This window comes from Octopus bimaculoides, chromosome 14 (genome assembly GCF_046866305.1).
Source record: "Octopus bimaculoides isolate indiv1 chromosome 14, ASM4686630v1, whole genome shotgun sequence".
Lineage (NCBI taxonomy): Eukaryota > Metazoa > Mollusca > Cephalopoda > Octopoda > Octopodidae > Octopus > Octopus bimaculoides.
Window position 1 is genome coordinate 45,283,808 of NC_142941.1, and position 72,089 is coordinate 45,355,896.

The following is a 72,089-nucleotide window of genomic DNA, read 5'->3' on the forward strand; positions in this document are numbered from 1 at the left end:
GAACGATATATATAGAGGAAAATGATGGTGGAGAGGGAAGTGTTGCCTTCTAGCAAGTTTGTTGAAAGGTGGGTGAATGTTGGAAGAATGACCAGTGTGAAAGGACCAAGTTTGAGAGTACACCTGTAAAAAAAAAAAAAAGGAATTAAAGAAGGGCTGTTGCCCTGTTGATCAGGGGCCCGTGGTTTTTGTGGGGTTTTTTCCACGAGGACCTTAAAGTGCCTCCCCAATTGAGCGTTTTAACTTGTTTAATTTTAATTTTTATTTATTGTTTACACGCTGAAAGCCCTTTGTCTCGTTTTGTGTTGTCGTTTATGGTGTGTCATGACATTTAATGTACTATGTAAGCCCTTGTGGCTAATAAAAGAATTAATTATTATTATTATTATTTATTCATTTTGTTCATGTACAAGTAGGAAGACGGATATATTGTTTTCAGTCGTGCGTGTTTCTTTGTTTGTTTGTCCGTGGACAAGATATCTCAAGAACTGTTTCATATTTAAAGGAGATACATGATTGAAAGCCTTATTTACTGCGGTATTCGTCCTCAGATAGTATCTCTTATAGACGCATAGTGTTTCTTAAAAAAATACACTGAAATATATTAACAGCAGGCGCAAATCGTCCGACAGCGGCGATGGCATTGCTAAATATGCATTTCTACCTCGTTGTACTTCGTCAGCAGCATGCATGCAGTGGCAACCGCTTGCTAAGATAATAAAAAAATACCCCGTTACTGATTTTCTAAAATAGTGATTAAAATTAGCTAGCAGGCTGAATAAAGATTCGTAACGTGCGACAGGCTGAATAAAGATTCGTAACGTGCGACAGGCTGAATAAAGATTCGTAACGTGCGACGTTAGTTTAAAATAGCAATCTATGTATCATATTTTAAGCAGATACATTCGTCGGCTATACTCTTATGGGTTTTTTTTTTACACAATATATCTAAAAGAGATGTTACTTTAAGACAAATATCGCTGTAAATTAGGCTCTTGATGTGTCTGCTGTCAGTATGATACACAGATGGCTATTTTAAACTCGTGCTGTTCTTATAGCACATAACGTGTGTGTGTGTGTGTGTGTGTGTGTGTGTGTAAGACATAACGAATGAAGATGTATGATCAACGATGTTGACTCCTCTGTCAGTTCGTGTAATTTGGTGCTTATTGCCGTTTCTATCCAAGTCAGTCTTGATTTGGTACTTATTCCAGCCGTGATCGTCTTTTTTTTTTTTTTCCATCTTTCTTGACGAAGTGTACCTCGGTGTACATTATATGTTCTTCATTTTTTTTATATATATAAATGCATAGAGACAGACAGTGAATAGTGATTTTTAAGATTTGGCAGCTATTTCTAGCAGACGTTAGTGTGGTAATATGCCTAAAGATATTTATTGAGGAAAAGATGTAGCTAAAGCTTCAAGAATTCAGATAAAAAAATTATAAACTTTTTTTTTTCTAAATCATTCAGTTCTAAAATATATTTTTATCTCTTATCTGCATTGCCATGGTTTTTCATAACTCTTTATATTTGTCTTATAATATAGATGTTTTCTTTAGAGAATATTTTAATGTATGCAAGGCGCCACAAGCGTGATCTATTTAAATGAATTACTCAAATGATAAAATCTTGTGTTTTTTTTCTGTATAGTATGAAAATAGAAAACTAAATCCATGTTTATTGTTGATTATTTTATGCCTTATGTGTGGTCAGTGGGTAATTACGATAAAGAAATTCCAATCATAAGGTTAAAATATTTATTACTAGTTTGTTTTAATATATCAGTTCAAAGAATTAGTTCTTTGATTTTCCCAATTAAAGTCGGATATATTTCCAGACGTACACTTACACCGGTTGGTAGGCGAATTTCTTCGGTAATTTTTCTGCATCCATTAATTTGCTCTTTTCATATTCTTACCTTATTTCAAATATTTATGTTCAATTTTCGATTGCTTTATTTTGGTGACGATTTGCCGTTTCCTTTCAAGAAATAGCAATACATTCTGCAAAATCCGGCGACTATACAGGATAGAGACTGTAATTTTTTATCTTTTTCTTCTATTTTTTGACAATGTATTTAAGTAAAAGAAGTTGCTTTTTTTTTTTTTTTTTCTTTTCGTCTTTCGCTTTCGTTGACCTAGCTATTCCTACTTAGCACTCTTCTTACGGTCTGGCTTGTTTCAATTACCTCAAAAGAAAGATATCATTTAAAGCTATAATTTTCTGAGAATCCAAAATTATCATTATTATTTGCTCTGTAAAATTCTATATGTTCTTATTTTATTCCAAGTATTGTAGCTTGTGGCTCATATTTTAGGGCCTACTTTTAATTTGTCTTTTATGTGTGTGTGCTTGTCTGTCAAATTACAGATGTGAATTTTGCTGTTCACACTCATCCGGGCGCGCGCATTTATGTATATATACATTCATGTATGTGTCTGAGAGAGAAAGGTACTTGTCTGTATGCGTGAGAGTGAAGAGGTATTTGTGCGAGAGAGAGAGAGAGAGAGAGAGAGAGAATGAAGGCTGATGGGGGTATTAGTGTCTGATGACAAACTATGTTTGACATTGTTGTTGGGGGAAAATTGACAATGAAACACTTAAGCTGTGGAGCTTGGAAAATCGTCAGGCTAGCTTAGTCGCTGCACCTCAGAAAATGGGACAATGTTTTATAAAAGATAAAAAAAAACAACCCCATGTAAGTAGTGTAAAAATTCTTGTTGAATTCATATTAAGTTTTTGAAAACAGACACCTTTTTATATAGAAAACGGCCTTGCATTCTCTCTCTCTCTCTCTCCTGTTTTGTGTTTGTTTTGTTTTTCTCTGTGGAGAAATCAACATTAAATTAATGGAAGAAAATATTCTTTGTGTATTTAAGATGTCGACATCATTTCCATCAAGTTGAAAATAATCTGCATGTTTTATATAATATTATTTCTCTACCGTATTTCTAAAACTTTCTTTAAATAATTTTTCGTAATTTATATAAGCCAATATTGGTTTCCTTTAAAGTTATACTTAAATAAATCTGTAATATTGTAATTTTATAGTAGTTTGCTTTTAATGAGAAAAATATTCGAGGCGATCGTTCCAAAAATCGCTTCATTTGTATTTATTTCTATGCATAGAAGTTTATTTTCTCTCTTCTAAGATGTCACGACTTCTCATTTATTTTTGCATGGATCATTTGAGTCATGCTCTTCGTAGGACGTCGTATGATTTGATATGTTGTTTATATTATACATACATACATACATACATGCATGCATGCATACATACACACACACATTTTATATAGTGTGCATTTTTTCGGACTTATGGACAACTGTGTGTTTGTAAATAAATGTGTATACGTTTGTGTATGTATGTATGTGTATATATATATATATATGTATGTATATATGTGTGTGTGTATATGTGCATGTATGTGTATATATGTGTGTATATATATATATATATATATGTGCATGTATTTGTATATATGTGTATATGTGCATGTGTGTGTATATATATGTGTGTGTATGTATATATATATGTGTGTGTGTATGCGTATATATATGTGTGTGAATGTATGTATTTATTTATTTATTTATTTATGTGTTTCAGCCAAGTGGCTGCGGTCATGCTGGTGCACCACCGTGAGGTGGTATATATATATATATATATATGTATGTGTGTGAATGTATGTATATATATATATATATGTATGTGTGTGTGTGAATGTATGTATATATATATATATATATATATATATATGTATGTGTGTGAATGTATGTATATATATATGTATGTGTGTAGATGTGTGTATGTAAGATTGTGCGAGCGTGTATATATAAGTGCATGAGTAGCTATATATGATTTACACAAACAAGCAATACCTAGTTATTTTATATGCAGTATCATCGTAGAATAGTCGAATCCATTTAAAACATGCCGTTATATTTCACATTTTATTTTATTTTGTGATGCATTCTTTAGTAACGTCCCTTCCTTTACGATTTAAGTTCGAAGCTTGCCGAGGTCAACTTTACCTTTCATCCTTCTGGAGCTCGATAAGATCAGTGCCTATTAAGTGTTGTAGTCAATCTAATCTAATCGGTTGTACCTTTCTTTACTTCCTCTCGAAGCTGTGGCCTTGTGCCCGTGTTTGAAATTATTCAGATTCAAAAAAATATTTCATCGGTTATCTCTGACCTGAGAATTATTCCACTACATCTGTTGAAAGTCAGATGTTGGCCAGTTCTGAATAGGCCTTCTGTGTGTTGAAGGAGGGGTTTTACCTGTTACCCCCTATCCCTTGTCTTTTGTTGTTGTTTTTTTAATATTTTTCAATTTATTTTCTTTTCTCTTTACTTACCATGTATTATAATCCCATTCGCTTCTAGGATCTTTATTGTACATCTTTTGCCCATTGTCCGACGTTAATTCTTATAATCCTTTCTCCTATAGGCACAAGTCCTGGAATTTGGTGGGAAGGGGTTAGTCGATTACATCAATCCCAGTGCTCAACTGGTACTTTTTTTTATCGATCCCGAAAGGATGAAAGGCAAAGTCGATCTCGGCGGAATTTGAACTCAGAACGTAAAGACAGACAAAATACCGCTGCCCGGCGTGCTAACGATTTCACCAGTTCGCCACCTTGTTAACTCTTATAATCGCCATTTCTTAGGAGACTGGTAGGACCAGGATGCGTGCTTAATGCCTTTACATATCATTTTGATATAACCATTCTTTTAGCTGTGCACACTAGTAACTGCTGAGGTGAAGATAGGGTATGCAAGTTTTTCAAATTAAAGCAAATAATAATAATTCCTTCTTATTTTCGCACAAGGCCAGCAATTTTAAGGGGTGGGGAAATCGATTACATCGATTTCACTGCTTAACTGGGACGTATTTTATCCATCCCGAAAGCATGAAAGGCGAAGTAAACCTCGGCGGAATTTGAACTCAGAAGACGGACAGAATGCCGCTAAGCATTTTTCCCGGCGTGCTGACGATTCTGCTAGCTCACCGCCTAGCCACAAGGGCAATCATTTTTGGGAGTGGGGATGGGACGAGTCGATTACATCGATCCAGTGTTTTACTGGTACTTAATTTATCGACCTTGGAAGGATGAAAGGCAAAGTCGATCTTGGCAGAATTTGAACTCAGAACGTAGCGACAGACGAAATACCACTAAGCATTTTGCCTGGCATGCTAACGATTCTGCCAGCTCGCCGCCTTAATAATAATAATAATCCTTTCTACTGTAGGCACAAGGCCTGAAATTTGGGGGTGGGGGACTAGTCAATTACATCGACCCTAGTGTTTCACTGGTACTAAATTTATCGACCCTGAAAGGATGAAAGGCAAAGTTAAACCTCGGCGGAATTTGAACTCAGAACGTAAAGACGGGTGAAATGCCGCTAAACCTTTTTGCCCAGTTCGCTGCCTTAATAATAATAATGGTTTCAGATTTCGCCACATTTCGGGGGAGGGAACAAGTCGATTACATCGATCCCCAGTATTCAACTGGTACTTATTTTATCGACCCTGAAAGGATGACAAGTACCTTTCTACTGTAGGCACAAGGCCTGAAGTTGGTTGGGAAGGGCATAGTCGATTACATCGACCCCCAATACTTGAATGATACTTAATTTATCGATCCCGAAAGGATGAAAGGTAAAGTCGACCTCGGCGGAATTTGAACGCAGAACATAGCGACTGGCGAAATGCTACTAAAAATTCTGCCAGCTCGTCGCCTTAATTAATTAAGCAAAACAATAAAACCAGAATATTAGTTTGTTTTTGTTTCGTTTTTTGGTTTTTTTTTTCATTTTGTAAGTTTTTCTTTCAATTTTAGGATTTAATTTTTTAAATTCTTCTGAATTTTCTTTATCAAAGTGCCATCTGGCTTATTTTACGAGATGGGAAACGGAGGTACAGAGATGCTGTTCAGTCTCATGTTTCATTATAGTTTTATACCTCCTGCTAAAAGAAAAGGGTAGTTTTTTTTTTGGGGGGGGGGTTGTTTTTGGGGTTTTTTTTTAGTATTCTTACCTTTCATACAACAGGAAATGCCAATCTTTCAGAGAAAGTATATCAAATCTGAAAGTATTCGGTAATTTCCGTAGAAAAACAAAAAAACTTTTATTTCCTTAATTATTTGTTTTCAGCTGAATCGCTTACGTTTATGTATTTTTGTGTATACAAGTGTATGTATGTGTTTATGTAAATGTATGTATATTTGTATGTGTTTGCACATAAACACATACATATACAAAAAATATATAAACATGAGAAATTAAGCTGATAGAATATTAAAGTAATAAAAAAGAAAACAAATTGCCGAAACAAGTACTTTCAGTTTTGATTTACTCCGAAGGATCGCCCAAGAAATTATGATTCTATAACTGACACTCCGTCGGTTGCGACGACGAGGGTTCCAGTTGATCCGATCAACGGAAAAGCCTGCTCGTGAAATTAACGTGCAAGTGGCTGAGCACTCCACAAAGACACGTGCCCTTAACATAGTTCTCAGGGAGATTCAGCATGACACAGAGTGTGACAAGGCTGGCCCTTTGAAATACAAGTACAACTCATTTTTGCCAGCTAGATGCATATAAAGTATCTTGCTTAAGGACACATTGCGCCGCTGGGAATCGAACTCACGACTTTACGATCGTGAGTCGATTACCCTAACCACTAAGCCCGCTTTTTATTGTCTTCTTTTCCTATACGGTTTGGGACTTCGAAGGAGAGCTTATTTTTAAAACGCCACCAAATTAAACATGTATTCATTTTTAGTCATACATAAACCCCCAAACACGCGCAAATATGTGTGTATGTGTGTGTAAATTAAAATGACAAGGGAATAAGAAATTGTCATAAACGTCAATAGCTTACTGATGTTTCTGCTATGAAATGCAATCCAGTTGAGTGCTTGCGAATTACCCTATAACTTCATCGGAGCTTTAAAAATGAAGTGCAACTTTGAGTGATAACTTCTTATTCCTTTGTCATTTTAGTTTCTTATTACTGCTCTGCACTCGACTGACATTTTGTTCTGAAAAATATGTATATTGAATTCTAACACCAGGTTATGAGTACCGCCATGCCTAAGCGAAAGAACAATTAATAATTCATTCTTTTATTGGCCACAAGGGCTAATATAAATAAACATAAAGGACATACAATTATATTAAAAGACAAAAACCGAACGATACAATGGGTTTTGACGTTCGTGTACACAGTAAATAAGAGTTAAAAATTAAACAAGTAAAACTCCCGTGTGTCGGTGGGGGCACATTTGTGTAGGTATGCCACATATGAGAGAACTACACGACTATTATCGATGCTCGAGATAACCATGATGATGGCTCGATAGGTAGTCTCGATGTTGACACGAGATCCACTGGTCCTAAATGACAATGCTTCATACTAGTCAGTGGATCAGTTTGCTTACAGGAATACGAATCTAGCAATATTCCTTGGCACTGAACGGTGCAGCGCCTCTACGCTTTATTTGATGTATCTTGTCCTCCTTTAAGTTGATGTGCTTTTCCAATGTACCTAAAACAGTCGAAGGTAAAGAATACGCTCACCCAGTGTTTAGGGTTAGGGTTTTTGTTACACCGAAGACGAGTGGTGTGCGTATTCTTTACCTCAGCCCCTAAAACATTCACCTCAGTGAATGTTATAATTACAATATTGTATCAGTAAAACGTTGTTCTTTATATATTTTGTTGTGTCCAGGGAGAGTCGCTACGCATAAACAAAAGCGAAATTATTTATATACTACTTTATAATGATATATAAACTAAGTCTTAAGTGAACAAAACGAGATAGGTGCTTGTGTGTGTTAAATTGCTGTACTTGTTCTGTATACTTTGTATTATACAGACTTAAAAAAGTGTATATAACGGTGTATTTATATATGTATGTATGTGTGCGTGTGTTCTTCAACAGCCCTCCTTATTTCACGTAATTGTTTGAGCTCACAATCAAGTGACTTAATCAAACAAATACTATTCTGAATTTTTATTTTATAATTCCCATTGGAAATGAGGTTCAGCTAAATTTTTATGCACATTTCAAATGCAAAATATAAAATTAATTTATGATTTTCTTAATTTTTTCTTAATGAACTTCTTTAGTGCGTAGTTGTCTAAACACTTTGTCTTAATATTATTTGTATATGTTTTTAGCTAAGCTCATTTTCATGTTTATTATCCCAAATATTTCATCGAATATTTTTTTTGTTGTTTTCTTTATAAATAATTAATCCTCATAAATTTAAATTGCGACTGATTTTTATATAGTAGAAACTAATTAAAATATTATATTATGCATTGATCTAGGTTCAAACAAAAAGAAATCATGAAAGAACTTCAGTGTATAAGTTGTTTAGCCCAAAGTCAATCGTGATCGAGCAATAATCAAAAGTTGTCTAGGCATGGCCATCCTGTCTTTAGGGAGTATATGTAGGACTACCTTCTCAGATGTGTCCGTTATCTAAGAAGTGCTGCTGCGTCTTCAAGTTAACTTGGCGATAGGCACCAGTTGTTTACGCTACTACTATCCTGATATTGGTCTTTATATACAATTATTAGGTTTTGAGTTTTAAAATATATTATTTGTATATTGATCTCACAGTATAAATAGATATATTTTTGACCTGTGTTTACTATTTTATAGTGCTAGTCGTTACAATTCTTCCCTAATGAATGTCAATGTCGCTAACTGCTGCTAGGTGTTTGTATTTTTTCTTCAACTAAGTTGAAAATTTTAATTAATTTGCAATTTTTGTGGCATTCAGTACATCACCGTTTGACTTAATTATTCAAATTTGTGTCATTGGTTCGTTTGAGTTACTTCTAAGCCTCATTTTAATTAAATTTTAGCGTAGTCCAAGAGCATGTCGAAGTATGAGAACGTGAAGAATCGCTCTCAACCTTATTTTAATATATCATACAAGTTTGTCACTAAGTCATTCCAGAAAAAAAAAAACGCATTCACAATTTAACGAAAAGAACTGTTTATCTTATAACTTAGAATTATTTATTCAATGTAAACACGTTACAATTTCAAGAAAATGCTTACGATATAACTTTTCATACACAGATGGAGATTTATTCAATTAAAATATCAGCAGAAGTTGAGTATTATTTATACAGGCATCTGAATCTTTGCTGTTGTCGGGAAAAGAATTTCTAACAAAATGTTAAAACCCGCTTTCATGCACGCCAAAGGTCAGAGAGTGACAAAATATGAGATTTCAGTTCTGCCATTTAGTCAAATTTTAACTATAGCGGGACCAAATAAAATATAAATAGCATTGGGGTAGAAGATATTGTATTTCCTAACGTTTGTACCATCATTGAGTGCAAGTTTTGTATATGGACACTGACAGTCACGCAGTTAAAAAGTTCACTTTGCAGCTACATGATTTTGGGTTTGATCCTTCTGTAAGACACTTTGGACAAATATTTTCTACCATTACTTTAGGCCAGTCATGAGCAAACAGCAATCCACAAGACTTTCTGAATGGCACACTTGTCAAAAAATTACCTTGAATTATTTTTCGTAATGTAGCTTGCCCGATTATGAGTCATGTCTTATGCAGCCCACTTCTCAAAAAAATTTTTAAAAACAAAAGTTCTGTCATTTGAAACCCTCAACATTTGACATTCACTGAAGTTTTACAAAGCTCAGGTGAAACTCGCAATACAGTATTGTTCCCATGTTTGGGACAATTGTGTCGTACCCATACCACCATGGAGTATATCTAGAGTAAGGCCTTTTGATCAATTGATGTAAAGTCACTCACAGACATTCTCCAGTCTCCGATCCACATGCCTATTGTTTCCTCTCTCTTTGTACACCTATTACAATGGCCTCTGCTTCTCGGATCGAAGTGTTCTCTTGTACCACCTCTATTCAAGCATTCCTGACTTATTCATTTCACTTCCTTTTATCACCCAAGTTGTTTCCACCTCCTAGGCCCTGTACTAATCATTGCCCCCAATCCTTTCTTGTGTCAACCTGTAACAGTTTCAGTGGAATGTTAATGGTATCAACCTCACCTGTCTCAGAGCACCTGCAAAGGTCAAGGACACTACTTTTCTCTATATCCAGCAAGTAAGAGATGGAAACTATATGGAAGCATGTCACCTGTTCTTTAGTGGTCAACTTAACCTATCACTCATTTTAACACTGCTTGTGTACCTTTTGCAGAGTTTATTCCTTTACAGATATTTACTAGACATTCTAAAGCACTATGTAATAATGCAATGCAGAATCAGATCAGATAAGAAAAAAATGGTTCGAAAATCTTGATAAAATTCTTCTTCCTCTAAAATCTTGATAAAATTCTTCTTCCTCTAAAATGCATGTTTTATTTGTGCAAATGAGGTTTGTACCTATTTCAAACTTAGGATCAAACAAAGCTGTTACAAATCAGCTGTTGTGAAAGATAACATAGTATAATTGATCTGATTAATGATATAAAATATGTCAGTTTCTTACATCTTTGACCTTGTCTTGTCCAGGCACTTCCCACATGGATTGCTTGTCATTTCATCCAAATTGTTCAGCTTTATATGCAACACATCTCTAATTCAATGAATGCATATCTTTCACAAAGCCCTTCCAACATGTTTCATTTTACTTTTGTAATTCAAAAGAGTCTGTCTGATAGATCCCACTCTTTTTTTCATATAAAACAAAACAGTTTGGGAAAGAAATTTCTAGTAATCCAATTAAAGATATTTGGCCTTCATACATCATCTCCAGTCAAAATCTCTTTTCTTTTATACACACACACACACACACATGCACAGAGTTGAACCTTGATTTACAAATTTGATTTGTTCCTGTAGGCCATTCATTTTGTAAACCAGAACTATTTTTCTCATAGAAAATTCAAGAGAAGGCATGGTGAATTCAAGCACATAAAAAGCACCACTCAAGCATGATTGTTACCAGCGTCACCTTACTGGCACTTGTGCCGGTGGTACATGAAAAACAACATTCGAGGGAGGGCGTTGCCAGTGCTGATGGGCTGGTTCTTGTGCAGGTGACACGTAAAAACACCATTTGAGCGTGGCTGTTGCCAGTACCCTTGACTGACGCGTAAAAGCACCCACTACACTCGGGGTGGTTGGCGTTAGGAAGGGCATCCAGCTGTAGAAACTCTGTCAGATCAGATTGGAGCCTGGTGCAGCCATCTGGTTTGCCAGTCCTCAGTCAAATCATCCAACCCATGCTAGCATGGAAAGTGGACGTTAAACAATGATGATGATGATATATTTAGTCAAAGCACATAATTCTAGGTATAATCGCCCCAACACACCAATCGAGAGGGAATTCTCTTTATTGCTGTCTATATTTATTTTATATATGCGTGTGTGTGTGTGTGTGTTTTATATATGCATGAGTGGCTGTGTGGTAAGTAGCTTGCTTACCAACCACATGGTTCTGGGTTCATTCCCACTGCGTGGCACCTTGGGCAAGTGTCTTCTACTATAGCCTCAGGCCAACCAAAGCCTTGTGAGTGGATTTGGTAGACGGAAACTGAAAGAAGCCCGTCGTATGTATGTGTATATATATATATATATATATATATATATGTATGTGTGTGTATATGTTTGTGTCTGTGTTTGTCCCCCCAACATCGCTCAACAACCAATGGTGGTGTGTTTACGTCCCCGTAACTTAGCGGTTTGGCAAAACAGATCGATAGAATAAGTACTAGGCTTCCAAAGAATAAGTCCTGGGGCCGATTTGCTCGACTAAAAAGGCGGTGCTCCAGCATGGCCGCAGTCAAATGACTGACACAAGTAAAAGATATATATATATATATATATATATATATATATATAGAGAGAGAGAGAGAGAGAGAGAGAGAGAGAGAGAGAGAGAGAGAGAGAGAGAGAGAGAGAGAGAGAGACAGACAGACAGACAGACAGACAGACAATGAACTCCAAGCACAAATAATGAAATTTCTATCATAGTTTGAATGAAAATAAATATAAATATAGATATTACGGTCTTATTAATTTTCTAAAAACCAATAAATGGTTTGCCATGATTTTTTAAAAAACTAATTTGTTTCATCCTGTAAGATATTGATATCCTTTATATATAATTTGAAATGTTTACTATTTTGTGGGTTAAATTAATAAAACTGTACCAGGGACATCTTAACCTTTGTCCAGAATGATTAAGATGTCCTTAGTACAGTTAGTACTCAGTACATTCTCTAAAGAGAATTGGGAGGAGTATCTGGCCATACATTACCAAATATGGAACTTATAAGTAAGATATAGTCCTCCAACTCATCAAGAAGACTAGTAACTCTGAGTATGAACCGACTTGAATTGTGGCAACCTGTCTAGCTCCTGCCAGTACAGAGAGTGGATATAAAATGATGTATTGATTTCAGTATTTTTGGTATACTTATGAATAGCCTTACGCATATTTAGACAAGATATTGATATTTAGGAAGATTGTTGTAATTCAGAAAGGATAAAATTAAAATCTTTATAAAACTGATTTTTTTTTTTCTGTCTTTCCAGTGAATAAAGTTTTCAAGCTCTGAAAATGAATGCCTCAAGGATGTGAATAGCCAAAGCAACACCACTGCCACCAACACCATCAACCATAATAATAACAGAAATTTGAAAGAACATCCATTGACTGCTATATAGCTGTTTACTGCTGAAGGTTGTCTTTTAAATTTCAAAAAAATTCACTTGATTTTACACGTTTCATTTATAAAGAAGTGTTTTTTCTTATCTAAAACTAAAATTTTTAAAATGGTTTCACACAGTTGAATAAAAACTACAAAAAATTGTGACAATGTCCTCTGAAACTTTTCATAATTCAAGGAAAGAGAAGGAAGCTTGTTATGGTTTCAAGACAAATATGGCTGATAAACAATTTCACAGTAATATGTATGACATGCAGTTTCCACAAAGCTGTGGACTACAACCTGCTGGATCAGGTCCATTAAATGAAAAATCATTTCCTTGGGTTAGTTATAGTGCAGCAAGCAGTAAGCAACCACAGTTTCCAATGAATGGTAAAAGTATGCCCGATATAGAGCATTCTCACAGTAAACAACAAACAGCTGCTCCACAACATTCCCCTGACGTACCACCACCACAACAACAACAACATCCATCTTCTCAGCCACAATGTCCATCTTCTCAGCCACAATGTCCATCTTCTCAGCCACAATGTCCATCTTCTCAGCCACAATGTCCGTCTTCTCAGCCACAATGTCCATCCTCTCAACCACAACATCCAACTTCTCAACCGCAACATCAATCAAAAGGAGCTTCCACAACTGAAAAACCATTTCATTGTGATTTGTGTGAAAGTAAATTTGCCAGGCGCGAAACACTCGTTTCTCATCGAAGAACCCACACTGGAGAAAAACCTTACACTTGTGAAGTCTGTCATAAGCAATTTGCCAGACGCGATACATTGCAGTCACACAGAAGGACACACACTGGAGAAAAGCCATTTCGATGTGATTTTTGTAGAGAACAATTTGCTCGTAGAGATACTTTACAATCTCATCGTCGGACACACACTGGTGAAAAACCATTCGTTTGTGAAATTTGTCGACGCCAGTTTGCTCAGAGAGATGCATTGCAGTGTCATAAAAGAACACATACAGGAGAGAAACCATTTCGATGTGATCTTTGTGTTGAACGATTTGCTCGAAGGGACACGCTTCTATCTCACAAAAGAACACATACTGGTGAAAAACCATATTGTTGTGATGTTTGCCCAAAGCGCTTTGCTCAGAGAGATACTCTCCAGTGTCACAAGAGAACTCACACTGGAGAAAAACCATTCAGTTGTGATCATTGCCCCAAGAGTTTTTCTCAGCGAGACACCTTGCAGTGCCATCGAAGGATTCATACAGGTGAGAAACCATTCCACTGTGACTTGTGTGGTCAGAGATTTGCCCGGAGGGATACACTCCAATGTCACAGACGTACTCACACTGGCGAAAAGCCATATCATTGCGACGTGTGTCCTAAACAGTTTTCGCAGCGAGATACACTTCAGTGCCACAAAAGAACACACACTGGAGAAAAACCTTTCCATTGTGACATCTGCGGAGACCAGTTTGCCCGGCGAGATACTTTGAAATGTCACATGCGCCGACACACTGGGGAGAGGCCGTTTCAGTGTGAAGTGTGTGCAGAACGATTTGCTCGTAAAGATACCCTTTGCTGTCACAAGCGGACTCACACATGTGAAAAGCCATTTCATTGTGAATACTGCATTCAACAGTTTGCACGGCGAGACACATTACAAACCCATACACGCACACACACTGGGGAGAAACCTTATCAGTGTGGCATATGTGGGAAGCAGTTTGCTCGTACTGATGAGTTTGCGCGTCACAAAAGAACACACGGTACGGTACCCACTACACACAACACTGTTATCACGCCAATAACAACGCCTCCTCCTCCTCCACCGCCGCCACCAATAACAACAACTACGACCACTACCACCACCACCACAAACCAACATCAAATCAACAGAAAACATAGCCACCCGCATTGTTCTGCAGCTACATTTATGCAAAACAATTTCATCCGAACACCAAACTGTGACAATACCAACAAAAGATACACTCCAGTTAGTAACTACATGTGGCAAGCTGTCTATATATAACATTGACATGAGAACACAGTTTGGGTTTGGTTTAATCTCAATTACTTTATAAGGAACTCAAGCTGGGTGTGTTTATTTCTCACACTTTGCTTCATCATTACTAATGAATTTGTAGAAATCTATCTTCCTACAGGTATTAATTATGTAGTTTCTAATGACAAGTTTAGTTGTAATTCTAATTTGAATTTTTACTGAAAATATTTACTGATCTAGACATTTTGTACTTTGTCCGGATATTTTTCAATCCTAATTAGACAAAAACAAAAACTATTCAAACATCCTTTACTGTTGCTTCCATTAAATATTTAGTTTCTCATAAGGCAGCAAACTGGCAGAATCATTAGCATGCTGGGTGAAATGCTTAGCGGCAATTCATCCGTCTGCATGTTCTGAGTTCAAATTCCACCAAGGTCGACTTTACCCTTTCGTCCTTTCGGGGTCGATAAAATAAGTACCAGTTGAGTACTGGCGGGTCGATGCAGTTGACTTAGCCCCTCCCTAAAATTGCTGGCTTTGTGCCAAAATTTGAAATCAGTATTTAGTTTCTCATTTTAGTCGATTAGATATCGTAGTTTGTATGCGACAACTTATAGAACATATTAAATGCTTTAGGTTTCATTAGTGCTACCACTTGTATATTTAGTATATCTATCATTATAATATAATATAATATACTATATATACTATATTTAGTATATCTATCATTATAATATAATATACTTAATGAAGAAAAACCTGTCTGTGAAATTCTGTAATTCATTGAGATCCATTCTTCTATATCTTTATCGTATGTACCATAGCTCTCTGTACAAATGTGTTTTACCTTTTTACTATGATTCAAGGTGTAACTGCTTCTGTCAGACATTATCAGATATCAGATTCATTCATAACGATGAAAAGGTGGCTTGTAATCATTATGTATCCTGCAAAACTAATTTTTGTGCATAATCTTGTTTTCATTCTGATGTAAAATATACATCTTGCTTCAGTGACCGTAGCTCTTATGTAAAACATTGCCATCAACCATTAATGCACATTTTTTGCCAGATTACTTTTATTTTTCCTATTTTTAGCTATTTTTGTTTCATTTTACATGGAAACTTGCACATCCATATCATAAAGTCGAAATTGATATTGTTTGCTATAATTTCTTCTCTAGGATGATTCAGACCTCAAATGACTTTCAGATTTCAAATTCAATCTTTTTTTAAACGTTTAAATAACAAGAAAGAAGAGAGATGAGAAAGGAAAATAAAGAATAGAAAAAAAGTGTTGGGAGGAAGCAGCAGAAGATGGAGGGGGCGATGGGCCACATACCCCAGAACAAATGGGATGCTAATCCATGCCCCAATGAAATGACCGCAAGGATGTTGCTGCAGAGAATGGCTGGTGACACTCACTGGTGCAGCCACTCCACTTTGTGGGGTCATTTCTCCGACAGGTCGCCATCATCTCTATTTTGCTGAGGAAATCGGTAATATGGGGTCCCAGAACACCTGAGAGAAAACCTGACAAATTTGCAATTTTTGTCTCAAAACTAGTGCAACATCTTGAGCATGATATTAAGTTAATGATTATTGTTTTTGTTATTTTCTTTTTTTTTTTCTTTTTTTTATTGCATGTTACAATTTGCAGGAAGTAGTTGTTACTCATTAACAATATCTAAAGTCTATAAACATTAAGAATTTCATACTTCTCTTTGGAACTATTTAGTTCTAAGAGGCTGAAGGATCTTCCTTTTGTGATTTTTTATTTTTTTTTTATTTTTTTCATAACAAATTATTTGAATTTTTAACTGAGAATGTTTTGAAAATAAAGAGAAGAGTTCAACACATTCTTTTTTTTCATTTTATACTTTTTTAAATAAAACAAATAGCAGATTTTTAATATACACAAAATATGCTGCTTCATCAATGCCAAAGATTTTTAATTTTTTTTTTTTTTGTAGTTTATACAGTAAGATTGAAAATATTTTTCACTACATGAATAGACTCTAGTCACTCATTCTACCAAGATTCATTTTGAATAAATAATATTATCACTAGAGTACCATTACAGCATGGGCTATTAATATTCATTTTATATCACTGGTGAAACTAAAACATTAGAGTAATTGTTAAGTGAAAACCTGAAATAAAATTTCTGAAAAATACCGAACAAATCTTTCTGTTTCATTTGATAAACTACACTCGAAGTTGCTGTTGTTGTTGTTGGTGTTGGTGAATGTTCAATTTTTCAATATATGATAATAGCTTATTCACTAAAATCATAATTTACTTTCAGTCCATCCATAAGTGCAGGTGAGCTTGTGTAGTAAGAAGTTTGCTTCTCCGTCACATGGTTCTAGTTTCAGGCCCACCTTGGGCAAATGTCTTCTACCATAGCCTCAGGCTGACCAAAGCCTTGTAAGTGGATTTGATAGACAGAAAATGAAAGAATAAGGCAGCCAGCTGGCAGAAATGTTAGCACACCTGGCGAAATGCTTAGCGGTATTTCGTCTGCCGTTAGGTTCTGAGTTCAAATTCCGCCGAGGTCGACTTTGCCTTTCATCCTTTCGAGATTGATTAAATAAGTACCAGTTACGCACTGGGGTCGATGTAATCGACTTAATCCCTTCATCTGTCTTTGTTTGTCCCCTCTGTGTTTAGCCCCTTGTGGGCAATAAAGAAATAAAAAACTGAAAGAAGCTTGTGTGTGTGTGTGTGTGTGCACGCGCGCATATGTCTTTGTGTCTGTGTCCCCCATCATAACTAGACAATCAGTGTTGGTGTGTTTATGTCCCCATAACTTAGCGGTTTGGCAAAAAGAGACCAATAGAATAAGTACCAAACTTAGAAATAAAAAAATTAAGTACTGGCTTGATTTGTCCATCTTAAAATACTCCAAGGCAGGGCCTTAGGATGGCTGCACTTTAATGAACCAAGACAAAAGATTTTTCTTCAAAAATTCAGTTTAATGCTAACTGTACCATTTCAGCTTTTTGGAAGATTTTTCTCTCAACACTTCTAAAAGATGGAATAAACTGGTATTTATTTTATTGATTATCCTCGTAATATACCAGAATATTTAGTAGCCAAAGATTTTCACTTGGTTTCACAATTTATGACAAACCAGTTAGGTAATACTGGTTTGTGTTTTATAGACCAATCTTTTAAGCTTGGTTTGTTAAATCAATCAATAATACTAACCTATAGAAACGGTCATAAAGTATGTTCACCTATAAACAACTTGAAAAGTAGATAACTTAAAAATCAGTATGAAATTATATTGAACTTATTTGAGACAGAAAGCAACAACAGATTAACCAGCAACAATACAGTAAGTCATAACAGTCAACCCCTCCAGCATTCAAACCAGCCACATCTGGCCCATATATTCTACCTACTTTGTGTTAAAACTGGCCAGATCCAGCTTCTTATACAATAGAAATATGGTAACAAATTGATCAAGTTAAGGCCTTCATACTTAATGATGTAAGGAAATAATATCTAAATGATTAATAATACTAATGTGATTCATTTGTTGTTACTTTTTTTTTTCCATGTTAACATAGGTTGGATGGTGCTTCTTGAAGCAGAAGCAGATTCTTCAGACAGAATGCCCTTGTGCTCAAATAATGTTCTTTATTCTACATGTTTTGTACCCTTAAACTGCTGAGCTACTGAACTTTGTGTTTATGTGGACAACTCAAGGCAAAAATAAACATACATATGTTTCCTTTCTTTTTTTTTTTTTTTTACTTGTTTCAGTCATTTCACAGTAACCAAGCTGGGGCACTGCCTTGAGGGGTTTAGTCAAACAAATCACCCCAACAACAACCCAAACCAGCACCACCAGTACTTATTTCTAACTCTGGTACTTATTCTGTCATTCTCTTTTGATGAACCACTAGGTTACAGCATGTAAACAAACCAACATTAGATTGTATACACCTGATAATCGCATGATTTCAAGTTCCCTCCCGATATGTGTTGCACTTTGGATGAATGTCTTCTACAATAGCCTCAAGATGACCAATACCTTGTAAGTGAAATTATATGTAAACCCATTCTGTGTGTGATGTGTGTGTGTGTGTGTGTTGGAATATGGACAGAATGGAACACCACCCATTTATTTAATGATTTTTTTCCTATTAGTGATATGAGAAATTCAGAACTGTTCCAGTTTGTATATATGTGTTCATATACATTATATATGCCATGTACTTCTTGATCAGTAGTAGGGGGAGCATCATAGCCATGTGTTGAGAGGAATTCTTTTGGGTTAATTCACCTTTGGAAACATGGGTGTTTTGTTCAACATTCTTAAACAACCCTTATTCAGGGACCTTTTGAGCAGGATAGGTTACTCGACCCGAAGAAAATTCTAATTGGGCCCCACCTGCAAGGTCATGCACTGTTAATCTTGATATGAGATCACCATGTCGCACACATTATGGTTGTGATGCATGTACCTGGTGTACCCCTATCAGACGGGTAGTCATGATGGATATACTGGGATTCATATAATGCTCCAATTATTATTGAAAGGTGGTGAACATTGGAAATATGCTTTGCAGTATTTCATACTGAGTTCAAATCCTGCCAAAGTCTATTTTGCTTTTCACTCTTCTGAGGTTAATAAAATAAAATACCAGTTAGGTACTGGGTTTGATAGTATTGACTAATCCTTTCTCCTCAAAATTGCAGGCCTTGTGCCAAGATTTGAAACCATTGTTATTATTAATATTATTATTATTATTATATTTTACCTCTCAGAGCTCCCGGTATACTTGGGGTATTTGAGAGCTACCTTCTTTTGATTGTACGTCGCGTCTGGGTACAATATAAATAGCTTACCCCTACAAGATAATGTTATACTATATCTACCCTCTCACTCAAGACATATGGCTCAGTGGTTAGAGCGTCGAGCTTACGATCGCAAGGTCGTGAGTACAAATCCTTGACCGGGCTGCATGTTGTATTCCTGAGCAAGAGACTTTATTTCACATTGCTCCAATTCACTTAGCTGTAGAAATGAGTTGCAACATCATTTGTGCCAAGCTGTATTGGCCTTTACCTTTCCCTTGGATAACACTGGTGGCATGGAGAGGAGAGACCGGTATGCATGGGCGACTGCTGGTCTTCCATAAACAACCTTGCCTGGACTTCTGCCTCGGAGGGTAACTTTCTAGGTGCAATCCCATGGTCAGTCATGACCAAAGGGGGTCTCAGCATTATTAGGGCAGTGAATTGGCAGAATTGTTAGAGCATCAGAAAAAATGCCTTGCAGTGTTTGTTTTGGGTTTAAATTCTGCTTAAGTCAACTTTGCTAATTATCCTTTCAGAGTCAATAAAATAAAGTACCGATCAAGTACTGGGGATGATCACATCGACTAATCCACTTTCCTCAAAATTGCTGGCCATGTACCTAAATCAGATGTCTTTATTATAATCCTTTCTGTTATAGGCACAAGGCCTGAAGTTTTGATGGAAGGAGCTAGTTGATTACATTGGCTCCAGTGTTCAAATGGTATTTATTTTTTTGACCTCGAAAGGATAAACAGCATAGTCAACCCCAGCGAAATTTGAACTCCAAATGTAGAGATAGATGAAATGCAACTAAGCATTTTGTTCAGCATGCTAACAATTCTATCAGCTCGCTGCCTTACAAATCTTTATTATAATAAGAACAATGATGATGTAATGACAGAAAATATAGAATGTCAAAAAGCCTTTTTAATTCTTAATATATTTGGCAAATAAAGAAAAAGGTCTATTGAATTCATATTTTATCAGAAATTTCTCATGATGGAAACTACATTAATTAAAACAGCAAATTTTAATCAGAAGGAACAATACAAACCAAACAAAAAACAAAAAAAAAAATAACAATCACATGAACCAAGCCTGCATTTTCTGTTACCACATAATAACAATATTTTGAACAATGTTTCATGATTATGGGTCACCAAAATTTTAGTGATTTTGTTGAAAACTATCTTCAATGTGTTCAGTATTCCACTGCAGAGGAAAAAAAGGGTCTCAGTATTTAACACATTTGAGAGTAATTTTACAAGTTTCCTATTTTTTTAGAGAGGGAAGCAGGCTGTTACTCTTTCACTCTCTCCTTTGCTCTGCTCTGTTCTCATTTCCAATAACAACATATACATTTAGTTCAAGTTATAACTGAATATATTTTGTCCTTTTCCTCCAGCTTAATCTTGAATATTATTTTAAAAGATTACCAATACTATATTATTCTTTGTTTGGAATGATGGATCTCAAAGCAGATGAAGCTATAAACAGTAGCATTGCAACATTAGATTTTAAAAAAACCTTGGATACAAAAAAAAAGTCAAAGACAACCTTTTCTGACCCAATATTTACATCTTTTATCTCTACTTGTTTCAGTCATTAGACAGTGGCCATGCTGGGGCACCATCTTGAAGAATTTTTAGTTGAATGAATCAATGCCAGTACTTTTTTTTTTTTAAGCCTGGTACTTATTTTATTGGTTTCCCTTGTCGAAGTTACAGTGACATAAAGACATAAACACACCAACACTGGTTGTCAAACAATTGTGGAGGACAAACACAGACACGACACACACACACATGACAGAATTCTTTCAGTTTCCGTCTACCAAATCCACTCAGAAGGCTTTGGTTGGCCTGAGGTTATAATAGAAGACATCTGTCCAAGGTGTCATGCAGTGGGACTGAACCCAAACTACATGGTTGGGAAGCAAACTTCTCACCACACAACCACACCTATGGCTATTTTTTATAGCTTTATCTACTTTGAGTTCCACTGTTCCAAAAAAAGAATTATTCCATATTCTCTCCAAAATTTATAAGTGTTTATTACGTCAACAGTATTATTAAAAACGAGTTGCATTTCAATAGGGCACATTTCAATATACCAGGTTTCTATTGTAAATGTAAATAAAGTGTATGATACATTAGTGTGATTAACAATGAATTACAAAGATTCATGAATGTGCGACTAAAACTTTTTATTTACTAACTATTCAAATAATCTCTCCTGTTTGTCCACCATTGTATCTATCCTTATTTTTACACAAAATTTATTTAGTATACCATTTTTTCGTGGCTTCAAGAGTCAACAGAAGGAAAGAACTGTTTTCTCTTGTGGTAACATTTCCAAGTGTTCCAATTAGCTAAGTAGTATACAACTCTATTGTTTATTATATTTTAGCTACGATGATGACTTTTTCACTCACCGGGGAGGTAAAAAAGAAAAAAAAAAGGAAAAAAAAAAAAATAGAAAGAAAAGAGACAGGTTATTTTTCTGTCAGGAGTTGCAACTAACAGATAGTATTCAGCAACTGACAATCTAAGAGTAACATAGTTTTCTTGGTTTGGTATGAAGATTGGTTGCAATGGAGATGATGATGATGATGATGATGATGACTTTTAAAAACTATTTCTTTATTTAGTAAACTTACAGTGTAGACAGATATAAAGATGTGTAGGTGTGCTAGACATCCCATTCATATTACAAATTACAAATATTACATTCATATATCACATTCATATAACAAATGGGTTAACATGGGCTTGTATCTTGCTGTAAGTATTACTTGCATTTTTGAACAAGACTCTTTATTTGACTTGCATTTGAGAAGTTGACGTACAACAAATAAGATTCCTCTTGAAATTGTAACATAGTTGTGTGTGTGAGTGTGTGTGTGTGCACTGTTGTGTGTGTATTCCTATCCAAAATAGGGATTTGTTTCTCAACTGCTTGATACTTGAGGAATTAGTGGCAAATGGTGCAAAGTAACCGATGAAGAAAAAAGACATGACAGCTTGCAGGTTTTCATTTCGGGTCACACATTTTTTTTTTTTAATTTTAAGTGCATTGTTAAAGCTTTTATGAAAGGCCTCAACATAACACAAATTCATCTCACCCCTCACCCTCAAAATTATGAGGTGTTAAAAACTATCATATAAACTATATCATGGCACTTTATCGGTTACAACGACGAGGGTTCCAGTTGATTCGATCAACGGAACAGCCTGCACATGAAATTAACGTGCAAGTGGCTGAGCACTCCACAGACACGTGTACTCTTAACGTAGTCCTCAGGGAGATTCAGCGTGACACAAAGTGTGATAAGGCTGGCCCCTTTGAAATACAGGTACAACAGAAACAGGAAGAAAGAGTGACAGAAAGTTGTGGTGAAAGAATACAGCAGGGTTCGCCACCACCCCCTGTCGGAGCCTTGATGGGGCAAGTGAAATCGAAATTGAACCAAATTCGATGACTGGCACCCATGCCAGTTGAGCGCTAACAGCACCATCCGAGCAGGATCACTGCCAGAGCAGCTGTCTGGCTTCTGTGCCGGTGGTATGTTAAAAGCACCATTTGAGAGTGATTGTTACCAGTGTCAACTTACTGGCACGTGAACAAAACATTCGAGCGAGGTTGTTGCCAGTGCCACTGGACTGACTCCTGTGCAGGTGGCACGTAAAAAACACCATTTGAGCGTGTCTGTTGCCAGTACCGCCAGACTGGCCCTCATGCTGGTAGCACGTAAAGGCACCCACTACACTCTCAGAGTGGTTGGCATTAAGAAGGGCATCCAACTGTAGAAACTCTGCCAAATCAGATTGGAGCCTGGTGTAGCCACCTGGTTAGTCAGTCCTCAGTCAAATCGTCCAACCCATGCTAGCATGGAAAGCGGACGTTAAACGATGATGATGATGATTATAATGGAATAATTACTATGAAGCACTGTACATCAGCAAGATCCATCGATTTATTGAAAACCCGAAATATTGAATAAAGGTAAGTCTACACTAATTCACATATTTGTTTTCTTGTGATTTACCTTGCATTTACTTCACATTGTTTTGGCCTTACCCACGATCCTTTATACAATATATATATATTTATATATATATATATATGTGTGCACTAATATTAAAAAGTGAGAATGAGTGCTAACACCACAATGGGGGGAAATATTCTTTATTTTTCGGTCAATTAGGCTACCATCTGTTTCATGTTAAGAGATATATATCTCTCAGCAATTATCTCCATCCAAAATGGAGACAAACAACAACATTCCATGTGACAGGCTGGATAATTGTTAAAAGATATATCTTTCTCTTAACATGAAACCAATGGTAGCCTGATTAACTCACAACTAAGTACACACATATAAAGTATGTATGTATGATGTATGCATGTATGTATGTATGTATATGAAGTAAAAGTTATATTTAGTTTAAGTGGAAACTTCAAACACATGAAAGCTGAAGTTAAAACTTTTATAGCAAAAAAGAAAAACAAAAAAACTTGCATTAAATTTGGTATTTCTAAATGAAAAGAAGTAGCTAACTTTATTAATAAGTATTTTCCTCATCAAGTCACACAAACCCATTTCAGAACTGTCTTTCACCTACAAAGCTCATCAAGTCACAATTCTGAGGAAATTTAGACTTCTATCAGTTTGATATGTAATTAAAACCTGATATTAATAAATAAATTTATATTTTCTTGATATTATTTGCTACATTTGTATTTTATCTTTGGGTAGAGGGAAGAGACATAGCTATCATACTCTACTTATGTAACCAAGAAATATATGGCAGCTATCATTTTATAGTCACAATTACAATTTGCTGCTAAAGCTCTAATACGTTTTAGAGTGGAGCAAAATGACTGAGATTTGTTTTCTAAGACTGAAATCTAATTAGGTTAACAAAGTTATTTGAAATAATTTGATTACAGCATATAAAATCAAATTTGAGACAAATGAAATGAGTGAAAGAAACTTGTAGGTATCACAAGTTTTCTTTAGCACTTTCAGATGTAACAAAACAAGTTTGTTGCAGACAAATCTAATAACACTTTCAGAGTAAGGTTTGCAATTACTGCTATTAGAAGATTAGACGTAAATGAATGCATTATAAACTATGATAAAATTAGATGTTTGTAAAAAGAGTTTTGTAGGAAAATGTAAACATAATTTAGTGAATACATAAATTACACTTTTACATTGAAAGGCAATTTCTATTATGAAGCATCTGAACAATATAAAGTGTACGCATGGAAATATGGTTTGTTCCAGTACATATAGAGAATAGGTTACAAGTTAAATAGTTCTTTGAACAGAATCTTGAGAGTTCAAAGCTAATTCTTTTGTTTTATTCTGTTTCTGTTCATGAGCAAGAGGCCCAGGCACATTGTGCCAAGATGAAGACGACATTGGTCCCATAGGGAAACCGCGAGGCCATAAATAGTTATTCTCCCAGTTAGGAGGAATCTCATGGAGATACGATGCTGCCATCCAAGAAGAAGACACTGAAGATGGTGGTAGCCTCATGGAAGCAGTCATCTGTGATTCTAATCGACGTCGTTCCTCCATCATAGCTGAAGGGTGGTGGTGATGGTGGTGATGATGATGGCGATGACGATGAAAAGAACGGTCTTGGTTCGGGTTGTTATTACTATTGGAATCATTGTTAGTCGATTCTTCATTACTACTGCTCACTGGTACAGAACTGTTATATTTACTAGACATGGAGATTTGTTTGTGAGAAGAGAAAGAAGAATCCTTGTCAATATTGCAATTATATGGTTGTTTTCCATGAACACTTTTGATACTATTTTGCTTCTCAGAAAGAGTTTTATTACAAGACATAGTTTCACATTCAGAGTTAATGTTTACAGAACTAGTGCTGGTGTGAGTGCGTATATGATTATTTAAATTACCTCTTTGGGAAAAAGCTTTTCCACACAGATTACAAGAATAAGGTTTTTCGCCAGTGTGTATTCGCATATGCGTCTTCAAGTTACCTTGCTGACTGAATGATTTGGAACATATTGTACACTGAAAGGGTTTCTCCCCAGAATGGACCCGTTCATGATTGTTCAAGTGAATTTGTAAAGTGAAAGCTTTGGGGCAATAAGAACATTTGAATAACTCTCCAGTATGAATTCGTTTGTGATTGTCAAGATTTGTCTTTTGACTAAACGTTTTACCACACTCCATACAGGTAAAGGGCCGAACCCCTGTATGTATTCGCATATGAATACTAAGGTTCCCAAGTTGACTGAAAGATTTTGGACAAAAATTACACTGGTAGGGCTTTTCTCCAGTGTGAACTCTCTCATGGTTCTTTAAAGCGGTTTGCTGGCTAAAAGACTTTGAACAAAAAGAGCAAGTGAAGGGCCTCTCTCCAGTATGAATGCGTTCATGATTTCGAAGATTAATCTGTTGATAGAAGGCTTTTGGACAAAATGAACATTTAAATAACTCACCAGTATGAATACGCCTATGACTATCTAAATTAGTCCTTTGGCTAAAGGCTTTCCCACAATCGGAACATTTATATGGTTTTTCTCCTGAATGGGTTCTTAAATGAATGCTGAGGTTACCAAGTTGTGAGAAAGATTTATCACAAACAGTACAATGGTAAGGACGTTGGCCTGTGTGGATCCGTTCATGGTTTTTTAAAGCAGTTTGTTGACTGAAAGGACGACTACAAACCGAGCATTGATATGGTTTCTCTCCTGTGTGAATCCGTTCATGATTACGTAAATTAATTTCCAATGTGAATTCTTTAGAACATGTAGTACAAGTAAAGAGATCTCCCGTGTGGATGCGTTTATGACTGTCTAGATTAACTTTCTGAGTAAAAGTGCGATCACATGAATCACAAGAGTAAGGACGATTACCAGAGTGTGTTCTCATATGAGTATTCAAATTACCTTGCTGGCTGAAGGCTTTAGGGCAAACATTACAAAGGAAGGGCTTTTCCCCAGAATGAATTCTCTGATGATTACGTAGGTTAACTTGTTGACTAAATGTTTTATCACAATCATTACAATTGAAAGGTTTTTCACCGGTATGAACTCGTTCATGGTTCTTCACAAAGATTTGCTGCGAGAAAGCTTTTTCACAGTAGCTGCAATAATAATGCTTGTCCCCTGATGCGGAACGCTCATGATTATCAAGATTAACTCTGCGTGCAAAACCTTTTCTACATATTTCACATTTGAAAGGTTTTTCTTGAGATGAATGGATTTTAAGGTTCTCAGGTTGAGATTTTGAATTTTTATTTTCTAAACTTGGCAATGATTGCAGATTGGAATGAGAATGTTGGTCATTTTGAAAAAAACCTTGATTTTGGAGTTCAAAATTTAAATGGTTTCCTACAGGATACATCGGTTGGATTGGATACATAGTATTGTTCTTTGGTAGAAATATGGCATCAGTGATTATCAGTTTTTCTTCTCTTTTATCATTAATGTGTGTTTCAGGTGACATTAATATAAATCCAGTTAATATTACTCCAACCAATATTTACTATCCAGTCAGAACTTGTTGCAGCAGTAAGCTGAAAATATATTAAGGTATAATTTCATATTAATAATTTGGATAGATTACGAAGATATATAAAAAGAAATTTTTTATATACATGGTTGAGAACCACTTGTTTAGAATCATAACCATTTCATTATTGGAATCTTAACCATTCCATATTTAATCTGATCTGTTTACTTTAAATATTGAAGCATAGGAATAAAAACGGGACCAATTTTTTGCCTATGGACCCCTTTGATAGGATACTGGACCTCCATAGCCATTCAATGTAAATAAAATCTAGTTACATTTTTATCACTGAACATTCATACGAATTATATAAAAAAAATTTTGTTGAAATATTTTGCATATTATAGAAGTATAATCGATTTTATTGCACATAAATTTTAACAACAAAATCTTATATAGACCCCCAAGTGTCGTGTGGACCCCGGTTGAGAACCATTGATCCAAATGCAAACCCACTCAGCAAAATAAATTTAATTTGTCACTAAATCTCACAGTCTACGAGTTATATATGGTATTTTTTTTATTATAATTATTATTTAGTCATAAGAGGGAGAGCAGCAGCATGGCACTTCCATGTCATGTAGGAGGAAACAAAGGCATTATTCTCACACGAAGATTTGTCTTGAATGGTTGTTGAAGAAAGAAAGGACTTCGCCAAAGGCATCCATCCAACTGACAAATATTGTGTAAACCATCTTAATACAGTACCAATTCAGAATATATGACGATTGTGATAAAAAGTATTTGTTTGTAGTTTAAAACTGCCAAATTCTATTCCTGTTGTCAATACTTGAAAACTGTCTGAACTGTTTCGAGCAGTGAAATATTTCAAAACTTTCGTGATGGGAGTAATACTCTGGAAGATGATGGTGCTCCAGCATGACCACAGCCACTTGGCTGAAACGCATAAATAAATAAATAAACGAATATAAATGACAACAAAAGGAGCAAACATGTAGCTTCGTACAATACCAAGCATGGATACGATGATAGTTCAACTTATGTTTCATTATCACAACCAGATTGGTACACCATAAAGTCTTTTATTTTAAGACTTAGAAAAGTCTGCAATTTCATTTTCCAAACTATTATATGGAAATATAGGTTTTACTTTCAAAATAAATTTTAACGTTAACATTCGTCAAACAAATTTCTAAAAATACCAGAAAACTATTCAGTTAAATAAAGAAACGTCAAAAATTACAAGAGGAATGAGAGATGTGGGGGGAAAAGATAAGAAGTGCATGACAAGGAATTTCAATGTGAGGAAGAAAAATAATAGGAAAGAAAATTGAAAAAGTGTCAAGACCAGCAGGAAATGGTAAAGAAACGATGGGATGGCTGGGATATGAAGTATGAACTGGAATGTGTAAAAGGAAAAATGAACAGGCAAGAATGGAGAAAGATAGAATTTAGAATTTCAGAGATATACCCCTAAAACGGAATGAATAACGATAAGCAATGTCAGTAATTGTTAATTCTAGAAAGAAATGAGAGAAGAGGAATTGAATAACGTCAGTGATGTATTTAAAAAGTTGGTAGCACAAGACTCAGGTGCTGAAAAGCGAAAACTGATATAGTAAGAGTTAAATAGTTGCTGTTTAACATCAAGTGAGCCCTGATAGAGCAGTTATGATCGAAGGTATGCCAGCTATGCCCATCCCGCCTTTTTTAAGAGTATGTTATATTACATTAAGGGCATTCCTATAGGATAGAGTTGGAAATTATATTAAGGGCCCAAAACTAATTAATTTGGATTTGTATGCTTTTAACATAGTAGATTACGAGACTGCAAAAAAAGGGGGGACGCCCCCTCTCCTGCCCTTTCGCACAACTTTTCAGTTTTTTTTTTACTTTCTTTCGAATTTGTTCTCATATTCATGTTTTAAACGTGAGATTATGATTCTTCCAAATTACCCGTAACATATACCTCCACCACGTAAAAAAAGGGGGAAAAATTGAACAAGACAACTGAAAATTCATGGAAAAAAAGTTGGGTGAGATTGGGATAAGATTTCATTTTTGGGGTTCTTTTTTGCACATTCATACACACAGATCCGGAGAGATTGTGGTGTTTTGTTTTGGCAACTAATTTCCGACTCTCTTCTAATGGAATATCTACATTATGTAACTTGTCGTTTTACCTTGTTTAAAACAGTGGGGTGTGATTTGAGATAGGTTTGATTACTATTTCTAGCAGACCGAGCGACCATGGAGAGGCTTTTTACGAGGGAAATCTTTTTTAGTAACGGGAAGAGAAAAAAGGGGGCAGTGATAGATAGAATATGTTGTTAAGTAGGGATAATAGGAGAGAGAATAAGAGAACGGGGAAAAAAATTGAAAAGACAGGCAACATGAAGAAAGGGGTCAAACAAGAACTGTGGGTTACTCTATTTGTAAACGAGAACGGACTAAAAAAATGAATGAAGATAGAAGTCTGATGGAGAAGGGAATGTGTAGTAATGAAAGAGAGAAAGACAGAAGGAGGGAGAAAGACAGGAGAGAGCAAGAGGAGGGAGAGGGAGGAAGGGGAGGGAATAAGAGGAGGAAGGTGAGAGAAAAGAGAGGGAGGAAGGAGAGGGAGTGTTTAGAGCGAGCGGGAGAGAAAGACAGATAGAGGGGGAGTAACAGGAGCAAAAAAAAAATCAAAACAAAAGATAGAATCATATGAATTGTAATAAGACAGAACACGTAGGAGAGAAGAAAATGAGAGATAAGAAACGAAGACAGATGGTATCTTTTGAGGAAAATTATAATTAAAGAATACGAGAGCAGAAGGATTAAAAAAAAACGAGTAGGATAATTGAAATGAAGAAAAAGGATTAAAAAATTTAGAAAAGAAAATTAAAGAATTAGGGGAAGAGAAATTAAAGTGAATTAAAAGAAAGCGAATTAATGAAAGAAGATTTTTAAAAATAGAGATGAATTTAAAATGTGAAAAGGGGATGAAGAATTATGAAAAAATAAGATGATCGAAATTAAGAAGATAGATGCATCCAAGTAGAGATTAATTAAAAGGATTAGTGGAGGAAATTGAGACCAAAAGATAAGACAAAGAGGAGAAAGGATGAGATAGATAGAGAGGAGATGGAGAAGAAGATGATGGGTAGGGATAGGACAAGAGAATTACAATGGAAAAAAGAAGAAAGTAATAAAAAAAAAGAAGGAAAGTGAGATGAGGAAAGAAATAATGAATCAAAAGTGAAGGAAACAGCAGTAATAGATATTGGATGAGAATGACGAACGAAAGTAGGGTGAATTTTAATATACAAAAAAGGATATGGCCCCACTAACACCCCCGACCAAAATGGAAAAAAGCATAGGTGGAGGAATATTGATTACCTAAAATACATACATGCATGTATATATATATACACACATATATGTATATATATATACACACATATATGTATATATATATACACACATATATGTATATATATATGCACACATATCCACATTTCTAAATGTACAATATATGCTCTTAAATATACATGTGTATATATTTCACATATACATATTATATACATATGTACACATACGTGTAGAAATAAATGTATATCTCTATATGTGTGTGTGTGTGTGAGAGAGAGGTGTGTGCAGGGATGGATGGTGAAATGAAAGCTGAAGAAAATGAATGAATTTATACATTGTGCAAATTAACCGAAATAAGGAAATCGCTGGAAAGTAGATTAAAAATAATGTGATTATATATTCCCTTATTGGACATTATTATATATCATTCCCTTGAACTTCCATGTAAAATACATATTCGATTATGAGTGTACCTATTTGTGTGTCTATGTATACATACACACATATATATATATATATATATACGCACACGTGTGTATATTTAAACATATATATACATACAGACACATGTATGTATGTATGTATGAAAGAGCTATCTTTACATACATGAATACATCAACATGATGTATGTGCCAATTAATTACAATAGGTAACTGAGTGTATATGTGTGGATAGCATGTATACATGACAATAGTTAAGACTACCACAGTAAAGTTTCTATAACTGACGAAATAGAAGAGAAATCTACAGAGCAGAGTCTATGATCACGTCTTTTTATAGGATAACTAGAAGTACATTAGCCAATATGTACTTTCCATTTAAGACAGTATGGTTTGGATGTGAGGTAAAATTGGCTGCTATTTCTAGCAGGTCGAGTGGCTACAAAGATTCACTCGATGATTGTGCTGGTGTTTAGCCCAAGGTCAGCCGTGATTGAACAAGCCCATCATCGAAGCCGTTCAAGTTGTCACTATCCCCTCTGTTTATCTACAAGACTAATGTTATCCAATGCCTTCTTTTCTTTTAAAGACGGGGTGAGACAAGGTTGCTATTTCTAGCATGTGGATCCACCACGTATGGACTCTCTCGATAAGCTAGTTCTTTGGTTGTGCTGTACAAGGTGGAAAGTGGAAAGTTAGTAATATTTGATGAGGAAAGAGCCGCCGATCGGTCCTAGATTTAAAGCAAAACAAAAAATAATAATAAGGAGGTCAAGCAAAATGAGAGAGAGTTAAAACAATGAAAATAAGAGTGATGGATTGAATTATTGTAGAGGAAGAAATAGAAAAGCTAAAGAGAAAACGATAGGAGGGAGCAAAAACAGAAGTGGTAAGAGCGATTAAGCATAAACAATTTTATTTACAATGAGGGGTGAGGGAAAAAGATAGTGAGAACAAAGAGAAAGGGCAAAACTATAAGAGGGAGCAACAGCAACAATAGTAACAGCGAGAGAAGTGAACAAAAAAATAAAGAAAGAAGAAATAAAGGAGAGAAGCAAACAGGAGGGAAAAGCAACGTAAAGAGTAAGAGCAAGAGGAGAAGGAGGAGAGTAAGATAAAATGAAAGGTACTAGGTAAATGGAGGGAGAAACGGCGATAATAGTAACAGCATGAGGAAAAATAAAGCTTGAGGAAACTGTAACAGAGTAGCAGGAGGACGCAGAGGTAGCAGCGTGAGGGAACGGAGGAGAAGTTGTATGAAATGACTACAAGAAAAAAAAGGAGCTACACAATAATCAAGGTAATAGGAGGAGAAAATATGTCCGTGTGATGTTGTGTGAGAATACATAGATATAAATATTTATATATTATTATATACACTGATATGTTTACGAAGGCTTAATCGTGAATAGAGGGGGGGGGGGATGAAAGAGAGCTTCTTAGCGAGAAGAGAAATATAGGAAGTTGGTTTATGAGAAAGAGAGTGACAAAAAAAAAAGAAAGGACAGCAGAGAGATGTACTGTGGGAGGAGGCAGTGAAAGAGAGAGATAGAGAGTGAGTGAAAGGGTGAGAGAGACGATTGGTTAAAAAAAGAAGGAAACGAGCCAATATGTCAAAATATTTTCGAAGGAAATACATGGCCAGAAAACGAGATAAAAATGTAATAGTTGGTAAAAGAAATCTGAAAAAAAAAAAAGTTATGAAGGACGGACTAGAAAAGTGATTGTAACTCTGAAGGAGTGTGTGTGAATGTTATGTGTGCAGTGAGGGTGATGATGTGTGGAGGAGGACGGACGGACGAGAAGGCTGCTTTGAAAACGTTTGCATGGAAGTGGAAGGAAGAGATAGAGATTTTAGACAAGGTGGGAGGTAAACAGCCGTCGTGGTAGACATCTCAGAAAGTTGCTGTTTGTGTGGTAGCACCTACCTTTGAACAGGACCGACCACTTAGGCCCCCAAAGAATCGGTTATTTTACACCAACTAACTGCAACTCTATCCACACACCAACACACGCGCACGGGAACGGCATCATAGGGGGAGGCACAATGACATACAGACAGACAGACAAAATGTTTTATTTACTCAGTTTTTTTTCCAAGAATCAATGAGCGAGTGACTCAAATAGCAAAGGATGTAAACAAAAGGGAGATAACTGTACCTAGCTACTGTCAGAATTCTCGTTGGCCTTTTTCATTCATCTTTATTAGAAAACCCATCTCACCTTATTTTAATGTAAATTGTTATTATTATTCGTTTCATTCAGCTGCAATTAAATAACTGGATCAACAACTTTATTATTTTTCATTTGCTTTAGATTGTTTTTGTCCCATTTTTATATATTTTGGAGTAGAATCTATTGAATTATTAGCATATATATATTTTTTTTTGCACCGCCACACCGGTATCTTTTGACCAGATAAACAAACCTTGATTAAATCTTGGCTCTCTTCACACACACACATATGTATGTATAATGAAATCAAAATATGTTGAACGACAAATTGTACAAAAGTAAATAAACGGAGTTGTTCTGCCAGAGAAAAGAAAAAAAAACAAATTTAGTAATTTTTTTTTTATCTTAAAAAATTACTCTGAAACTATTTGATAGTAATGATGGACAAAGTTTAGTGATAATTTGCATACCAAAGCAGTTGATTTAGTAAAGGTGCAAAACTCATGCTGGATTTATGAAGGGAAACTTAACAAATTTAGTTGAATAAAAACAAAAAAATTGTGAGGAATAATGAATGAGCTAGAAGGGAGGAGATGGAATGAAGAAAGCCAGTTAAGGAGGACTGAAATTGCATGTTTAAAAAAAAAAAAACTATAAGATATGGTGAAAGAATGAAAAGAAAGTGTGATCGAGATGACAAGCAGAAAGAACCCAACAGTTCTCCTTCAGCTTTTTCCCTAAAACTGCATTCTGGTTAGTGCAATACTGCAATGTCTATCGTACCTTTCAGCATCTCTATCATTATTATTTATATTCATACAATACACATGTTTTCTATGTTATTGATTATTTAAATTCTATCTCCATTCAATGGTTCTCTCTCTCTCACTCTAGCTGTGTCCTCTCAGATGGTCCCGCCAATTTATTCTCAAAAGCTTTTCAACTAATAAATCTCTCTCTCTCTCTCTCTCTCTCTCTCTTAAATACTTCCGTATTATTGTTTTGTCCTTCAGAATATTTTTACCATTTGTTATTTTTTGTGCTGATGACATTTTAGTTTATTGACAGAAGTTCAGTTATTGAAATAAGTGCCATAAGATGGGATGTATAACGTTGCAGGAGGATTAGAAATGAAACTAGATTTTCGATTAAAATTAATATTTAAATTTATAATTAATTTAATGTGTTTACGAAGAGTAGCAAAGAAATTGTCGGTCGTAGGTTTTCTGAAACCGCCTTCCTCATTTTTCACATTTTGTTTTTGTTTTTGTCTCAGATTTATAGAGATGTCTTTATACTTTATACATTTTTTTGTTAGCATTTAGAATTGTTATATCTACTGATTCATCTATTTTTCCCATTATCTTAGTAATTGTTTTTTGAGTGTTAGTGTGTGTGTGTCACTTTGTTGTGTTATATAATATTTTGCTACTTTCTCCATCTAATCATTTACATAAAATGTATGTACACGTTTGCGTGTGCATGTTTTGGGCCATTTATATTAAGATAATGTCATTTTAATACAACCTAACCCTTTTTAAATATATATATATATATATATATATATATATTTCGTATTGTATTCCAGTTCTGTTGTTATTTTTAAGGGTATCAGGGTATTAGAAACAGTAGTCCCCAGAGGATTTAGATTTTATGTCTGAAGTCAACTTAGCTTTTTCTCAGTTGTATCATCCTCTATAAATTTATGGACTTGTGCCAGTCTAAGATATTCTTATTTTCGATTGTCCTTCACTGACATATGTTAGGATTTAAGACTCAAATCACCTTTTAGCTTTGTTAGTCTTTTTTTATTAATATTTTTTTTTTTTTGCTTTAACTTATTTACACTTGCACATAAATATAAGTTAATTAATAATGTAGTCTTTATTTGTATAGGTATATCTATTTACTTAGTGTATTGTCTTACACGTACACATAAATATACACAAACCCATTTTTCCTAGTTACCAGCCCATTTGACACAACTACAGTTGTCACTTTATCTATTTACATGTCCCTTCTTATTATCCCTTCCTTCGCTTCGTTAATCCCGTTTTTTCATCATGTAGAACCATCGTTTTCATTTTAATTTTTGATCTGTGTGTGTGTGTGTGTGTGCTTATGAGTCTTATTATATACCCCTCTCTCTCTCTCTCTCTCTTCAGTTTCTCCTCCATAGTGAAACTGGGTTTTCTATTCATCTGACAAATCATTATTTTTTACTCAAACCTGCCCTTTTGTTTAATTAATTAAAAGGGGTTATATGGAAACATTTTCTATATATATATATATACGTAAATAGGCCCATCAAACGATGACCGATTTTTCAAGTATGGAACCTCAGATGTGCTATAATCCTATTATCCTGCATTATAAAAGCTCTTCTCGTTGTTTTCTCGTATAGTTTCATTACAATATTAAAAAAAACAAAAAACAAATTGGTCACATTTTTTTCTTTCTGACATGTCTGCATTTTTTGGGTTAGATTTTTACGGAGCTAGCGAATAGAAAATCCGAATGAATTATATACATCCTTGGGATGTATTAAAAGAAAAATATAAAACATGCAAACTAAATGAGCTGGACATGTCTCTACCTAATTAGGTGGCCCACGAATGTTTTTTGTTGTTGTAGTTTCTTAAAGATGGTTAGTATATACAATATATAAATGATTGAAATGAAAGAAACATTAAGTCAATGTTTCCATATGCCTCTTGACTAATACCGAAGACTACTTTCTTTCAAGAAATTATTTTGTCTCTAATTAAATATTTAAGGATGCACATATGTGATAAATACGCTCAGGTTGTAATCGGATGGTTATTTTCGTTCATCGACTCGTATCGATTTAACTTAAAAAGAAAAAAAAAAGCTTCTTTTTTTTATCATGGATATTTTTGAAATTCTTGACGATTAAATTGTAGATTATTCGGAGATTCTTCTGTTTGCTTCACGACTGAAGAATGACGAATTAAATTAATTAATTAAAGATAGAATTGTCTTGAAAATTGTGATGTAACACATCATGAAATGAGTACATATTGGAAGAGAAAAGTGTTTCGGAAGATAGGAATGGAAAGACAACTTGTCTTTTAATGTAGGACTAAAGAACAACCAATATTTTACATTTAAAATACAAGAAGAAATCAGTTGACAGGGGTGATTCCCTCGTGGCTGGAATTTTTCGTCTGATGAAGTCCATCGCCTATGAACCGTTACACGGCCTCTTAGACAGGCGGAAGGACTGCTAGAAATAGCGGCCAAATCTCACTCATCCCATCGTCTTGAAAAGAGGATGAATTAAATAATAGTCCTAGACGGTTGGACTGTCTTGATAAATCTATTCAGTCAAGGCTAATCATGGATTAAACGACAACCGTGAAGACTAATGCCTTCTCTTTTTTTTTTTTTCCAAACTTACAAAATTGTTCTTGCACAGTAAATCGCGATTTTGTTTCTATCTGGGAGAGGGTGGTCTTTCTTTGGTTAGTTGTCAGAAGGTTGGTTCAAACTTGTTTATTAGCAGCTCTCATCGATACCAATTTGAGTAACTTGTTGATTTTCGATTATACTAAGGAACTGGTGAACTAGCGAGTGGGGCTCGACCTGCAGAAAATAGTCCTACCAGGCTCAAAGGGAGACATGAGATAAATCCGGGGCACACTAATTATATGGGGGGGGGGGGGCAAATCAGAAGCAAGCCGCCGTTTGCCCATGATTTAACTATGTGTTTTGTTCAATCAGGTCTCACTGGAGGCTTGAAAAAAAAATTTTTTCTCCATTTTACTGAATAAACACGTTCATCAAATGTTTCTTTTCAGTGTAAAATTGTTGTAGTATACCTTCTAAACTTCATATTTCTTTTGATATACAAGTTCACCGCCAATCCTCTGGCATCTCAAGTACTAAACTTGTAGCTGGGTTATTATATAATTTTGCCTAAGTAACAAGTTACGTAATACCAATTCTGAGTAAATTCCTAGAAAACAACTGCACACTGTTAGCAACTTTTTTCTCTACTAAACTTTCACGCCAGGCCTATTCATTAGAAATATGCCATATAGCTGGAAGCTTTCTTCAACCCTTCAACTATAATTTGTTGGTGTAATTATTTAAAAGAAAATTTAATGCCACTCGCAACCCCACCCCCAACTCCTGGCCCTTCCCCGTTCCCCTCTTGAAATCTTACTATGAAAGGTATATATTTACCTTTTCCTCTTTCATATTTTGGACACTGTATTCTCCGCAGTGAAGGTAAGTTATCTGTTAACTTGCTCTTCGCAAAGAGGAGGGTCCTTTGGGAGTTGGCACGTGTTGCTAGATTTTAGTTTTAAACGTTTGCTCCATTGTATTATTATTGTTAGGTGTGGGGGGGAGTGTTTCTGCCTTCACGAAAAGTTTGTTACCTTGTGAAAACACATGTATGTCCTAAAGGCTTGGCAGAGAAAGAATTATTAATTATAATCGCGGGAAATTTAACTGTCCGAATAAAAAAAAAAAGAGGGCGGGAGGGTGGATCATCATTTGCCAGAAATTTGGTAGTGTGCTTATATGTTACTTAATAAAATAGAATTTATATTTAGGCTAGACACAATCCCATGCTAGTTTAGTGTCTCATTTTTCTTGGCCCAGTTCACCTGACAGAAGTGTTCTTTCAATAGATATCATCGATCTATTATGTCAGTTAATTTTTTTCCTTCAGAAACATCACCATAAGTACATCAATGCCCATACACAAACATGTAATTGTATATTGTTCAAACAGAATGGATCCCTAGGAAATTTCCCCGCGTCAGTTCATGCCCCTCGTAAAAGTAATTATCTACTCTAAAGTAGGCAGCTGGTGAGAATTTGCATGGGAAAAAATGTTGCAATACTGAAAAGTGTAGATTGATATTTCTGAGATGTAGTCAGGTATTCTTTCGATTTTTATTTTTTTATTTTCATTCTCTGTAAAAAAAAAATTGTTCAATCAAATATAAGCCCCCTTATTCTTAGGATCAGAACTTTGCCAGATGCCCCCAAAGGATCTGAAATTCATTTGTTTTGTTAGGAACTTTGAATCTTGTTTATTGCTTCAAAATCTCATGTTATCTTTAAAGTTATTTATTCACAAATATATTGGCTTATTAGATATGCCATTCAAGAGCACATTGCTAAAAGCATGGCTGTGAGATTAAGAAGTTTGCTTATCAACAGTTTGGTTTTGAGTTTAATTTCATTCTATGGCATCTTGGGAAAATGTCTTTTACCATAGTCTTCTGTCAGCCAAAACTTTGTGAGTGAAATTTGGTCAGAGTAAACTGAGGAAGTTCATTTCTGTTCTCGGATAGTAGACTTGATCCATCAATAGGTTTAACACCGACACCTGGTCCTTCGGTTCTTTAGCAGAGTCCACTTTGTTGCAAATATTAGGACAAGGTCTTTCATATGAGGATAACTTCCTCCCATTAATCTCAGGAGCACTGTAAAGTGATCTTGGGTACTGCCCTTCCTCTTCAGCCTAAGCAACAAAGAAGTGATATAATTATGCCTGATTGTAAAAATTTACACTAAGCATTGTTGATATTGTAGATTATATTGGCACAGAAGTTGGCCAAGTCATTAGAATGTCTAATTAATAGTTTGTATCCTATTATTGGCATTGTTATATGTCTGTAACTAAGACAGGTTTATTCTTAGGATCAACATATATTTTAAACTGTAGATCAGGACTATGAAGTGTTGTGTTTGTAATAGGGTTGAGTATTTTGATAGCTTTTCCACACTGTGCTCAATTTTTAACTGTGTTCCCATATATACATTACCATGTATAAATAAAATAAACTACAGCTGCATCTAATAATCTTGATTTCACTAAAAAAAAAAATTCACTGTTTTTCTTTCAATAATGACAGGATTAGGAATTTTGAGAAGTGTGTGTAGTATGTAGTCAGCTTTGTCTCCAGTATTTGACAGCTTCTTCTCTGGAAGTATTTTGAGCGAGTGGTTGACTATAAATACCAGACAGCGTATTGTTTGACACTACTGATCTTATGACTCCCCCCACCCAAACTTATTTTTGATTGAAACTATACTTTTTTCATATACCAAATTTAAAAAAATAAAGCTAATGTCATTTCCAGCCAAATGTGCACCTGTTCTTGTTAATTGATGTTGAGAATTTTAAAATCTACCTAAAAATTATGCTACAGAGATAAGTTTAATATTGAATAAATTGTTTTACTAAATCCCTTCTAATTTTTGATTATTTAAAAAAAAATTATCTGAAACATGTAGACAATTTATTTTATGGTTATGAAAGTTAACTGTTTACATAATCAGTGGTTATGTATTTAAACACTTAGTACTCATTTCTACATATTTCTGTTAGCTTCTTTTATTAATTGCTTCACATTATTTTACTAATGATATATAATTTTCTTTCTTTCTTTTTTTTTTTCTTTTTTAGGTAACATTCACCAAATCTTCCAGCTGAAATGGAACCTGATTTCCAAAGAACAGTCTGTTTAACCATTTTAACATAGATGACACTAGAACTTCATATATTAAAATTAAATTTTTATTTTATCCATTTTTTATTGTTGAAGTTCAGCACATCAAAATTCTTGAAGTTTCTACAAGATAGAACTACATCTCAAAAAGAAATCTATTCTATTTATCCATTTACAAGTGCACAATCCATTTTTATACCAAAGATAATCTAGTCTTAATATTTTATCAATGAAGTGAACAAGACTAAAATTTAAACCCTTATTTTCAACTTTATATTTCAAATGTTGACATTTTCACTTTGTTAAAAAGTCTTTTTTTTTTTTTTTTTTTTTCAAATTATTAAAATTGATACTTTCATTGTCATGAATTCAATGCTTGTGTCTAACCAGATGCATAATTCTTCATCAGTTCATAATATGGAACGAATGTACAATTGTAATATCTGTATGAAGACATTTTCAAGATATGACAATTTAGAACGACACAAGCTAACTCACCAAATGGAAAAACCCTTCAACTGTGACATATGTGGCAAAGCCTTTAGCCAGAAATATCACTTGAAGCAACACCAAGTTACTCACACTGGAGAGAAACCTTTTAAGTGCAATATCTGTGACCACAGCTTCTCACGCAATGGCAACCTTTCTAGACATATGGCAATTCATACCAAAACTCTGTCCCCGAACAATACATCAAGACCGCCTCTTCATTCCTCTTCTTACGATGACAATCCATATAATTGTGATGTCTGTGGTAGGGCTTCACAGAATCAGAAACAAAACATGGGACACACAGTGATTAATTCGGTAGATAAACCATTTAAATGTGATATCTGTGGTTGCACTTTTTCTCGTAGCGGTGATCTAACGAGACATATGAAGACACACGAGAAACCTCTCCAGCCATACCATAACAACGGAGGCACGAGTTCGCCTCCGTATCAAAGTGAGAACCCATTTAATTGTAAAGCTTGCTGGAAGGCTTTTTCTCAGAGAGCTGGTGTAAATGTTCATGAGAAAATTCACAAAGCACTTAAACCATTCCAATGCGATGAATGTGGAAAGGCATTCTCTCAACGTACACATTTACAAGTTCACAAAAGTCGTATACATACAGGTAACAAACAGTTCAAACCAAGCGGAGAGACAACTCCTTCAAGATCAAAATCTCACGAGAATCCATTGAACTGTGACATCTGCTGGAAAGCTTTCTCTCAAAGATCTCTCGTGAGCCTGCACAAACGTATTCATTCTGTTGTTTTACCATTTGAGTGCAACATATGTGGCAAAGTTTTCACTGAAAAGGGAAACTGGAAGAGACATCAACGCAGTCATTTGGGAGAAAAATTGTTCAGTTGTGACGTGTGTTCAAAAACATTTTTACAGCGATCCCACTTAAAAGAGCATCAGAAAACTCATTCTGGTGAACGTCCCTTCAAATGTTCAACCTGTGGTTACGCATTTTCTCGTAAAGATCACCTCGAGCGCCATCAACGAACTAATAAATGTTCCAAAAAAGTGAACTGCACTCTTCAGCAAACATCATCGTCATCATCCTCATCAGGCAACACTGGGGAAAATCCTAACAACAGCAACAACAATCACCAGTTAAATATTACACACCACCCGACCACGACTGCTCCTAATGTGCCACCCCAGCATTCAAATGTACCACGACACCATACTACAGAGATCCCCCAGCACACAAACTTACCTAACGCCCCAATGTATCCGGCCACCACTCAAATGTACCCTACCACTATACAATTGTATCCAAGTACACCTGTGTTTCCAACCATACAAATGTATCCAAATGCATCCCAGATATTTGCAGCAAACAACCAAATATTTCCAAACAATTAGAAAATCAATCAGCTTACTAAAAGATTGTTTTTGTTGTTTTTTTTTCCCGTCAATTCCTCTTTAGCTTTTTCATTGCGAAAGAAAAAAACAAAAACATTTTTCTATGAATTATTTTTATATCAAACAATTAATTAATACACCCCCCCACACACACACTTTTTTTTTTTTTTTGTGAACTCGGCATGATTACTACTATTATCATATCCAGACTATTTCTATTTTTCTGATTCTATTTGGAGTTTTTTCCTTTAGCTCTGAAATAATGCCATTTTTTGCTTGGATTTTAAGTAACTGACTCAAAAACCAATGACAAAATTAAAAAAGGGACGAGACAGGACAACCTAGCAGATTGCTACCTGTATCCAGCTGTCACCAATAACAGTTCAATTTCTTTTGCTATTTGTGAATTTCTATGATGTTATCACCTGTTATATAGTCACCATTTATAATTATTATTATTATTATTATTATTATTACTATTATTATTACGATTATTATTATTACTATTATGTTTATTAATCAAGCCAAATACGAAGGTTTTTTTTTTCTTTTTGTTTTGTTCTTGTTTCTTCAAATGAAATTTTTAAAGATATTTGTAAAAACCACAAATCCAGACATTTATTAGAAGAGTTTATAAAATAGACTTAAAATCAAATTATGCACTGAAATTTTATAAATTTTAAATTAGTCTCCGTTTTCTTCTACATTTTAAATGTTATCCATTGAAAGGCTTTCTTTCACAAAAGATCCCTAGATATTATATTTCATCCTCTCTACTTTACACATTCGTCTTTTTTTTTTTTTTTTTTTTTTTTTATAAGAAAGTTTAAAGGAAATATACTAAGACTATCCTAATATGATAAATACTTTAAAAAAAATTGTTAGATTTCAGCTGCTGCAGATGTTTTGAGTGTTTACTGAAAATGTTACCTGTGTAGTTCTTTGATCATGACTGAAGCAATGTTTTGTATTACAATCATAAAAAAATAACCATTTGTTTTGGAGTTTAGATTTAATGTCTTTATTCATTTTCGTTTACATCCCTTTTTCCATGTTAGCATGGCTTAGATGAGTACAAATTATCGAGGGTTTTTTTTTTTTTTTTTTTTTATTCTTGATGTCTTCAAAAGCAGAGAGACAGTTTGTTAATTGGGAATTGTCAGCAAAGATCACCATTTGTAGCTGAAGGCTTTTTTTTTTTTTTTTTTTGGTAAGACTCCACCCCCCCCAAAAAAAACCCCCACCCTTTTTTTAAAAAATTTTCGGCTATGGGAAATACAAGTCTGCAAAAGAACATTGGCATTTTTAAATTACCCCATCCCCATTTCCTTCATTTTTTAACTTTTTTCAGAAATTTTTTTTTCAAAATATGTGGAAAAATACAGAGATTATTATGATTCTGAAAAAAATTTCCAAAAATATTTGTAAAATTCTTTTTTTTTTCTAAATATGCGGAAAAATGCAGACATTATGATTCGGACAAAAATTTCAAAACATTTCTGTAGTTACGGTTAGGGTTAGTTTTGGGGAAAAAAAGTCAAAATTGAAGAATTTGGTGGGGAAAGCGGGGTAAAATTTAACAATGCCAATTTTTGGCAATTTTCCAGAACCTCCGTATCTGAAAACGGGGGTTTTTGGCAAAATTTTTTTTTTTTTTTGCATATGAATGTCAAAGTGCAGAATGTAAACATTCTTAGATACACTCACATTGCACACATAAATACACACACACACACACACACTCTCATATATATGTTTATATACACAGTATTTTTACTGGTCAGCTCAGTGAGTTCAGATGGTTGTAACTTACTTGCCTGATGACGCTGCACACCCAGAAACAAAACTCAAAATAGCAAGAGACTGGCTCAACCAAAATAGAAGTATCATTAATCCTTACTAAGGTACTGAGTGTGCTTTCTTCAAAAGGTCAACACGAAATGTGTGTGTGTATATACACACACAAAACAGACTTCATAGTTTTTTGGGTTTTTTTTCATGTAAAGTTTCTTCTACTGGACCAAATCTCAATTTTTTTATGACAAAATGTAGCTAGGGACCAGTCCTCTTCAAAATTGTTAACGGTTTTTCATTTGGTCAAGAACCAAATTAGTGACAAGCTCTGAAAGATGCTGCATGTGAGTAAATTGCAGACTTAAGAATATCATTCAACTACTATCATAGTTGTATGACTGGCTTCTTTCAGTTTCCAACTACCAGACCCACTCATGAAACTATGTTTGGCTCAGGGCTACAGTAGACAACACATGCTCAAGGTGCTGTGCAGTGGGACTGAACCCAAGACCACAGAGCCATGCATGTATATACACCCACTTCGAGCGTGGCCGTTTTCGTGCGGGTGACACGTAAAAGCACCCACTACACTCTCTGAGTGGTTGGCGTTAGGAAGGGCATCCAGCTGTAGAAACTCTGCCAAATTAGATTGGAGCTTGGTGTTGCCATCCGGTTTCACCAGTCCTCAGTCAAATCGTCCAACCCATGCTAGCATGGAAAGCAGACGTTAAACGACGACGATGATGATGATGAACTTTGTGTGTGTGTGTGTTACTGTCTCCTTGCCTCAATAGTTATAAATGAACGTCACTGTCATGCAAGCATGGAAAAGTGGATGTTAAAATGATGATAATGATATTTAAAGGAGTAAAAACATTAAAGAGCACGACTGTAGTTGAAATGAAGTGGAATTATTAATGGCTCAGCCAAGCAGAAAATATACAGAGGCAGGATTCCATTGTTAGAATCAACACCTGAATGAGAATAAATATGTACTTTTCCTATTATACACCACATCAGAACATGATGGTTAAATATTTCAAAGAAGTTTTTACAAGATCAGTTCATCTCCACTGTGTGGTACCTTGGGTAAATGTCTTATACAGTAGCCCTGGGTCAATCAATATCTTGGTACAAAAAAAAACATATATATGACAGGCTTCTTTCAGTTTCTGTCTACCAAATCCACTCACAAGGCTTTGGTCGACCCGAGGCTATAGTAGAAGACACTTGCCCAAGGTGCCACTGAACCCGGAACCATGTGGTTGGTAAGCAAGCTACTTACCACACAGCCACTCCTGTGTCTCATTTTTCCACCTCTTGTCACCCATATTGTGTTTGAAGCTTGATACTAACCACTTACCCATGGTTAGTCCACATTACTCTATAAAGAGCATAGGGCCAGTTTCTCTGCCTTAATTATTCCTCCCTGGACAGGACACCGGTCTGTCATAGGATTACTTGCTTTTACCAGCTGAGTGGACTGGAGTAACATGAAATGGAGTGTTGTGCTGAAGAACACAACATATTGCTCAGTCCAAGAATCGAAGCCACAAACTTATGATCACGAGTCCAACACCCTAACCTCTAAGCCATGCGACTCTGCATACCACTTACCCATCCTTCCCCAGAATTCACTCCCTGCCCCTGTTCTACTGAGGTGGTGTCATTCTCTGTCACATTGCACTCTCATCTGAGAAAGATAAATACGACATCATTCTATTTAATTATAAAACTTTGATTTGTTTCGACCAAAGATTGGTCAAGGCCATGTCTAACTTAATAGCATCACCTGATAGGATTATCTAAATCCTTTTTACAGTTAAGTTTTGTTTATGGTCCATTCAAGTAGTGAGTTGTATCCATGTATGGGTGGCTTGTCTGGTATTCTTTGAAGAAAGCTGTCTAGACTCCGTTTAAAGCCGACAGGATCCTTTTCCTCTTTAATATGATCAGCAAACTGGAATGATGTATTATTTTTTACTTGCTTTAGTCACTGGACTGCAGCCATGCTGGAGCACCATTTTGTTGAACAAATCAATCCCAGTACTTTTTTTTTTATGTTTGGTATTCCATCAGTATTGCTGAACCTGTTAGTTACAGCGACATAAACAAACCAATGCTGGTTGTGAAGCAGTTGTGGGAGACAAACCTGAATATGCACACACAACAGGTTTCAGCACAGTTTCCATGTACCAAGTTCACTCAAGGCATTGGTCAACCTTGGGACACTGCCCCGGTGTCAATCAGTGTGACTGGACACAGAACCACATGGTTGCAAAGTGAGCTACTTAAACACATAGCTATTGCCTGGGCCTGTATTGTTTAATTATATGAATTTAGAAGACTTTAAAAAGACAGTAAAAAGAATATACGAAAACCATTCTCTTGGCATGTCTCACAGACTGCCTCTATTTGTAAGATTTATGTATACAGTGGAAGCTGCTTATTGCAATCAGTTTGGGACTGATTACTTTTGATAACATTATATGGTACTTAAGTAGTAGCCACTGTATAAGGATGAATGTATTTTCCCAACCAGTGTATAATTCATGCAGTGTTTATTGTGTTCCATATATATAAAAGTTCCACAGCTTTAATTCTTTTGGTACCAACCTGATGCCACCCTTCGTTCTATGATACAAACTTGTTATTTTAACAAATCCACTCATAAAGCTTTGATTGGCCCTTGCCTTTAGTAGAAGACACTTGCCCAAGGTATCATGCAGTGGAACTGAATCCAGACCATGTGGATTAGGAAGCAAACTTCTTACCACACAACACACACGCATACTGTCTTCAATTAATCAAATTATGACTGTTTTATTAACATTTTGATGTTATCTGGTAAGCTGTTGTTTGTGTGTCTCACAGGCATGGCCATGGGATTGGAAAGTTTGTTTCCATCTACTTGATTTCTGTTTCAGTTCCACTACATGGCACCTTGGACAAGTGTCTGCTGTAGCCCTGGGTTGGGTCTATTTTGGAGATGAGTGTCCCCAATACGACGTCGACAACGGGATGGGAGAGTTATGTTGTGGGCTGGTATCATTGGGGACGACTTGTTGGCCCAGTTAGGGTGCCTGAAGGGGTTAAAGTAACATATCTAATGAGAATGGATCTTTTAACGAACAGATGGTTTACAATTTTACGCAGATTACGCGACATCGTATTCCACGTAAGTTCATTATCTTTTGTCAATGTAGATTATAACTGATTATAGTCAATAATTAGCTGTACTTCCAAGGTAATTAATATTTAATCAGAAGATAAAAGAAACAATGTTACCACAGAATATATATTGGTATAAAATGTGTTCAGAAGTACTTCGTTAATAAATTATAAAAAAAGTACTGCCCCGGGTGAGGATCGAACTCACGACCTTCAGATGGCTCTTTCTTTGCATTGATTATGAGACTGACGCGCTGCCTACTGCGCTACCGAGGCGCTTAGAAATTATTCCTTCTAGTATAGTATTTGGTATTTATGCAATTATTTCAGCTATTAACTGAATCACACAGTTGACGGCTTTCTCACTCAAGGGAGATAACTGTTAAACCACCTCTAAAATTTGGACCTAAACATGGCAACAAAAGAAAAGTTCTGGTGTCTGTTAAGGTGATAATCATGCCATCTCCTCTGCGTAACCAGGGTACACTACGTCTCTCCAGATTCCAAATTCAAATCTTAAAGGAATTGATTTTACTATTCATCGTTTAATGAAAGAAATGCAATAAACACGTAAACTTTATTTTTTACACATTCATCACACGATGATGAAGACAAGGAAGAGTCCCTTTCAAGGGGAACAACTCTTTATTGAATATGAATTTATTTGTATGTATTGCAATACCCGAAAATCTGAATTATTAAGGATTTCAAATACTAAATAAGAATTATTAATAAGGATTCCCTATCGTTGAAGTGTTAATTCGTGGATTCCGTATCAACAATGGTGGGTTATAAATGCAGCAACCTAAAGATTAAAAATAAGAAAAATATTTATATCACGGACATTAACGAATGTTTACAGAACGGTTAAAACTGAATTATCAAAAATTTTTTTTTTTTTTTTTTTACTAGCTTCTGTTCGAGAGCTCAGCCATGCTGGGGCACCACTGTTAGCCTTGCTACTCTTTCACTAAACCTCCTCTGAAATGTGGCGTTTGGTGGATGAGGTAGTTGGATATTGCTACCCTCATCTACGTTTCTTGCCGTGGGGGAGGTTCATTCGGAACTCTTGACAGGAGGAGATCCAATTTTGTTTTGAAGACATCTACAACCACCCCCATGGACGTTGGGTAAGATACTTAGCGGCATTTCGCTTGTCTTTACGTTCTGAGTTCAAATATATATATATATATATATATATATATATATATTATATATACATATATATTTATTTATTTATATTAATGGCATTATTATACATAAATGCCTCACGCTAGGAGGGACTCTTAAAGTCAAAACTACCATAATAAACACATTGTACCGAACGCGAGGGAATGCAACTCTCGAAGCAAGCCTTTTAATGCCCTTAATATAAATAAATATATTTAAAGGGAATAATTAATAATTTTTTCCCTTATGAGGTTTTTCACGCTAACTACTTACTCTTTTACTCTTTTACTTGTTTCAGTCTTTTTGACTGTGGCCATGCTGAAGCACCGCCTTGATAATTCTTATAAAGATTTTATCCTATTTTAAAATTATACACACACACACACATATATATATATATATACACACACACACACATATATATATATATATATACACACACACACAATGTGTGTGTGTGTGTGTGTGTGTCCTATAGATCCCGAGTGTCCTAGTATGGCTGCGTAAGTGTTGGCGTGAGATTTCAGAATGATGTTAAAGGAAATGGAGAAATATCGAAATTTAAAAAGGCGAAAGAACGAGTTCTCCAAGCAAACGTCCGACTCACTAGCCCAATACATGTGTGTGTGTGTGTGTGTGTGAACGGTATATCATAGCATGTTTATATGTATATGTATACACGCATGCTATTATACAGACGACACTCACTGATATAGATATGAGTAGAGAGATATCCATGCACACATATATGCTGTTGTTGGCACTCCGTCGCTTACGACGTCGAGGGTTCCAGTTGATCCGATCAACGGAACAGCCTGCTCGTGAAATTAACGTGCAAGTGGCTGAGCACTCCACAGACACGTGTACCCTTAACGTAGTTCTCGGGGATATTCAGCGTTACACAGTGTGACAAGGCTGACCCTTTGAATTACAGGCACAACAGAAACAGGAAGTAAGAGTGAGAGAAAGTTGTGGAGAAAGAGTACAGCAGGGTTCGCCACCATCCCCTGCCAGAACCTCGTGGAGATTTAGGTGTTTTTGCTCAATGAACACTCACAACGCCCTGTCTGGGAATCGAAACTGCGATCCTATGACTGCGAGTCCGCTGCCCTAACCACTGGGCCATTGCGCTTCCACATTGTCCAATGTATACTTCTTGTTTTAAGACGGTAGTTTATATTTCAAGGGTTTTTGGTGCTACAGATAAGCAGATCGAGTGACCTCGTCGTGACTTTCACAGTCTCATTCTACGACAGTTTTTTTTTTTTCACTTTCCTTTTTGATGTAGATAATATGTTTCTCGTCGGTCCTCCAAGGATTTTTTTTTTATATTCGTAAATACTACACTACAGAAAAATTAGCTTTTTGTGTTTGTTTACTGCCATCGTCGTAATCGTTTTAAAGTCATTAAGAAAACAGAGAGGTCGATGAACTTTTCCCAGTACGTTTAAGGTCATGAGATTCTTTCAAATCATTAAGTTTATAATTATACATAGGTGATAATGAGGACTCTATAGTGTAATTAGCAACAAAGTCACCTGGCGTGTTTTAATTATAACTTCGTGCTTTTCTAATTATGACTGTTTTCTATTTCAGAAAAACAGAAATTATCTACTAAATAAATGTTTAGAGATAGCGTGAGAAGGTCTCTCAGTAATATCATTTAGAATGTTGCAGCTTTCATTCGACTTGAATAGCACATGGATTGATTACTGTCAAGTACTGTTATTTTTTTATCCTTTCTTTTTTTAAATTTTTTTGCATTAAGTTGATCATTCATGAATTCCTGCTATTTTAAATCTAAAAACAATGCCAACTCCGACCAATTTACGTTGCGTAGTAAGTCGAAAGCTTCTCAATCACATGGTTTTGGATTCAATCCAATTGTATGGAAACTTGAGCAAGTGTTATCTACTATAGCCCCAACACTTTTGGTGAGAGAAAGTTGTGGTGAAAGAGTACAACAGGGTTCGCCACCATCCCCTGCAGAAGCCTCATGGAGCTTTTAGGTGTTTTCGCTCAATAAACACTCACAACGCCCGGTCTGGGAATCGAAACCGCGAATCCGCTGCCCTAACCACTATAGCAGTATATTGCAAATATAAATTTTAATAAAGACAGCAAGTAATGTAATTTTTACTCCCATCAGCCCTCATAAAGACTCCCATTATTTGCATAGCTATATCTGTTCTTCTATAAAAGCTTCCAATTATATCATACCTTGGCAACGAACTGAATGCATTTCTACCGTGTATATATCACTGTTCCCCTAATGAAGGAGACATTTTCTGAAAATGAATTTTAAGATTCATTTTTTACTCGAACGAATTAACCAGAAACGGCCGTAAGAATATTTTCATCTAATATGTAACCCAAAGCTTTTTTTGATGCCTATTATTATATTTTCACTTCACTATATTTTCAATGACTGAAACAAGTAAAAGATAAAGATCATTCATGAATGCCTGTTAATTTATTTGTTCGTTTTTTTTTGTTTTTTTTTAATCAAACAGCCAGCTTCAACCAATTTTCTTAAATTACTCAAATAATGTTTAGTTATTTAGTTAAAGAAGAGGCAAATAGAAGAAACAGCATATATGTAAGACAGAAGATTTAGAATATTAGTAAATTAATATTCGCTAATCAGCAAATTCTTTTGGATGTTTTATGAATATAGAATTTTTTCTTTTGGAATATATTTCTAGTTTATTGGCCGAGTGTTCTTGTTTTCAAATCTACTACTTGCATTGAATTACGTTTTTAAGAACTACTTTTAGTATCGCATCCCATGCAGCGGTTTACCTGGCTGTCAGATCCTAGGAAATTATTGTTTGGTTAAGTAAAATTTATTTCTTCTCCTCTCAACATGGCGAATCTGAAATCTAAGAATTGTCCCTTAAAATAGTGACCACCACCCAACCTTTTTTTTTTTTTTGCATCACTCACCGGTTACATGCAAGACAACTTTTCCACGGATCAGGGGATCATGTACATAGCAAAACACAAAGTGCATAATTTAATATAATTTAATAATTACAAATGTAATACATATTATATAACATATATAATACATTCAAAAACACCCTGCAAATTGTGATGGTCAACAGAATAGAAATTAAATTTAAGTTTATTCCTCCTGTGTAGCACGGTTCAAATGATCCACGGGCAGATACTGACACACAGTCAAGTGGCTGGGGAATTCTACTTTATAACACCTAAAAGGCGGTCTTTGAAATTCTTAATATATATATATATATATATATTCCCCCTTCTTCGCTGCTTCGACTTGTAACCTGTTCTAGCTAATTAGCTCTGTACCTTTGATGTAAGTTATTATTGAATTGTTATTCAGCATTTCCATACGAATATATTCCAGCTTGTCTCATGTAAGAAACAGATTTTAATGTTGAACTCCTGCAGAGATGACTCAAGCATTCGTAACGCAAGCACACTTTTTAATACTTTATTTACCCGAACATAACTGTTGATCTTCCACGAACCAACAAAAGAACAAAAACTGTTAAAAAATGCCAGCCAAATCTCCCCACGAATCACACATTACTTAAAACCAAGAAGGTTATATTGTATTAAATTGTCATAGATGCACATTCTGAATCAGAGGCCTTTATCATAGGTCTGCTTCATCACGGCTGACTTCGTGCAGGAACAATATTTCTCAGTTTATATAGCAGAGAGTTATGTCCCTTCAACAAATATATTAATAGGAGTAATGTCCCTTGTAATCACTATCTGAAGGAAAATTGCCTTGACTCCTACATTCATACCTCCGAGGTCGATAAAGTAAAATGCTTGTCAAGTACTGGACTCGATGCTTTATAGAAACCTTCCCATTTTATAGTGTTGGTCTTTTGCCTAAATTAGAAAAAAAATAGTGAGTATAAAAATGATTATCCGAGGATAATTTTTAAAAATAGAAGTTAAGAGCTGATGTAGTTTGTGACCTAACGCAAGAAAGAAAGAAAAAAAAAAACCGCAAGTAACTGAGATTTTCCTGTAAGACGGAGAAGGAAAACGAAAACCTTGCCGTTGTGTCCGGGGAGAAAAGGGGGATAATTATAAGACAGTAAAGGTTAAATTCCCAGGGCTCAGGTGTAGTTATGAGGTTATGAAGTTTGCATTGCAAACTCGTGGGTTTACTTCCAGTCCCATTGCGTAGTAACTTGGGCAAGTATCATCTACTTTTATGCATTTAGTATCTGTCTTTATTGCCAACAGAGATAATAATTACATATATAACACGTATGTATATGGTTCATATATAATACAAAAGAAAAAAACTACTTTAAAATCCAAATCCAAAATTGAACAAAACACAAACGTGCGAAGAAAGAACATCGATTCAACACCAAGTGCCTCAGTCGATCGCACACCACAAGGTTCAACGGAACTTAGCGAAGTAAGCCGACACGCTCGCGGTATTACCACGGCCGATGGCGAGACTAAGGCGTTGGAGCAGCCAAGCACCCACATGGGCATCACCTGACACCACGTTAAGGCGAACTGCCAACGATGACAAGAACGTCGCTGTTAGCGGCCCATCACCTCAAAGTGTGTCAAATGTCACAGGCTGGAAGAAATGTTTCACTGATAATTCCTGATACTTAAGGATTTTGTTCCGTTTGGTTACAGAAGTAGTGACCCCTGATTTGTGAGTGAATATGATGGACGGAAGTTCGTTGCAAGTGTGCGTTTTCTCGCATTGTTGTGGCTTTCGAGTGATGCCATCTCGCTGGTTAGGCGCACCGGTCAACACTATTTCCCCCGTGAACCTGTCTAAGGGTTACCCATTTACAGCAAAGTAGACTGGAGTAATGTAAAATAAAGTGTTTTGCTCAAGAACACAACGCATCGCCAGTCTGAGAATCGAAACCACGATCTTTACGATCGTAAATGCAACGCCCTAAATTCTAGGCCACATGCCTTCACGCACGCACGCACATACAGATACACACACACGCACGCACACGCCCACATGTACGCACACACTCTTGTATGCACACATATACACGTGCATACATACAGATGTACGCACACATACATACATACACACATGCGTGCGCTTATGTATGCACACACACATACACACATGTACGCGAACATGCATGCACACACATACACAAACTGAAAGTAAATAAATATATTAGACTTTTCCTATTCTGTTCTTTTAATATTTTTATTCTATAAATACTTTGCGGACAGAACACGACATCGTAAATGCAATACGTTTTCAATGAACCTAAACAAAAGAATATAAGAGGGCAGAAGATCGTAAAATCGAAAGAGTATTCTATTCAAATCATTATCTTTTATTTCTCTAAAAAGCAATAAAAATAAGGATGAATAATAAACTGTCTGAAAGGTTTAATTCTAAATGCACTGCCATCTTAGATATGCGGTGTATGGACTAGTAAAAACAAATTTATTATTTAGAACAGTCCGCTCACTTTGCAAACACTAGGTTCTGAGTTCAGTTCCTGTGCGCAGCACTTTGGGCAAGTGTCTTCTACATTAAACCGGGGCCGACCAATGCCTTTTGAGTGAATTTGGCAAAAGGAAGCTATATGGGGTCGATTTGTTCGACTAAAGGCGGTGCTCCAGCGTGGTCGCAGTCAAATGACTGAAACAAGTAAAAGAGTAAAAGAGAGTAATAATTTCAAGTTTTTACGAATCTTTAAATTGGCAGATTTATAAAACGCGCCATGTATCTCCAAAAAATCTTTCAGTCTCTGTTTCTGCGTTAGGTTTTATTTAGAAACAAGGATGCTGGACTGTGAGAAAATGAGAGGAAAAAAAAAACACAGATAGAAAAGTAAGAAAACCAAAATCTCTGTCCTCTTTGTTTGTAGTTAATGAAACTGGCGCGGAACAATATAACGGAAAGGATACCAAAGTCTGGAAGACAACCACTCGATTCGGAGCGGTTTGTGTCCTTCAGTTCGATAAAAGAAACTTGTTCATATGTTTGCACCTGCTAAAAATTTCAGATCTGGAATTAAGCAGTGTGGTGGAATTCTCGGATCTAAAAAGAATACGTGCTCTTTCTGCTACCCATAAATTCTTTCTTAGATCCATTAACGTATATATGCATGTATGTGTGTGGGGTATGCGTTGGCTTGTATATGTCCCATAACTTAGCAGTACGGCAAAACAGACCGATACAATAAGAACCAGACTTAAATAAAAATATTAAAAGTATCTATTCCCCTGAATTGTCCAAGGCTGTACCCCAGCATAGTGCAGTCCAGTGATTGAAATACGCCATGTATCTCCAAGAAATTTTTGGCAAGTGTCTTCTACTATAGTCCCGGGCCGACCCATGCCCTATGAGTGAACATGGTGGACAGGAAGTGTGTAGAAGCTCGCCATATGTGCGTGTGTGTGTGTATGTGTGTGTGTGTGTGTGTGCGCGTGTATGTGCGTGCGCGTGCGTGTGTGTGTATGTGTGTGTGTGCGTATGCGTATGTCTCTTCCGTTATCCGGGCTGCGTTCTTTTTGCTTGTTTGTGCGCATGTGTGTGGGTCAATGTGTGAATGCATACACATGTATGTTTTATATATATATATATATATATATATATATATATATATATATATATATATATATATATAATATACCAATACCTTGATATATAAAAAAGATAAAATATTGTGTGTGTGTGTGTGCGTGCGGACGTGCGTGAGTGTGTGTGTGTTTTCTTTTTAAGTTCTGATAACACATTCTTCTATTCCTAATCATTAAATCAATATATCATAGAATGCTAAAGCTATCTAACAAATGACGTTCCATAATTTGTATTAAACAATTGTGACTCAGAGTTAAGCTATGAAATGAAGCATTTTATCAACATTTTTCTTTACCATTGTTTATAAATTAGGACCTTACACACGCAGTTACAATTTTGAGAATTATAGTCATGCATCTCATTTATATAACAGCAAGTTCTTCGCTTAGAAGATGAGGTCTTATTTAAAGTGTTTCTACGATTTTATTTACAGAACTGTTATCTTAGCATCAGGATCTAATTTTCCCACTTTTCTCTTGGAAGCATTGCTTAAGAAGCTCGGTTTGCAGCCGCGTAGTTACGGTTCAGTCCCACTGCACAGTACCTTGGGCAAGTGTCTTCTTCTACAGCCCCGTGCCGACTAGTGCCCTATGAATGAACTTGGTTGACAGAAAGTGTGTGGAAACACACCAGTGGCTGTGTGGTAAGAAGCTTGCTTCCCAACCACATGGTTCCGGGATGAGTCCCACTGCGTGGCACCTTGGGCAAGTGTCTTCTATAGCCTCGGGCCGACCATAGCCTTGTGAGTGGATTTGGTAGACGGAAACTGAAAGAAGTCCGTCGAATGTGTGTGTGTGTGTGTGTGTGTGTGTGTGCGTGTGTGTGTGTGTGTATGCGTGTGTGTGTGTGTGTAAAACACTAGAGAAAGAAACGTATAGCTGTTTCTTGCAATATAGACATATGAAAGCAAAATTTTTCACGGACCCTTTAAAATACTACCACGAATCCCCAAGTTACTACTTTGCTTTCATAAACTCCACAAAATCTTATATGAACACCAAGGGTCATATGGACCCCAGGTTAGAACCACTATCCAAGTGGCTGGGTACATCATTTACATTTTTTCTTTTTTCGCTCCAAGTAAATATTTCTTTTTAATACAAATCATATTTAGTTACTCTTTAAATGGCAGTGAAATTCTCCGCATAGTTGCTCTCTTTGAACATAGTTACTGATTTTGTAGCAGGTATCTCATTTACTTTGTAAATGTCGAGGGTATCATTTGATCCATTGTTCTCATTGTGACAGGAATATTAGTTACACATTCACTCACTTAGGAAAAAAAAAAAAGAGATCTCATTAGTATATTTGCTCTCTTAGTAGCATCGATCTCATTACATTAATTTCTATAATTTTTTTTTTTTGTTTGTTTTTTTTTTGGAACGGTGAATCTCGAAGCAGATAAACTTAAATAGTGGTGTGTAATTACTGAGTTAAAAAAGCATTTTGGAGAGAAAAAGTTGAAGGCTTCCCGAGTGACTCGAACCTTCATGTCTTGTAAACATAATAGCTCTACCACTGGACCAAAAAAAGTCTTTTCGAATTTCTCTATCCGTTTTCGTCTTACCGACCAGAATTGAGTGTTGGTGATGTTATTATTTATAGCGTTGTTAAAGGCGGTGAGCTGGCAGAAACGTTAGCATGGCGAGTGAAATGCTAAGCGGTATTTCGTCTATGTTCAAATTTCGCCGAGGTCGACTTTGCCTTTCATCCTTTCGGGATCGATAAATTAAGTACCAGTGAAACACTGTAATCGACTAGTCCCCTCCCCTCAAATTTCAGGCCTAGTGCCTTTAGTAGAAAGGATTATTATTGTTATTATTATTATTAAGGCGGCGAGCTGGCGGATCTATTTCAAAACGGGGGCACCAGTTTTCATTTATGTTTTATGTAGTGTTTTTGGTACCGAAAGACTTTCAAACTTCGTATACTTATCTATTTTGTGTTATAGAACAGAAAAAAATTTTTGTATTCGAATTTATTTCATGTAAAAAATTGTCTTATTTCGATAATTTCTACTAATCACTGACGTCTATTCAGTTGAAAACAGTTAGCGCTGTAACGGTGTATATCGTATTAATCCCCTAACCCTAACTAGACTGTTAACCCTAACCCTAACCCTAAAACTAACCCTAACTCTAGAATCCGAACTCTAAAATTGTTACACACATAGATACGCACAGCGTAATTTATTATATAAACAATATATGCATATAAATTACGATTAAACCGGATGAAATATGTCACAGGGAATAACATTTTTATGACCACCCAGCAGTAACTCTATTCAGCTGAATAGACGTCAGTGATTGGTTGAAATTACAGAAATACGACAACTTTAACATGGAATAACTTGCGATGTACGTTTTTTTGTTAAGAAGACTAAGAGTAAAAGATGTTTTATATGACACATTCTACCAGTGTCCCAAGTTTCAAAGTGTTTCGTGAGTGTTTCGTTAAGAAAATACTGGTGCCCCCGTTTTGAAATAGATCCGAGCTGGCTGAAACGTTAGCACGCCAAGCGAAGTGCTTAGCGGTATTTCATCTGTCTTGTCGAGGTCGACTTTGCCTTTCATCCTTTTGGAGTAGATAAATAAAGTACCAGTTGCGTACTGGGGTCGATCTAATCGACTGGCGCCCCCAAAAATGTCGGGCCTTGTGCCTAGAGTAGAAAAGAATCGTAAGCACGTCGGACAAAATGCTTAGAGGCATTTCGTTTGTCCTTTCTTTCCGTACGTTCTGAGTTCAAATTCGACTGAGGTCACCTTTGACTTTCATCCCTTCGGAGTCGATAAAAGTACTGGGTCGATGAAATCAACTTAGCCCTCCTTGCCAAAATTCAGGCCTTGTGCCTATAGTAGAAAGGATTTTTTTTATAGCTCTGTCTGCTTCGAGATCCACCGCTCCCCCACCTCAAAGAATTATTTCACGTTATTTCGAAGTTTATAAATTCTTATGACATCAGTTATGTCTCATCTTCGTAGAAATTTGCTTCATTTCCATATTTTACATCACATAGACCCAATTTGCATAGTTCCGCTTCAAGCAGCAAAAGAGACCGTGACTGACAAACGTTTTTATTATTATTATTTTTAAAGCAACGTTGTGTATATATATATTTACAGTCATCACCATTGAAATATTCGTGAAACCCTTCATGCGTCCTATGATTCGTTTAGTTAACTAACATCGGGTCTAAGTAGCAACACCATCTACTTTGCCGACTTCATTCATAAAATTCTTTTTAGCTGACTTCACCGAGACAAAAGCAGCAATGTTAGAAAGGGTAACTCTATTGCAGTCATTATTTTCTAACATTGTCGTCACAAGCCTGAACGAACGCGCACAAGCAAACGCACACGAAGTTGATGTAGCTGTAGAGGGCATCCGTCCATTTCTATATTATAGTGTGTATGTGTGTAGTCTTTGTGTGTGCGTGCGTGTGTGTATGCATACATAGCATGGCTGCGTGGTAAGAAGTTTGCTTCCTAATCACATGCTTCTGGGTTCAGTCTCACTGCGTGATACTTTGGCAAGTATCCTCTATTATAGCCCTGGGCTGACCAAACTCCTGTGAGTGGATTTGGCAGCCGTTGTACATTATATATATATATATATATATATGTATGTATGTATGTATATGCGCGCGCGTGTGCCTTTGTGCTTGTTCCCCACCTCACCTTGATAACCGGTGTTAGTTTGATTAAGGACTCCGGCATGGAGGCCGTTAAAATAAATACTAGGATTTATGCAGTTTTCGTACTTTTCTCCGCTGCCAGCTCGATGTTGAATCTTTTTCTGTTACTGTTCTACCACGTCCAGAAAGCTTACCCCCTTCTCTCTCTCTATCTCTCTGTCTCTCTCTCTCACTCTCTCTCTCTCACTCTCTCTCTCATTCTCTCTCTCTCTCTCTCTCTCTCTCTCTCTCTCTCTCTCTCTCTCTCTCTAACGCCATCTGCTCATCTTCTTTTGTCTTCACTCTCTCACTACTTCACTACCATCAAATCCGTATACTTTCCCCTAGCCTTTCTCTCATACACACACACACACACACACACACACACACACACGTACACACACACACACTCACACACTTATTTATGTATTAAAATATATAAAATCTTAGGACAAGATGACATCGAAAATAAATACATGCACATATTTATATATTTTTTTCTCCGGACACGAATTCGTGTTTCTAATAACCCTACGTTTAAAATAAAGTGAAAGACAGTAAGAGAATCATAAGAGATATATACTGATTATATACAGACTGGCCATACTGGAAAGGAAAAACCAGAAAGCTACGATGCAGTCGAAATATTGATAAATCATTTACGGATTTACTATCCATAAAACACTTAATAAGAGCGCTCGGTTCTCCGAAATTGATTGCAACTTGATATTTAAAACTTGTAGAAGTGAACTGCAATGTTTGCTCTGACGCAGCAAAACAGCCGCAGTGAACTTAACAAATTCCAGCAAAGATAATGCACCAGCAATAATAAAGCTTTCTAGAGGTTTTTTTTCATCTTTCAATTTCACCACAATAACCATGCATTTAACGTCGTGCTATCCGCTTTTAAAATGGCTGAGTTTACTTCATTCAAGCAAGTGCTGTACAGCAAGCATAAAGTACAAGACACGAAATGCCTTTTCTTTTTCAAGTTGTGTCAGTATGATCTGTTTGTCGAAACTCTGCTATACCATCAAGTCCCATTCAATTACACATGGAAAAAAAAAACAGAAATAGAGATAAAGAAAGCGAAGTGTCTTTGTTGAAAGCCAGCCTAAGTTTTCACATGCGAAATGCTCAGATGCTGGAAACTGTCCATGTAATCTATGTATGCCTCTGTTGGTAAAGCCAATGGTATTAGTGAAGAGGTTGAACAAACACACACACACACATGACGGGCTTTCATACAGTTTCCGTCCTCCAAATTCACTTACAATACATATTGATCGGTCCAGAGCTATAGCAGAAGATACTTGCCCCAGATGCCGTGCAGTGGAATGAACCCAAAACCACGTAGTTGCAAAACGAACTTCTTAACCACAAAGTCGTGTCTGCGCCTAGGTTCAATAATAGTTTCAAATGAGATAAACCTGATTTCTTTATTATTGAATTAGGTATATTTTGTTTACATAATTAAATTTCGAAATACACAATTAATTTAATATATTATTATCTAGACTGCTATAGACGCACTGTAAAACGATTTCATTTCTTAGATGAAAGTTATCTTTTCAAGAGAAATTCGAATGTTCTATAAAATCAAATATCACCCCATTGAGAACAATTCTGGACCATTTATAGATAGTTTTTAACCTAAGCAACGCTTGCATTTTGAAAGTTATTAATATAACAGTCCGCTCCTGTAAGTTGATTTTAAATAACATTTTTGCAATTAATTCCGGGGAATCGAGCGCTCTTATAAAGTATTTTATGGATAGTAAATTTGTAAATGATTTATCAATATTTCGACTGCGTTCGTAGCTTTCTAGTCTTTTTCCTTTTCAGTATTACCAGTCTGTATATAATCATTGTATATCTCTTATGATTCTATCTCTTTTCTGTTTTTCACTGATGATAATGCCAGACTTTTTATTTTAAACGGAATGGAGGGAGGGGCCCTTACAAAAACACGAATTCGTATCCTGGGGAATATTTATAAATATATGCATGTATTTGTTCTAGTGTTTAATTTCGAATGTCATCTTATCTTAGCTATCTTTATATTTTAATTATATGTGTATGCACACACAGAGGCGCACAAACATAAATATATATGTATATGTATATGTGCATATATACATAAATATATGTATATGCGTATGAGTGTGTTAGAGTGTTTACGCGTATATATGCGAAGATCTAGATTGAAAGAAATTATATTAACTACAGTAGATAATTGCTGAAACCGTCAGCAACGAGTACTATAGCAACATCGCTGTAGAACGTATACTATCGACTCCCAATGCTGTACTGAATCTGTGGGGAAGGTGCATCACACGAAAGCACCAGGAAAACGCCTTACAATTAGATATTTGTATTAACGCTCTACAGAATGTCATTCGGGTGCATATTTAAAAGAACTATGAGAGACCAAACCGACATAACAAGCTGGCGCTGACAAATCTTGTAGACAAAAATAGAAACACTGACTTGACTAAAAATGATAGGTCTTCTGCTTGCCTAAACACGCATGAACAGTTAAAGTGTATACTTATTTGAGCATGTCTCTTTTCCTTCGTTCATTTTAGTGATTGGACCTCGGGTTTCAGTCGATCAAATCGGTCCTCTACCCACCACCAGTACTTATTCTTTTCTACTCTAGTCACAAGGCCCGAAATTTTTGGAGAGAAGGCCAGTCGATTAGATCTATTCCATTACGCAACTGGTACTTAATTTATCGACCCCGAAAGTCGACCTCGGCGGAATTTGAACTCAGAACATAAAGACAGACGAAATACCACTAAGCATTTCGCCCGGCGTGCTAACGATTCTGCCGGCTTGCCGCCCTCACCGCCATAATTATTTATTTTTTATTACCCACAGAAGGGCTAAACATAGAGGGGACAAACAAGGACAGACAAATGGATTAAGTCGATTACATCGACCCCAGTGTGTAACTGGTACTTTATTTATCGACCCCGAAAGGAAGAGAGGCAAAGTCGACGTTTCTGCCAGCTCGCCGCCTTCCACCGCCAGTACTCATTACCTCCGCCTTAGCGAAGGCGGAGATATTGTTTTCAGTCGTGTTTGTTTTTACGAAATCGAGGAATTTTCATTAAGATTAACAGTTGGCAGCACAAACCATCACCATTGTCAATATTGGTTGTTAAAACAAAGCGGTGAGCTAGTAGAATCGTTACCAGGCCAGGCGAAGTGCTTAGCGATATTCCGTCTGCCGTTACGTTCTGAGTTCAAATTCCGCCGAGGTCGACTTTGCCTTTCATCCTTTCGGGGTCGATGGATTAAGTACCAGTGGAGTCGATCTAATTTACTGGCCCCCTCCTCCAAAATTTTGGGTCTTGTGCCTAAAGTAGAAAAGAACATTAGGCACAAGACCCTTGTTTTAGCAATCAAAGTAGAAAAGAACATTGATTGCTAAAACAAGGCAGCGAGCTGGCAGAATCGTTAGCACGGAATGTTTAGCGGTATTTCGCCCGTCGCTACGTTCTAAGTTCAAATTCCGCCAAGGTCGACTTTGCCTTTCATCCTTTCGGGGTCGATAAATTAAGTACCAGTGTAACACTGGGGTCGATGTAATCGACTAGTCCCCTTCCCGCGAAGCTGTTGGTCTTGTGCCAAAATCTGAAGCCAATATTGATTGCTAAATAAAGCCGGGCAAAATGCACAGCAGTATTTCGTCCGTCTTTACGTTCTGCGTTCAAACGCCACTAAGGTTGACTTTGCCTTTCATCCTTTGGGGGTCCATAAAATAAGTATCACTGGGGTCGATGCAATCGTCTTAACCCCTCCCTCGAAATTGCTGGCCTTGTACCAAAATTTTAAACCATTATTGGTTGCTAAATAATCTCACAAGACCTCACCATTCCTTCAAGCCGTATCGAATGATGTTAGTATTGATTATGATTTTATTGTTTGCTATGAACGAGTGACCAATACTCATGATCTTTAAATGCCCCCCCCCCCACACACACACATGCACACCTCCAGGAATAATGAGATTAATATGACATGTTCAGCTTGACATCTGTAACTCCATATTCAATCTACAGAAAAGCTTCTACGTGGTAGTTCAATCTACTAGAAATAACAGCCAATTTCTCTCATCTCACACGCTACCGTCTTTACAAAATCTTTTCTACTCTAGGCACAAGGCCCGAAATCTTGGGGGAGGAGAGGCCAGTCGATTAGATCGACCCCAGTACGCAACTGGTACTTAATTTATCGACCCCGAAACGATGAAAGGCAAAGTCGACTAAGCATTTCTCCCGGCGTGCTAACGTTTCTTATTTCTTTACTGCCTACAAGGTCACTTGGGTAAGGAATGACCATGCTTCTTTTCTCTTTTAATAATGCTTGTTGTTCTTGTTCTTGTTTCAACCATAGCTGCCTCTGCGTAGTTATTTGTGTTGTTGTTTACTCTGTAAAACAGTAAAGGGAGAGGGTTGCTAGCACATCACCCTCTACCCACATTTTTCCCATCCAAATCTTTACCATAAGCGGCCCTGACAAAATCTGATAATAGGTGTTGATGCAAATCTATCTAATTACTCGTTTCTTTCTAAAATCAGGCATAACTTGGCTATCGGTCGACTTACAACACCGTTCTTCGTCTTGAATTTACTTGGTAGAGTGTGTTTGTTAATTTGATAACAAGGCCAAGGTGAGCTCTGATTGGCTGTATGCAAATGAATTCATTACTAGGGTCCGGAACTCTCGTTGGAAAAAAATTTCACGGGAGGGTGATCAACTAATTCAAAGCCAGAGTCACGCACAGTAGCCATTGAAAGCAAGGGCTTGGCTAATGTCCTGATGAAATATGACGGCTTTCGTCAGTTTGCTGATTTTGCTTTGAACAACCAGATGAGAGGGAAGGATTTCCAGACGATTGCTACAATGGAGAGATAGAGAATATATAAAGAAGTTAATATGTGGGGGCGGGTTGAGAAGTGAAAAAAGTAGGGATGATGAGAGAGAGTGGTGGGGGGAGCCTGTCGAATGAGCTTGGATAAAAATAAAATCTGTCGAAGATATATAAAAAATACGGCATAATCACGGCTGGAATAACTTAAATCATAAGTCTGTTCAGTTCTGTGTTAACATTGGTCTGAACAAGACGAAGGAGAGAGATTCACAGAGAATTGTCACTACGGAGACATGAAAAAGAATTTAGTTTGGAGGATGGGGGTTCAGAGTTGAGAAAAAGTAGGAATGAAGAGAGAGAGAGAGAGAGGAAGAGAAGAGATGAGAAGGAAGGAAGGAGGAGAGAAAGAAAGGAAGGAAGAAAGAGAAAGTAGGAGAGAGAAAGAAAGAGAGAAAGAAATGATTGTGTTGGATGAATATGGGTAAAAAAAATCAGTCTGGCTTTCATTCGTCTTCTATTTTTCTAACGCACCATTGTTAACATTTATTTCTTAAAGCTGTCCCAACCCATCACCAGTCCTCCATATCACCAATAAACCATTGTCAGTATTGATTATATAACGATCTCACAACCCATCACTAGTCCTTCATTGTTAGTATTGATTTATTTAAAAGATCTCTCCCCCCCTCTCTCTCTCTCCCCTCTCACCAATCCTCCATGTTACCAACACATCATTATCGATATTGATTATTTAAAGATCTCTCTAGTCTTCACTAGTCCTTCAAACCAATAAACATGCTATTATTGTCGGTATTGATTAGTTTGAAGATCTCACAAGGCCTTTACCAGAGTCTCTATACTTACAAGTTACAAGCCCCTCATCAGCCCCTCACCAGGACCTCATCATTTCCTCACTAACAACCCCACCCCAACCACTCACACTTTGTCATTGTTCAAAACCAAAAGGATATTTCGGTTCTGCATAATGTCTTTGAATGGTTGTAAACTGATTGGAAACTCACGGATGGAAGACTTTTGTTGTAGGTTTTCTCCATTACGATCTGGTCTAGGGGACTAGTTCTTTAAGGCGGGGCTTTTTTTAGCACATCACTGCCAAGGTCATGCTGGAGCACTGCCTTCTAATTAATCAACAACAAAAACGCCAAACATTACCATTGCCGCAGGCGTGGCTGTGTGGTAAGAAACGTGCTTCCCAATCACCTGGTTCCGGGTTCAGTCCCACTGTGTGACACCTTGGACAAGTGTCTTCTACTGTAGCCCTGGGGCGACCAAAGCTTTGAGAGTGGATTTCGTAAACGGAAACTGAAAGAAACCCGTCGTGTGCGTGTGTGCGTGTGTGTGTGCGTGTGTGTGTGTGCGTGTGCGTGTACGTGTGTGTGTGCGTGTGCGTGTGTGTGTCTGAGTTTGTCCCTCACCACCGCTTGACAACCGGTGTTGGTGTGTTTACGTTCCCATAACTTAGCATTTCGACGACTAATAGAATAAGTACCTGGCTTAACGAAAGATAAGTACTGGAGTCGATTCATTCGACAAAAAATTCTTCTAGGCGGTGCCCCATCATGGCCGCAGCCTAATGACTAAAACAAGTAAAAGATAAAAGATTGGCAGTAAGGATTAGTCAAAGACGCCACTCTAAGCCCTCATCAGTCTTTCCATACCATCGACACATCACCAACACCACCCACCAAAGGAGCCTCTACGGGGTCTCTCAATCTGCTAGAAATAGCTGTCGGATTCCTGACTCAACCTTTTGCCCGTCCCAAGCACATTCATAAGTTTGTCCTAAACATCCATGCTTGTTTGCAGATTTTTAGTTAGCCCTTGTTTCGTAAGTTCCGAGTAATATACAAGAGTAAAGGGTAAAGACCCCCTACGGTTATGAATGACCATCGGATTGCACCTAGTAAGCTACCCTCCGAGGCAGAAGTCCAGGCAAGGTTGTTTATGGAAGACCAGCAGTCACCCATGCATGCCAGCCACACCTCTCGACGCCACAGATATTATCCAAGGAAAAGGCAAACGCCGATACAGCTTGGCACCAGTGACGTCGCAATTCATTTCTACAGCTGAGTGAACTGGAGCAACATAGAATAAAGTGTCTTGCTCAAGAACACAACACACAGCCCGGTCGGGAAATCGAACTCACTACCTCATGACTGTGAGCCCGACGTTCTAACCACTGAGCCATGCGCTTTCACTTCTGTGTAATCTAAAGCTACCTCATGTAAGTCCCAAGTTACTCTGGTGGATGACGAAAAGTTCAGAATATGTATTATATATGATGCATGGACAGCAGGGAAATATGTGAAACACAGGACAAGCAAAGGGGGGAAAAGACAAGCTTGGGAAAACCTGGGGCTCACAATATGATGGGATGGTCAAGTTTACTAAGCCTTTTATTCTTCTATCATATGACTGTTCGATCATGACTGACCTATGGTTCAACAACAACAATAACAGCAACAACAACAACAGAGTCTCTACTGACTGTTCAACAGAAAATAGAAATTAGTATTGATCAACGCATCAATATCTACATTACGTTCAATGCAATTACATTTCAGTAGCTGTTGTTAGTGTTAGTGAGGGATGGGGGGGGGGTCTAGTGGAGGTGGTGGTGGTAGTAGCAGCAGTTGCACCAGCAGGGGTAGTAGTAGTAGTAGTAGTAGTGGTAGTGGTTGTAGTATCAGTGGCATTGTTGTTAGTGGTGACGGCTGTTGTTGTTGTTGTTGTTGTGTTGGTGCTGTTGGTACTTTATTTGGTTGTTTAGCGGCGGTATCGTTCGCTGTTGTTGTTATTCTTGGTGGTTGGGGTGATGGTGGTGGTGGTGGTGGTGTCAGTACTGTTGGTATTGTGGGTGTGTTGGTGATGGGGGGGGGGCAGTGGTGGCGCTTGTAGTGATGTCGGTGTTTGTAGGGTTCGTGGGAATTTTACTGATGTTTGAGCAGTGGCCACCTGGAGCAGTGGCCACCTGGAGCAGCACCTGAGGTTACCCCACCCCTACCCCCACCCTACCCCACCCTACCCCACCCCACCCCACCCCACCCCATTTCCTTTATACGAGCTCATATCACACAGCAGACTCAAAGATGCCACCCTCATAAAAGCGCCACCCAAGGACGGACCCGTGACCTCCCCCTACGAATCCCTCCCCTCCACTTGTTTCAGCTGATATTGATGTCAGTGACGTTGATGTTGTAGCAGTTACTGTTGCTGTTTATTATTATTATTATTATTATTTTTTTGTTATTGTCGTTCCTGTTGTAATTACTGCTCTTGTCGTGATTCCACCGAGGTTGACCTTGCGTTTCATCATTTTGGAATCGACAAAATAAGTACCAGTCTATTACTGGGGTGTCGCTGTAATCGACTTTCCCCAACCCCCTAAAAAATTTTCAGGCCTATCACTGTTGTTGGCGTCCTTGTTAGTACTGTTCTTGTTATCATAATTATTGTTGTTGTTGTTGTTGTTGTTGTTGTTGAAGGCGGCGAGCTGGCAGAATCGTTAGCACGCCGTGCGAGATGCTCAACGGTATTTTGTCTGTCTTTACGTTCTGAGTTCAAATTCCGCCGAGGTCGACTTTGCCTTTCATCCTTTCGGCATCGATAAATTAAGTACCAGTTGCGTATTGAGGTCGATCCAATCGACTTTACCCCTCCCCCAAAATTTTAGGCTTTGTGCCTAGAGAAAAAAAGAATAATTATTGTTGTTGTCACATTTGATAATACATAAAGCGCGACGGGTCACGATTGTGGCCGTCAGGCACAGGTCGACAGGCCACGATCGTGGCCCAGATAGATGCATTTAATTTATGGGCGTTTGCTGGAGTTTAATGTCACTCAAACGCTCCGATACCCCTCAGAATACAAAAGGACTAACAGTTCAACTAATGACTTTTCAGATGATGTAAAACTTGCTACCATTATATACTAAGAAGATATTTTAATTACTTTTTTGTTTGTTTTTTATATGTGCATGGTGAGTCTCATTTTCATAAAATGTGCTCAGCAGTCCATGCGATGTAACTGCAAATCCCAGCGCTTTATGGGTTAAGTCTGCTCCTACCGTTTGTTGTTACTATTGTTGTTTTAGCTATTGCTATCCCTATTATTGTTGGTGTTGTTGATTAGACTGCTGCTGCTGCTATCGTTATTGTTGTTTCCCACTTATTGTTTCCATCTACAAATACATGGTTTCTGTCTTTGCTTATATTTCTTTCCAGCTATTTAACCAATACACTTTCCCAATGCATAACACCCACCCCACACTCAGGCTGTACCTTTCTCTGTTCCTCACTCTCTCTCACCCTCTCTGTCCATCTAAGTATACCCCTACAACATTTGTCTATTATACCACTCATCCCTCTAACAATGCCCTTACTACGTCAAACCATAATCCTTCCACTCTCTAACTGTACTCTTTCTACCTATTTAACTATACTTTTTCTTTCCATCTGAGTATTTTTCCCTCCTACCATTTAACTATACATCTCTTCTCATCACAGGATACTCCTCCCCCATCAACTAACCAAAACTTCACCTACCCTCCACATTTATCTATTCATACACCTCCCCATCGACATATATCCCCGCCCTCAACAAAGTATCCCTCTTCCCCAACTTTCCAACAAAATAAATACATTTTTCATCCAACAAAAATAAATAGAATTTCACCTGCCTCTCTTTGAATTCGAACCCGCTTCCTCGAGTTCGGAAATATTCTTTTTTTTTTTTTTCTTTGTGTGGCTGGAGTATACAGTCTATTAAATGGACTACACTGACATTACCCAATTCCAGCTAGTACGAGGCTTCAGCAATAATCATTTCTGCTATAGGCACAAACCCTGGAATTTGAGGGGAGGGGTATAGTCGAGCACATCTACCCCAGTACTTGACTGGTACTTAATTTATCGACCCCGAAAGAATGAAAGGCAAAGTCGATCTCGGCAGAAAGCCTCCGCAATAATGAAGCCTTTGTGAAAATACCCTGCCTTTCAACATCTGTCGGTTCATTTGAAATTGGCTATGAAATGGTTTCAAATTCTGGATCAAGGCCAGCAATTTTAAAGGAACTGGTAAGTCGATTACCATCGACCCGAGTGTACAATATTGTACTCATTTCATAGATTCCGAAAGGTTGAAACAAAGTTGACCTCAACGAAATTTGAACACAGACCGTAAAGAACCAGAAGAAATGTCGCATTTTGTCTGACTCATTAGCTAGCCACCTTAAAAAATGATTATTAAATGATCTGGTATTTCTATAATCGGGCTCTGTAAGAGTATTGCGCAGTTGCTCACGCTTTCATCTTCAAATATATGTTGATGTCGACGTTCATATTTCTTTCCATCTATTATAACATATAATCACTCTTTCCCAATGTATTCGCTAGGAATTGATTCTAAATCTACAACTGTTGAGCATTTAGATCGATGATTAGAGTTACTGCTATTCTTCCATCATTCTATATTTTACCAAGAATTTTCCCTCCTTATAGTATCAGAAAAAATGCTCTATGACATTGTTTCCGGATCTTTACGTTCTGAGTTCCAATCCTGCTGAGGTCGACTTTGCCTTTCATCCTTTCGAGGGTCGATAAAATAACTACCAGTTGGGCGCTGGGGTCAGAGCAAACGACTTATCCCTCTACTTCGGAATTGCTGGCTTTGTGCCAAAATTTGAAACCATTATTATTATTATTATTATTATTATTATTAAGTGAGAGAGCAGTGCATGCCATCAAAGAGACACTGGGGTAAAATATACGAAACCCATTATACTCATCATGACTACCCGTCTGATAAGGGTACACCAGGGACATGCATCACAACCATATGTGCGCGACATGGTGATCTCATATGAAGATAAACAACGCATGACCTTACAGGTGGGGCCCAGTTAGAATTTTCTTCAGGTCGAGTAGGCCATCCCGCTCAAAAGTTCCCTGAATAAGGGTTGTTTGAGGATGATTAGAGTATTCGGCTCACGATTGTAAAGTCGTGAGTTCAATTCCTGGCCGCGAGTTATGTCCTTGAGCAAGACACTGTATTTCACGTTGCTCCAGTCCACTCAGCTAGCAAAAATTACTTGTACCTGTAATTCAAAAGGGCCAGCCTTGTTACATTCCGTGTCACGCTGAATTTCCCTGAAAACTACGTTAAGAGTACGCATGTCTGTGGAATGCTCAGTCATTTGCATGTTAATTTCACGAGCAGGCTGTTCTGTGGATCGGATCAACCGACGGAGAGTCAGGCCAGGCCTCCAATCTTTTACCGGCCATGTTTTTCTGGTTCTGCCACTAGTATTTATCTTCAGGAGTTTTACTTTTCCTTTGTGAATTTGTAGCCCAAATTTCCTCGATGTTGTCACCAGTACTGCCGTCTTGTTCTATTATTGTCGCTGACTGTGAAGCACTAATGATAGGTCGTCAACAAAATCCATTCATTTTTATAATTTGTTTGTTTATTTTTCTTAGAGAAAATAAACTCCAAGTGCGAAAAACAGAACGATGTCTAGCATATATGTCTTCTGTTAGTGTTCCTGTAATTGTCCAAATCTCAAGAAGAAAAAAAACGACATTGTTTCCATGCAAGCTTTGAATATATGTTAGTTCTATCACTGTCTGAACAACTCTAAATAAAGTAAAGTTTACACGCTATTACCCATGATAATTGCCATGCCACATTTAAGGTAACAAAATCCTGTGAACAACTGGTAGAGAGAGGGGGAGGGAGGGAAAGAGAATGAGAGATAATGAAAAAGTGGGGAAGAGAGAGAGGGAGAGAGAGGGAGAGAGAGAGAGAGAGAGAGAGAGAGAAGCTGGTAACACACGTTGACTGACACAGATTTACAGACTCAAACACAACAGACAAGCTGACTGGTAGACAGACAGACAGTCTTTAAAGAAGAATAGACAAACCAATAGAGACACAGACAGACAGACCTATAGGCAAAGAGACAGCTGGACACAGAGAAACAGAGCCCGAGAAGCCGACATAAGTACATTAAACATATATAATAGAATAAAATGATAGTCAGGTAGACATCTTGTATCGGATCAGATTATGGCATTTATATATTTATATAGTGCAATAGGAGAAACGATTGCGCAAAGGAGTATAAATCACAACAGATCAGTAAACGTTCCACAAAGGGATGTTCATAACGGTTGCAATATACAATGGTATACTCCAAAAAATAGTGATAGGTAAGTCTGTAGTGCTGATATGTCAGTTCGGTAGGTGGAAGCATGTCACCACAGATAAAATCCCAAAACTAGAAGCAAAGAAAGAGGAATGTGTGCAGATTATTCCCTTACAGCTGTTTCAAGAATAGATTCACTATTGGTGCAATTTTCTACTAGTTGTCTGCATTCGACATATTAGTGCTAGTCTATTCCATCTTTCGGGGGGGGGGGAGTATATTAGGACTCGGTAGTGAATGAATATACATGAGGGGTGATCGCTGTTAAGAAGTGAGCATAAAGAAAAGCAGATTAAGGTGAAAAAAAAAGAACTGGAGAAAGATACATACATACAAACTTACATACATATATACATTCATACATAAGCACATACATATATGCAAACAGGCTGGCAGACAGACAGACACACACAGACAGAGAGTCACTCGAGGTGCCAAGCGCCCTTTCTCGGTCTACGTTTGATTGCAGCTCGGTCAAAGAGACGAGCTGTAGAAAGGAGAGTCTGGCGAACGGCGACAACACCTGCTCACCGTCCAGGAAACACTTGAGATGCCGTAGCCTGAGCGCATGTCTGCGCATCAGCAACCACCGCATGCCAAGGCCTCCGTTCAGCGGCTATTGACAGCAGATGGAGCGCCTAACCAGTGGTACCTGATCGTTCCACAGAAAGTCGAAGAGCAAGCGCACCAGCTTGGTCAACCAGCGCTCGGGACAAGGGACAACGGTCAAGCGGTAATAGATGACGGATGCGATGTACGCATTCGCCACCCCCACTTGTCCTTTCAGGGACAGCTTGCTCTCGGCCCATTTCTGGGTGAGATTGGCCACCCTGCTCGTCACTTCTTCCCAGTTTTTCTCCACCTGGAGGTCCGGACCGAACTAGACCCCGAGCAGTTTAACAGGACCGTCTGTCCAGCGCCCCACGACGCTGTTGGACGGCATGGACTTGCCCTTCCAGGTGCCCAGTTTCAAGCCCACCGACTTTTCCGCGTTAATTTTCGCACTTGTCACCACTTCGTACTCGCTTAGTGTCTTAGCACTGGGGGCGATTTGTTCAACTCAAAATTCTTCAAGGCGATATCCAAGCATGGCCGCAATCTAATGACTGAAACAAGTAAAAGATAAAAGACACAAGATATAATCAGACAGCCAGACAGACCAATAACAAGACAGACAGGCGGACAGAGAGACAAACCAATAAACAGACATACAAACAGACCAATAGACAAGGAGACAGACGAATAAACAGCCAGACAGACTCACTGGCAGACAGACAGACAGACAGACAGACAGACGGACAGATAAAGACAATAGTCTAATTGTTATTGCAGCCTTCATGCCCCAGTTACCATAGTAACAGTTCAACTAATTTACCAACTAATTTCCAACCAATCATTTCATTTATTTATCTTGTTGTGATTGGTGATGATAATGATGATGATGTTAGTGGTGGTGGTGGTGGTGGTGGTGGTGGTGGTGGTGGTGGTGGTGGTGGTGGTGGTGGTGGTGGATGTTGTTCGTGCTGATAGTACTGGTGACGGTGTTGGTAGCGGTTGCAGTGGAAATTGCACTGGTGCTGTTGATATTGGTACTGTTTGTGGTGGTACTGGTGTGTGTAGTGGTGGTGGCTGTAGTGGTAGTTGAAGTGGTGGCAGAGGTGGTATTTGTAATGGAATTAGTGATGGTGATAGTGGTGCTTGTTGTTGGTGCTAGTGGTGGTGGTGGTGGTGGTGGTGGTGGAGGTGGTGCTGCTACTGATGATGATGATGTTGGTTAAGGTGGTGGTGGAAATGATAATGTTGAAAATGGTGATAATGCAGTAGTACTTTTCTTGCTGTTGGTATTAGCGATAGAGGTGGTGGTGGTGGCGGTGGTGGTGGTGAGTGCGAGACAGGATGGGTGCAGATATACAGGCGGAAGCTGGGGGTGGCTTCAGATGTCTCTAGCGTTTGTTTATCAAACAGATGTCGGATGCAGAAGATAACTGACGAAGGAAGGAAAGGGGGTGGGAGTGGGTACGGTGAGTTTTGTCCGGGGTAGGAACAATCGGGGACGGTTGGCTGGCTGTCTGGCTGGCTGGTTGGATGGTAGTGGCTGTTGTTGTTGTTCTGTCGGTGATGGTGGTGGAGGTGGAGGTGGTGCTGCTGCTGCTGCTGATAATAATAATGATGATGATGATGTTGGTAGTGGTGATTGTTGTTGTTGTTGTGGTGGTGGTGGTGGTGGTGGTCGTCGTCGTGATGATGATAGTGGTAGTGGTTGT

The 72,089-nt window shown here is 37.0% G+C and overlaps 3 protein-coding genes, 1 long non-coding RNA gene and 1 other non-coding gene across 8 annotated transcripts; 3 read left to right on the plus strand and 2 right to left on the minus strand.

Moving 5' to 3' along the window:
• Positions 1-1,740: 1,740 nt before the first annotated feature.
• On the plus strand, positions 1,741-16,847 carry LOC106872899 (uncharacterized). 3 transcript variants are annotated; one of them, XM_014920073.3, is made up of 2 exons: positions 1,741-1,877; positions 12,562-16,847. In XM_014920073.3, exon 2 carries the CDS (start codon positions 12,845-12,847, stop codon positions 14,684-14,686), a length of 1,842 nt encoding a protein of 613 aa, XP_014775559.1. In that variant the 5' UTR covers positions 1,741-1,877; positions 12,562-12,844; the 3' UTR covers positions 14,687-16,847. The 3 variants fall into 3 exon arrangements, with proteins under 3 accessions (XP_014775559.1, XP_014775557.1, XP_014775558.1); XM_014920071.3 differs by having other exon boundaries at positions 1,845-2,040; XM_014920072.3 differs by lacking the exon at positions 1,741-1,877 and adding an exon at positions 2,501-2,701.
• Positions 16,848-23,999: 7,152 nt separating this feature from the next.
• LOC106872898 (uncharacterized) lies at positions 24,000-32,897 on the minus strand. The gene is made up of 2 exons (XM_014920070.3): positions 32,721-32,897; positions 24,000-27,041 (listed from the first exon to the last, which is right to left on the minus strand). Exon 2 carries the CDS (start codon positions 26,969-26,971, stop codon positions 24,794-24,796), a length of 2,178 nt encoding a protein of 725 aa, XP_014775556.1. The 5' UTR covers positions 26,972-27,041; positions 32,721-32,897; the 3' UTR covers positions 24,000-24,793.
• On the plus strand, positions 31,959-41,803 carry LOC106872902 (uncharacterized). 2 transcript variants are annotated; one of them, XM_014920077.3, is made up of 2 exons: positions 31,959-32,092; positions 39,419-41,803. In XM_014920077.3, the coding sequence occupies exon 2, from the start codon at positions 39,825-39,827 to the stop codon at positions 41,322-41,324; it is 1,500 nt and encodes a 499-aa protein (XP_014775563.1). In that variant the 5' UTR covers positions 31,959-32,092; positions 39,419-39,824; the 3' UTR covers positions 41,325-41,803. The 2 variants fall into 2 exon arrangements, with proteins under 2 accessions (XP_014775563.1, XP_089218908.1); XM_089362782.1 differs by lacking the exon at positions 31,959-32,092 and adding an exon at positions 33,190-33,720 and having other exon boundaries at positions 39,419-41,418.
• A 4,669-nt stretch (positions 41,804-46,472) lies between these two features.
• Positions 46,473-46,565, minus strand: Trnam-cau (transfer RNA methionine (anticodon CAU)). The gene is made up of 2 exons: positions 46,529-46,565; positions 46,473-46,508 (listed from the first exon to the last, which is right to left on the minus strand). It is a non-coding gene; the product is annotated as a tRNA-Met (tRNA).
• Positions 46,566-46,576: 11 nt separating this feature from the next.
• On the plus strand, positions 46,577-52,268 carry LOC149132711 (uncharacterized). The gene is made up of 2 exons (XR_016244332.1): positions 46,577-47,419; positions 49,056-52,268. It is a non-coding gene; the product is annotated as an uncharacterized LOC149132711 (long non-coding RNA).
• Positions 52,269-72,089: the final 19,821 nt, after the last annotated feature.

Bases quoted from the DNA above. Each gene is read 5' to 3' on its own strand.
- LOC106872899 (XM_014920073.3), top strand. From the start codon at position 12,845: ATGTCCTCTGAAACTTTTCATAATTCAAGGAAAGAGAAGGAAGCTTGT.
- LOC106872898 (XM_014920070.3), bottom strand. From the start codon at position 26,971: ATGTCACCTGAAACACACATTAATGATAAAAGAGAAGAAAAACTGATA.
- LOC106872902 (XM_014920077.3), top strand. From the start codon at position 39,825: ATGAATTCAATGCTTGTGTCTAACCAGATGCATAATTCTTCATCAGTT.